The 72,089-nt window shown below is 39.4% G+C and overlaps 2 protein-coding genes, 1 non-coding gene and 1 pseudogene across 3 annotated transcripts; all 4 read left to right on the top strand.

Moving 5' to 3' along the window:
• Window positions 1-14,509: 14,509 nt before the first annotated feature.
• On the top strand, window positions 14,510-27,974 carry LOC120294558 (putative wall-associated receptor kinase-like 16). Its single transcript, XM_039314716.1, has 4 exons — window positions 14,510-14,988; window positions 15,231-15,400; window positions 25,266-25,442; window positions 26,776-27,974. Exons 1-4 carry the CDS (start codon window positions 14,510-14,512, stop codon window positions 27,972-27,974), a joined length of 2,025 nt encoding a protein of 674 aa, XP_039170650.1.
• Window positions 27,975-40,158: 12,184 nt separating this feature from the next.
• On the top strand, window positions 40,159-41,306 carry LOC120294557 (wall-associated receptor kinase 2-like). The gene is made up of 3 exons (XM_039314715.1): window positions 40,159-40,412; window positions 40,511-41,031; window positions 41,122-41,306. The coding sequence occupies exons 1-3, from the start codon at window positions 40,159-40,161 to the stop codon at window positions 41,304-41,306; spliced, it is 960 nt and encodes a 319-aa protein (XP_039170649.1).
• A 2,402-nt stretch (window positions 41,307-43,708) lies between these two features.
• LOC120294556 lies at window positions 43,709-44,652 on the top strand (annotated as a pseudogene).
• A 13,023-nt stretch (window positions 44,653-57,675) lies between these two features.
• LOC104452338 lies at window positions 57,676-63,295 on the top strand. Its single transcript, XR_005551765.1, has 3 exons — window positions 57,676-58,552; window positions 58,649-58,825; window positions 62,085-63,295. It is a non-coding gene; the product is annotated as a wall-associated receptor kinase 2 (transcript).
• Window positions 63,296-72,089: the final 8,794 nt, after the last annotated feature.

Below are 72,089 nucleotides of genomic sequence, written 5' to 3'. Positions count from 1 at the left end.
AAAGTGGGAGAACAACGTTTGATTTAGAGAAAAATCTACCTATCAATGAAGTGTGCTGGAACAACATTCTCAAATTCATCAAAAATGATGTATCGTTCCTCATTTGAACCTAACTAAGAATGGAGATAACTTGTTTCATCTCCCCTTCTTACAGGGTGATAAATAAAAAAAGTTGCACCTTGACCATAGAAGTGGCGCCTTCCACCAACGAATCAGGAATACATCAAGCACTTAAAGGCGAATGCAAGGGAATGGTATTGTTGAGTTACCAAATATCCACGAAGGTGAATCCAAGAGATGTTAGTGCCCAAAAGATGAAAGCAAATGAAGGGTACTAATGTATCGTTTCCAACATTTCAATCCCTAAAGATTTTTGTACTAACATATTCTTTCACATTCTTTACGGGGTTACGGGTCGCCATGCTGCAGGTAAGTACCCTTCTTCTCAATTTTTTTTAAGTCAAAAAAAATGAGAATTTCCATTACAAAAGAGAACCTTTGGTGCTTTCCTAGAGACATGCAAAAAAAATGAAATGAATAAATGAGAAAAGAAAAAAAAATTACAAACTTTTTGAGCATCCTTTTTATCCCAAAATTGTTTTCTCATTTTGTGGATTATTCATTTTGAATCAAATTTCCCTATGGAGATTGATTTACTCAGATCTACTCAGATGATCTCGACAGAGTGAGATGGAGATGTTAACCATGCCAAACAAGAAGTGCTTAGGATGAAGAAAGGCAAGCCATTTCCAAACACGTCTTTCAAACACTTTTGAGAGTTGAGTGAAAGGCGACCTTCTCTTAGGACGACGGATTCATTCACATTGAGCGTAAAGATCGAAATGATAAAGGCATTTCCTTCATCAATCCAAAGTATTGCACTAATCTCTTGCTATCCCTTTGGGTGGAAAAAGAAGAAGATGATACTTCAAAGTATCATTGTCAAGAACAACTCTACATTGGGGCAGCATAGGGGGTTATGATCATGTTGTAAAGCAAAAGATTGAGAAAGATTCCATTACTTTCACTTGCATCAATCTTCTCGTGATAGCTTCAGAGGAATTCTCATTAGAGCTTGACTCATCTCAAGATAAAAAAGAACATTTCCTTCTCTACCCAAACACTGATACCCATTACTTTAACCAATTTGGGCCTGATTATTCATTTATGAACCTTGAGCAGTGATCATCTCCCTTCACTTGGGCAAGGCATAAGAATTGATCAAGTACAATTGACAGTTACGGGAAAATGTGAAAAACATCTTGAAAGTCATAGGAGCTACAAAAATTCAAAGAGCAAAAAGTTCGACAAACTAGGGGGCATGAAAAAGCAGTGCGCTTGGTAAAAGCAAGGCCAATGCCTATCAAGAAAAAGAATCAAAAAGCTACATCTTATGTGAAAGAAAAATTATCAAAGTCCAAGTGCTTGTGTAAAAAAAAAAAAAAATCATCGCAAGTGGAAAAAAAATTAGAGAGGAGCGAAGCTCCCATGCAGAAATGATTAGTCAAGGGACTTTCAAGATGCGCTGTGTTTCAAAATCCAAATGACTTCGAAAGATCAAGTGACCTGGTCACGATGCCATGATGATCACTGACTCTCAAAAACCTTATTGAAATTTTTAAGCCTTTCAAGCCTCTCCCAAACCAACATTACAACCATCTTTTGAAGTCTCTTCTGATTGGGATGGTTTAAGTGAAAATGAGAATGCCACAAAGAAGCTACTGCTTGAAAAAGTGGAGGTAATTCTATCTGGTCTTATCTTCCAAATTCTCGACTTGTAAACTCGATGAATATAGCGACAAATGTTCCTTTATTGGCCTTAAAGAAATAATTCCTTTGTGTAAGCCCTAACTAAGTCTATATTGCGGTCCTTTCAAAAGACTTTTTTGATCGATCAGATTGTGCTCATCACGAATGATTCCAAAAGCCTTTGACACGGGTTATGTGAGATACCCTCAGCAATAAGCTATTTCCCACGCGAATGGATGGGATAAAACAACCATTTTATCGAGAGTGTGTGAGAAGCCCTTTCTAACTAAGAAGCTCTAGTTTGGCATACTTAACGAGCCTTTTTCACAAGTCGTAGTTGGCCTGATAAGAACTCGACTCCCAAAGAATTTGATGATTAATGATATATCCACAAACAAGATAACAATTTTGCACCACATGATACTAATTGACGTCGAATGTTTTTTTTTAAAGCAGTTGGACTTAGCTTGATTAGCCTGTTCAATTAATGCTACAATATTGCTAATACGTCTCTTGATGTTGTCCCTAATGACATTTGCTCAAGTTAGTTTCATAGGATTTCTCAGTGAAGCCATGTAGTTTTCAAGGGGTTAGCGGGTGCTTCCCTAAAAATCAAAGGTTCGTGGTCAACCTCAAACCATGTCATCAAAAACAATGCCGTCTCAAATGGTTCGTGGGTCTATCCTTAAATCACAAGGTTCGTGGGTCTATCCTTAAACCACACGGTTCGTGGGTCTATCCTTAAACCACAAGGTTCGTGGGTCTATCCTTCAACCACACGGTTAGTGGATCTATCCTTAAACCACAAGGTTCATGGGTCTATTCTTAAACCACAAGGTTCGTGAGCTATCCTTAAACTACACAGTTTGTGGGCCTATCCTTAAACCACGCTTTTAAAATGTTCATAAGTCTATTTTTAAATTGCGATTTTTTCAAAAGGTTCATGGTTAACCTTAAACCATGTCATCTACAAAAGTTCATTGGTTTCCCTCAAATCATGCATTTTCAACCCGGTTGAAACCTATTGTTACTCGGGAGACCTCATTCCTCTCTTTCTTCTTATGACACGGCGTGCTTTTGTAACCTGGGGTCTTTTCTTCTTCTTATGACATGACGTGCTTTTGTAGCTCGGAGTCCTTCTTCCTATGACACGGAGAGCTTTGTAGCCCGGCGTGCTTTTGTAGCCTGGAGAGCTTTGTAGCCCAGAGTCTTTCTTCTCATGACACGGCGTGCTTTTGTAGCCCGGGGTCTTTCCTTCTTCTTATGACACGGAGAGCTTTGTAGCCCGGCATGCTTTTGTAGCCCGGAGAGCTTTATAGCCCGGAATCTTTCTTCTTATGACACGGCGTGCTTTTGTAGCCTGGGATCTTTTATTCTTCTTATGACACGGAGAGCTTTGTAGCCCGGAGTCTTTCTTCTTATGACACGACGTGCCTTTGTAACTCAAGGTCTTTTCTTCTTATTATGGCAAGGAGAGCTTTGTAGCCCGTAGCCTTTCTTCTTATGACATGGCGTGCTTTTATAGACCGGGGTCTTTTCTTCTTCTTATGACATGGAGAGCTTTGTAGCCTAGTGTGCTTTTGTAGCTCAGAGAGCTTTGTAGCCCAGAGTCTTTCTTCTTATGACATGGCGTGCTTTTATAGCTCGGGGTCTTTTTTTCTTCTTATGACACAGAGAGCTTTGTAGCCTAGAGTCATTCTTCTTATGACATGGAGAGCTTTGTAGCCCAGCGTGCTTTTGTAGCCTGGAGAGCTTTGTAGCTCGGAGTCCTTCTTCTTATGACACAGAGAGCTTTGTAGCCCGGAGAGCTTTTGTAGCCCGGAGAACTTAGTAGCTCGGAGTCCTTCCTATGACACGACGTGCTTCTGTAGCCCAGAGTCTTTCTTCCTCTTATTGACATGAGGCATTTCCATAGTTATGAGTTCTTTCCGTCGACCTAATACGTGCATATGCACCTGGGGTCTCTCTATCGCCAAAATAATTTAGGTGTCTTTTGTCTTTGAATGGAACCTCTTCGAGCTCCCATTCAAAGATGGGCAGCTGTTGACACCTAAATTTTACAATTTTATTTAAAACTTATCGCATGCAGAATTAGGAATAAGTTGCTAAAAAAATAAAAAAATAATAATAAACAACAAAACAACAAAAAAATACAAAAAAAAAAAAAAAAAGAGAAAAAAAGGGGATGCGTGAAGGGCCGAGTTGGGCCAAATTTGGCCTTGGCCCAACTCGGTCCTCCTCTTTTCCCCTCTCTCTCTCTCTCTCACGTGCGACTCGGCCCGTGCCCCAGCCTCTTCCTCCTCAGCTCACCTTCACAAAGGAGACCCTAGAGGGCAAAACAGAAAAAAAAAAAAAAAAAAAAAAAAAAAAAAAAAAGAAAGAAAGAAAGGACACAGGAGAAAAACATGGGGAGAGAGGGGAGGAGAAACGAGATATAACAAAAGAAAAAGGAAAAAAACACATAGAGTGAGAAAACGGAGAGCAGAGAGCAAGAGAAGATAGAAAGGGGAGAGAGAGCTAGAGAAAGGGAAAGCAAAAAAGGAGAAGAACAATGGAGGCTTCTTTGGGGAGAAACCGAGGGGCAGCTCGCCGCCGATGCCGCCTGCAAGTCTATCCAGCCACTAGAGACGTCAAGAAGCCCCACCGCCAGGCCACACCTCTCCAGCCTCCGCCTGTCCCGACGCTGTCGCTACCCATTTTCCCCGACGTCGAGCCGTTGCTTTTTGCCCCTTGAGCGACACCTGCATCCCCGCATCGTTGCTGCTGAAGTGCTAAACGCCCACGAGTACCGCCAGAGCAGCTCAAGTCACCGCCGCGCCCCGCCTCTACACCAGAAGCCGCTCGCACACCTTAGCCTGTCGTCAATGCCGCAGTAGTTTGCCACCACGCCTAAGTGCTGCCCACCTCCGACCGTGACGACCCGTTGCGCTTTGCCTACAACTACGAGCACAACCATGCCAGCCGCCAAAGCTCCACCCAAGCACCACCGCTGCCGTGCTCCCTCCACCTGAATCCGTGACGCTGGCAGGTCCTCCGCCAAGCCATTCCGCGCTGCCATCGCCAGCCGCCGCGCCGCCGCCGTTGTCAACGTCACCAAGAAACCCTAGGGTTCCGGCCCAAAAATCGGGTCCGGCGCGGGTCACAAACCAGGTAGGGTTTTGATCCGTCCGGGCCAGGTCTACGTGCGTAAGCTAATTTCTTTCTAGGCTGGAGCAAGGTCATTGGGCCGGGTTAGTATTAGAGTATTTTTTGTGTGTGTTGGGCCAGGCTTAGTTTATTTATATTTCTTTTTCGTGGACTGAATTTTTGGATTTGATTGGGCCCGCAATTCAGGCCCAGTCCTGCTAGGGCCCGCGAGCTTTGTCGAGCAGGGTTGGGCCCGACCGACGGGCCCAATCCTAAATCAAGCAAGGGCCCGACCACTGGTCGGGCCTAGCCCAATCAGCCGAGCCCGGTCGAGTCTTCAACCGGACCCGACTCTCGCCATGACCGGGTCGGACCCGAGTGGGGTCAAACCGGACATGACCCAATCCGGCCCGAAAATAAAATTTATTTGATTATTATTAAAAAATTTAAAAATTTAAAAAAATTTAAAAAAATTTAAAAAAATTTAAAAATTCATTTTTTAAAAAAAATTTAAAAATTTAAAAAATCCAAAAATGATGGGGTTTGGTTAGGAATTGCTAAATCTTGCTTTCTTATTGTAATTAGACATTTATTTGCTCGCATATTGATTATGTCGTATGTTTAATTTGCTTATCTCATTATGTTTAATTGCACGCGTTTTATTTTCTTACAATTAGGATCTTGGTAGTTATTATTGTTACTTTAATGATTGCATACTCGCATGATCACCTCGCATGTTAGTGGATAGGTATAAAATTGATTCAAACTGCTTGACAAATTTTTTTACTCTTAAAATGAACAAGATTAGGTATCGAAATGGCACTAATTGGTCAATTAGTGTAATCAAGTCCCCGATCGTAGATTCTCTGGTTGCGTAGGAAGTGAGGTACACTCACATGCCTCACTTAGTTTCTAGCGATCCCAATAGGCTAGTAGCGACTCCTTTTGTGCAAAATTCCTAAAATATATCCTAATGTCACGTGGGGTGTGGGCTTGGGAGAGCCCACGCCTAATCATAGGCCTTCAGCCTGTCCTTTAGGCAATACCCCTAAATCTATTCCCTCCTCTCGAGGGTAGATCGCGACAACTTGGCGACTCCACTGGAGATTTGGTTTTAAACCTTAAAGGAGTTAGGCCAAAATTAATCTTGTTCAAAAATATTTTTGTTTGGTAGCGAGGATTCCAAGTATGTCCCTAATATTAAAAGTGTTAAATATTTTTGTAGAATGGGAGGTATAAGAGGAAGTGTTTGCTCATATTTGTCTTGTAGGGAGGTGTAGGAATGAATGGTTTATTTATGTATGAAGTGCCGATTTGTTTATCAATTGTCATGCATGTGTTCCCTGCATTGCACTACACCATAGCATACACAACATGCCGCCAGACTTGGGCCGCATAGGATCACCTAGGATGGTGTTGAGGTGGATACCACTTCGACTACAACCGTATAGTACGAGTTGCCCACCTTAACCCGAAAATTTCTTTCTTCATGTCGAAGGTACCCACCCCGGTTTGCAACCGCGCGACACGGGTTGGTTCTTTAACGAAGCCGGAGTCAGGGGTAACCCGACCTAGCCGCAATCTTGCTGGTTCAGTTCGGTGATTCCATGGCTCCATTTTGAGCCATATAGAGTAGAAATCGAACCACATCTCATGTGCATGTTTATGTAATTGAAAAAAAAGAAGAAGACAAGCTCGGCACCTATTGTAAGTATATTTTTCCTTTTTATTTGCTCATTTTGTATTGCATTTTCATCTTGAATTTTGCGGGTATTAATTGAATGCCCTTGGTGTCGTAGGCTTATAATTGAAAAAATTGGCAATCACTTTTGGCAAGTGAACGTTTGAATGCAAGCTTTAAACATTTTGATTTGGCCCTGTTGAACACATGATTTTATTTAATTTCTTAATTATGGGCTCAAAATCACATTTTGAAAAAAAAATGCCCAAAAAAAAAGGGGCTCGCAAGTTGCGGTTATATATTGGGGCACAAAAATTGAGATTGCATTTTTGATCAAACTCTTTCCTTCTCACATTTTGGGATTGAAATGCAAATCGCATTTTGTATAGATTTCTCAAAATAGAAGTCACTTCATTTTTTGCAAGAGTAAAATCATAAAATTAATCTCTTCAAAAAAAAAAAAAATCAATGCCACTTTTGCATACGGAACTTTTGGAATAAAAGTGGACAATCGATTGATGGTCGGGATTGATTATTTAAATGATGTCTTCTTTTATGATAAAATCTTGGCGAAATACAAAGATCCCATAGTAAGGATTATGGGGCATGTACCGTCACCTCGATTTTGTTGTAAGAAGCAACCTCATTGATCACGTACTAACATTATCGTCTTTTTGCAGGTCATGCATGATGCTCCTTGACATTCTCATGGTGACCACGAAGTGAATTATAGAGTTATGACATGAGTTGATTTTTTACTTTCATCTGTAAAAGAGTCTCTTGTATTTTATCATTGTCTTTATTCTTGTTAAGAAACATGTTTTCCGTTTTGGGTTTTGATTGCAAATCCAATTGATGTTCTTGTAAATTGTGCGACTCACATTTTTAATGATGGAATTCGAAAATCATCATTTTACATATATATAAAAAAAAAAAAAAAGAACAAAACAAAGCAATAAAATAAAATAAAATTCAGAAGTGTTTCAAGTGAAGCCTTACGTCTACCTTCCAAAATGAATTCCAAGAAAACTCTGCTTAAGGCCCTCTCTTCACGAAATTGCTTTCTCCGGTAGGACAATGAGTCTATTTGAGATTGACATTTGGTCATTTTAAAAGATAAAAGTGTAGGCTCATGGAACTTGAGGAGTAAGCATGCGTCAAGGCATCCTCGGCGCCAATTTTCCATAGAGGTGGAATAAAGTTGAATTTCGTTTTGGGAAGTTTTGTTATTCGCAAATGCCTTAGGTGCCAAAACAACTCATTGATCTCATTCACTTTGCATGATGAGACAAATGAAGAGAGTTGCCAAATATCCAAAAGGGCGAATTCGAAGATTCCAAGGTGATATAGAACATCACAATCATAGTCCTTCAGGAGTTCCATCCAGCAACGCTGTCTCAGATTCAACTCATTCTGAGAAAATAAGTACTTGAGACTTTGATGGTCCGTGAAAATTTGGAATCTTTTTCCATACAAATAATGTCTCCAAATCTTCAAAGCAAAAATAATCGCTACAAGTTCTAAATCATGCATCAGATAATTCAATTCATGAGGTCTTAATTGACGGGACACGTATGCAACCACCCTACCATGTTGCATTAGCACACAACCTAGTCCTCTAGAGAACACATAATTATAGATTTCGTATCCTCTAGGATAAGATGGAATGGTTAGCACAGGTGCAGTAGTCGGCTTCTGCTTAAGTTCTTGGAAACTACGCTCGCACTTGTCTGTCCATACAAACTTCTCTTCATTTTCAGTAATCGAGTCAACGGCGAAGCTAAAGCTGAAAATCCTTCCACGAACCTTCTGTAGTAGCTTGCCAAACCTAGAAAACTTCTGATCTCTGACACTGTCGTCGGTCTTGGCCAACTGATAACTGCTTCAATCTTAGACGGGTCCATGGAGATTCCTTTGCCTGAAATCACATGACTTAGGAACGCAACATGAGTCAACCAAAACTTGCACTTGCTAAACTTAACGTACAATCCATGAATCCTCAGGGTCTGAAGTACCATCCTCAAATGACTTTCGTGCTCCTTAGCACTTCTCAAATACACCAGAATATCATTGATAAACATTATCACAAATGGATCCAGATACTCCTTGAATACACAATTCATTACAATAAAAGGTTCTTTGCGCCAAACATTTTTATATATGACCTCAAAGTTATACATAAACAAAATATTCAAGTACAACTCTAGCCAATGATTCTCCTTTCTATGACTTTATTACAACAAATTGAGGTTCTACAAACTTAATCAAAATTCCACTACGCTGCTTTGATAAAATTATCCCAAAACATTCTTCCCTTGATCGGTGCATAGCTTGGTTCATTCATGTCTCCTTCGCCATCCTAGTAGCGCCCTATCTAAGGTGCATTATGTGGCGCGTTCCCTCTGTTCAGTCCCATCGGTGGCGGCGGCGGTAACGGCTATGGTCTCCTCTGTCTTTTGGGACAGTTCTTGGCTATGTGACCTTGCTGGCCACACTCAAAACAAGCACTTGGCCTAGATTGGCATGGGGTTGATCCGTGTCGCCTTCAACAAAAGCAACACACGCCATTCTAACTTGGCATTAACTTGCTTATTCCACCCTTCCTATTGGGCAGAACATGGAATCTTCCTCCGATCATGGGCTTAGTCCCGAACCGGTTCCCATCTCTATTTGAACTGAACCTCGACTCAGATGTAGCAATCTGTTCACTCAGGTCACTCTCTATCAACTGGGCCCGACCATAAACCCCATTGTAATCCTTCAGGTCAAATGGCACCAATGGACTCCTTAGTTTTGGTTGGAGGCCGTTCTTGAACCTCCTAGCTTTATCTTTGGGATCTTCCACCAATCTTAGCGCATACCGAGACAACTTAGCATACTTAGCCTCATATTGGTCCACGATCATCATCCCTTGACGAAGGCGCTGGAATTCCTCCATCTTCCGCTCTCAGGTGCTACCAGAATAATACTTGTCGTTAAAGGCTCTAAGTATTCAAATTACCTTGCAACTGATAGATTGCAAGGACAACCTTCTCTTCCTCTATGCACCTCAGCAGTGCAAATGCCTCTTCTGAGTCCTGGATCCAGAGGGTTGCAATCTGGGATCTCTCGCACCTGTGAACCTCGGCGGGTTCAACTTCAAAAATTGCTCGACAAGCTTGTTTATCGGTCTCTCAACAACTACGTTCCCAAGTGGAACCTCAACAGTTATGGTAGCAGCAGCAGCAGCAGTAGCGGCATTGGCGGCAATAGTGGCGGCTACGGTAGTGGTGGTTGTAGCGACGGCATTGTCAGCTTGATTCTAAGCCTGCTGCCCCGTCAGTGCTCCCATTACCTCAAGTGCCTACATGATTCCGTCAATCCTAGGATCATCAAGGGTTGCTACCTCAGCATCGACCGGTGGCGGCGCTAATCCACTTGCGCTGGCCTGAGCCTGCGCTCTACCTCGGGCGTTGACCCTAGTCAGCATCCTACCCCGAGAGACTGACGCAACAATCCTCTTCCAAGGAGTCCTTTGCTCTGGATAGCTCATTCTGCAAAATCTTTATAGAAACCTGCTTTCCAATTCTATACAGAATTAGAAACTGAGCGACCTACACCAAACAATCTACCAAACAGTTATCATTGACATGCATCAGCATGAAATAAATGTCATTCCTACTAACTATCTCATAAACCATCACACCTTATCACTCTAATCACTAACTAGCTCTGATACCACTAAATGGGGATGTCACGCCTCGATCCTTGAACCTGTGCCCATCCCTCGGTGGTCGATTAAATTTGTGACATTCCAGGACGCGTTGTCGACCCATTCATTTTATTGCGCATGCGGAAGCAAATAAATAATCTCTAGACAAAACTCAATTGGGATAGAAGCACAAGACAACTGATTTCACAACGCTTTTTATAAATACACAGGTTTATACACAAAAGTCTACTCGGCTCCCAAAACGACATTGTCCTACGATGTACTAGTCGGACACATTCGTTGATCTTTCAAACTCCATCTTCACAGGCTCCGGGGGCTTCGAGTCCTTTACAACCTCAATAGGAGGGTTAGATCACCTGAAATGTTAAGCCTACGACAGGGTGAGACAATGTCTCAACAAGTTTACCCCCTAAACCCCGACTAGGAAGGAATTACGCCTAAAGGCAGTCTATACACACCAAATAGAGGACTTACCTCGCCTCAGTTCCCTCCTGCATGTCAGTACAATTCATATCAAAGATGCATATAATAAATGCACATATCAATTGGAACGTCTCGCATAATCTCAATCAAACACGTGTTCCAATTTTAATCACGGCCCAATGGGCATAGCCTACTTGATATTCGGCAGGCTTCTATCGTAGTTAGGTGTTGTATTTTAATCACGGCCCAATGGGCAAACCCTATTCTATGTTCAACGGTCTTTTGGCGTAGCCAAGTTAATCATGGCCCAATGGGCACGACCTACTCAAAGTTTGGCAGTCTTCTGGCATGGCCAGGTGTCGCCTCCAAAATTTCAAAATTTTGGAATAAATGCTTAAAATTTACGATCACCACTCAATTAAATAAACCAAGTATATCATTGCAATCGACACAAAATTCCGGTTACCTGTTATCCTGGTATAATTTTCAGAAAATAATAAATAATTAAATAAATACCAAAAATAATTAAATAAATACAATTAAATGCCATAAATAGAAACTTAGGCCGAAATGCCTAATTAAATATCGAAACAGGCCTAGAAAATCTCCGAACCTATCTAGATAAATAATACAACCTATCTAGTCTCTAATTAAGCCAATCTAACCACCTAACATGCAATAATGAGTATTTAAATCACTAATCCGTTCTAACTAACCACATAAACCATACTTAGCCTAAACTAATCAACTCTTAAACATCATTAACTCCCTAAGCAGAGTTTAGTGAGTAAACTCACTGGTTTTGCGGGTCGGTGAGTCCACGGCGATGGCGGCGCGACAACAGCCGAAACTCGAGTTTACGGTGGCACCAAAGGAAACTTGGACCAGGCTGAAAAGGCCTTGCAAGCCCACAGGGAACTGCTCTACTTAACCAGGCTGCAGCTACGGGCTGGGCTGACTTCACGGGCTATTGGCGGACCTCGAGTGGGCTGGCCTCAGCTCAAGACTAGGATGAAGACACGAGCTGAATTGGAGGCGGGGAGGCTGCTCAATTCTGGGCTGGGCTGGGCCGTTGAAATTGGGCGGTGGCGTCGCTGCTGGAGGGGACGAGACGAAGGAGCTGCTGGCGGTTGATTCGGTGGCGGAGGAGAAATGGAGAAGTCGCACGAAGAAGTAGAGAGGTGGGAATGTTCGACTGAGTGGGGTTGATGTGGTGGCAAGAGAGGGACGGTTCGTTGGGCTGCTTCGGTGGAGGTGTAGTGTTGACGATGGGCAAGCATTGCTGAAGTTTGGAGCATTCGCAATGGGGCAGCTGGCGCACAAAGGAGCTGCTGGAGTCAACTTCGGCTTTGCTGGGTTGACTGGTGGGATGCTTCAATGGAAGGCGCTGCATGAAGATGGAAATGGGGCTGTCGGTCAAAGGTGGGGCAGGAAAACAGAGGAGGCACGCGGCAAAGACAGAGGGGAGACGGCTTGAGGGGATTGAACGAAAAGAAAAGAAGAGAGGAAATAAAGAAAGAGAGGGGCTTTGGTTTCATCGAGGGCAAGGCGCATGAAGAAGGGGGGAAGAACCGGCGGCTTGGTGTGCGAAGGAAGCTGGAGAAAAGGGGGTCAAAGTCCATGAAAATATCCACCTTAATCAATGTTTGTTCCCCTGAAGTCTTCATGTTAATCCCATATGTCCCCCATAAATCTTTCTTGCATAATATTTCACAAATAATCCAATTTGGTGCGAAATGTTGCAACCCCCAAGCTAGCCCACGAATTTCCCTCTATTGAACTTCAATTCTTTACAAATCTCTCTAATTTTGTGACCAAATTTGCTGCGAAGGAAGCCTACACCATTTCCACACTTGTCCTCACAAACTAGTCCTTTTTGAAGGCCAAAAATCTACTTGCTTTGGCCCCTCCGAATTTCGTTTCATTTATGAATCATCCGAATTGATTTTCCATAAAAATCCCGAGCTTGCCAAAAAAATTTTGGAGGATGAGTCGACATTTCTAAAATAAATCGTGACATGACGTAACTTTCAATTTTTGAAATGGGTTCAAATTTGCGGTTAATTTCAATCGACGCGATTTTAGCGTGACCTAACATATCGAGTAACTTTTAGGAATTTTTAGTGCAATTGACCCATGATCGATTATTTTCGAACCATAATGTACATCTTCGACACATCGGCGACTCTCGGTTGTCGTGAAAATCTCAAGATTTCAATTACGAACACAGGGTACCCAAAAATGATAGAAAAATCGGTCTAATGCCTATCAACGAAAATTTTGCAATCTAGTGGAATCACCCACACTATGATCACCTACCTCGTCGAATCGACCTATCTTTAATCTCCGATCGATTTTGACAGTGTCGTAATGACATTTGCAGATTAGCACAGTCAAGTAGTTAATTCCTATTGGAATTCTCAAGTCTATTGCGTTTATATTCCTTAACGGTTTCACCTGATAGACTAGTTATCTTGTGAGTGATCAGCTTAGAGAATAGAACTATAGGCATGTCGATCAAAAGCCAACCTTATTCAATCGAAAACATGGCCTGAAAATCAGGATGTCATAGATGTTCCACTATTATGGTATGAATGTCTACATAACATATTACATGTGGTAAATTAAGTAAGGAAAAAAGATTAATCATTAACAATGATGCAACCAAATTAAGCTTTACAAAGTTGAGAAACAAACTATTCACTATAATGAATATTTGAATATTCTTATACTGAAAATTATTAAAAGAAATTCTAGATATGCCTTCTTGGGGAAAAATATTATTGGAGATTTCTTTACCCGTACAAATTGAAGAAATCAATTGCTTTAAAATGTTTTTAGGACGTGTTAGAGCATATCATTTTGTGACAAAGAGTACTCTAGTCTCTGGCTCAGAATAGCTTGTGTTTTTCTAGTGAGTAGCAAAAAAATGATTGTAGAGCATTTGTCTATATTAGTGATGGACTCTCAGATAAATCGTAAATTTTGGCAAATGTCACGTGCACTGCACTAGAGTCGTCACCAGAGGAATCATCGTGAAATCGTCTCCCGCATGTGGCTGGGGCCCGGACCAGCTGACATTGACTCCACAGTTTTAACTTACTGTCGTACCTCTTTTGATCCACCAATAACTACATTAGTGATGGACCAGCTGACATTGACTCCACAGCTTTAACCTACTGTCGTACTTCTAATGAGTAGCAAAAAAACGATTGTAGAGCATTTTTCTATATTAGTGATGGACTCTCAGATAAATAGTGCATTTGGCAAATGTCATGTGCACTGCACTAGATTCGTCACCCGAAGAATCATCGTGAAATCGTCTCCCGCATGTGGCTGGGCCCCGGACCAGCTAACAGTGACTCCACAGCTTTAACTTACTGTCGTACTTCTTTTGATCCACCAATAACTACATTAGTGATGCACCAGCTGACATTGACTCCACAGCTTTAACTTACTATCGTACTTCTAATGAGTACCAAAAAAAACGATTGCAGAGCATTTGTCTATATTAGTGATGGACTCTAAGATAAATCGTGCATTTGGCAAATGTCACGTGCACTGCACTAGATTCGTCACCCGAGGAATCATCGTGAAATCGTCTCCCGCATGTGGCCGGGCCTGGGACCAGCTGACATTGACTCCACAGCTTTAACTTACTGTCATACTTCTTTTGATCAACCAATAACTACACTGACTTGACCAAAGAAAAAAACGAAAAAAGAAGAAACCCATCTTACTTCTCCTTATAATCCCCCCGAACCCATTGAGTTAATTCATCAAGAAAGAACATATTTGAGAAGAGTTGAAGGAGAACTATGGCCATCCATAAGCTCCTTTTGAAGGTTGTCGTGCTTGGGGCTTTATTGAGTTCATACCACAATCGCATAACAGAAGCTACTAATTCAATGATGAAGCACGGATGCCGACGTGCTTGTGGAACTCTCTCAATTCCTTATCCCTTTGGAACGAGGGATAGCAATTCCGATTGCCGCATCGATCACCCATCTTTTACCATCGAATGTGACAATTCTACTAACCCTCCTGTACCTTACATGGATAAAAGAACTAGTGACCTTGAAATATTAGACATTTCTATCGAAGACCATGAGATGCAAGTAAATGTTTCATCCGTTCGAGAATGCTATAACTCTTCCGGGCACAATGGGACTTCGAGCGTATATACGGGGCTCTCGGTAGCTGATTTCCCCATATCCAACACCAAGAACAAGTTCATTGCCATCGGTTGCGACACATTGGCCACATTCCAGGACCCTGAGGAGAAGTTCTCTTTCAGGTGTATGTCTTCGTGCAGCAACCTTTCGGATGTCAGCAACTGGTCGTGTTCCGGTATCGGTTGCTGCGAGGCGAGCATCCCTAGGGGCTCTTTCGGCTACTGGATCTCCATCAACAGCACTTACAAGCATAAATACGTCCTGGATTTTAATCCTTGCAGCTATGCCTTCGTCGCCAAAAGTGGCTTCTACAACTTCTCGGTTAGCGATCTTGAGCAGCTTAAATTTAACCAATCCACTCTAGTTCTCGACTGGGCAATAGGGAATCAACATGTGAGGATGCCAAGAAGAACAGTGCTAGTTACAAGTGCACCAACAACACCATTTGCACCGATGCTGAAAATGGATCCGGATACAAGTGCACTTGTAAAGGAGGTTACCGAGGTAATCCTTACCTTGTGAATGGTTGTCAAGGTACATTGATAAAATTCACTTTTGTTATCATGCACTTCATATTGATATGATCTAGGAAGATTAGAATATAATTTTCCAAAATCATCTACAAAGTATAAAATTTGTTTCGAGTTTATTAGAAAATTTAATAAATAAAGTTCTGTTTTATTTTAAGATATAAAAAATCAAGGGCCCTAATTAAAAGTTTGTAGTTGCTTGTGGTGGTGAGAGTCGAAGTCCTAATTACAAGTCAATAGGTTGGGACATGCATCATTTCTCAAGGTGTCATCCAATTACGTAGGCAGTCGAGATTTGCAAACCATCTATCAAAAGAAATCTAAGAGTGTGTTTGAATCAGAGAAAACTTCATAACGAAGGAAAATACTCTTCGGAAAATCATTTTTCAGGAAAAATATATTCCTCTTTTCAAGTTAGGGAATTCAATTTCCTAACTTTAAGCATACATATTTTCTATTGATTGATCATTTTCAGCAAATCAAATACTTGAAACTCCAGAAAACTTAATTGTGGAAATTTTTTCACTCAAACAAATTCACTCTAAAAATGTTGTGGAGATAAATTTCTAAGAAATTAGGCACTATTATCATTCAACTTACAAAATTTGTTAACTAGTTGGCTTTTTTCGCCCATCGTTGTTGTTTCACAACTAATAGTTAAGGAGCAATATTTTGTTTTGGAATTGTTCAAACATAGAGTTTAACAAGAAGTCTCTTTTCCGTAAAAAAGCAAAGGGTAAGGTCTTGTCCTTTCCCAATCAACTTTCAATTTTTGCATTAATTAACGCCCCCATACGAAAAAAATTGCCATGCACGCTATGAAAAATCGATTGGGAAAGGAGAAGACTAGGCTTTTTCTTTCCCACGGAATGAGAGACATTTCCTTAAAGTCTAGAATCTTAGATTAATCTCTCGAGATTATTTGAAAAGTAAGAGCAGCTCATTTTGTGACAAGAATGGCTTGTTCTTCTCGATGGGCCATTGAGGAATTATGCGGAACTCACCCTAGCTGAATTCCCAATATCCAGCACCAAGAAGAAGTTCACCGCTGTCGATTGTAAACATATCAACCTCCTTCGTAGACCGCCGAGGGAAGTTCTCTTTCGAGTGTGTGTCTTCGTGCAGCAGCATTTCGAACGTCAGCAAACAGGTCGGGTTCCGGTATAGGTTGCTGCGAGACGAGCATCCCTAGGAATTCCTTCGACTATGACATCTCCGTTGAGAGCTTTTCCAGTCATGCCCATAATTTCTGGGTTGGTGATCTTTCGCAGCTTAAATTAAAGAGTTGGGCTCTATCTCTGAACCGGGTGATAGGGGATAAAGCACGCGAGGAAGCCAAAAAGAATGGCAAGAGCTATATGTGCACCAAGAACACCAATTGCACTGACGCTACAACAGGATTCGGGTATGTTTAGAAGGTCCCGATCCATTAATACATCAACATCTTGAATTTGTCCTTTATATTCATATGGCCTGAGAAAACTAGATACATTTGATGTGAGGATTTAGTTTGTGTTGATATTGATGAATATGTGGATCTAGAGAAGAAGCCAGTTAAGGGATTTGCCATAATGCTGCAGGAGGTTACACAAAATCATGCCCAACGTGTTGTCATGATGGTGGCAAGAATGGCAGTGACGATAAACAAGGATGCATTGCTAATCCATCACATTTAATGAAGATTTTGGTTGGTAAGTTTCTTCATTTTACTTGGAGTTCCTAACTCAAACGACAAACTATCCTAGCTTATTTCGAGAATACATGACTTAATTTCATTGTGGTTTAGGAGAAATTAGATTTTCACATTTTACTTGGTATATTCTAATCACTGAAGTTTCCATGCAATCTGATAATAATAAAAGTTTCGATGCAAAAGATTAATGAGATTATCTGACGCAGTAAGCGCATCATGTGTTACTAATTACACCACAATTGAGCCTTCTTAAAATCTAAAAAATAGATTAACTTCACTCATGTCAATGTCTCTACTCTAAGATCATCTTTTGACTTGGTGACGTTGGGTTTTTGGTAAATGTAAATACATTTTCCACCACCAGAGGTCACATTGTGAACAATAATATTTGCACCGAATGACTTGTAGTTTGCGTCTTCTTCAGTGCTATTAATCGTATAAGTATAGCGTGGAATTGTACGTTGGTCAGCCACCTTCTTGCATCATAGCAAACCTTAAAAATATTCTAGTTTAAGTGTTATTTCCTGGATTCTTTCCTCAAATAACCGTGAAAACTTTATATACTAAAACACAACTGAATTCCGCATTCAATTTAGAGTTGACTCAATTCCCGGAATCTCAAACATTTCAAACTAAAATACTAATTTTGATAGCTATCCCAAATCCGATACGCCATAAGTCCTAAGCGTTTACGCAATTCCAACAAAGCGTTATCAACTTTGATTTCATGTGGCACATTCTTCCATACTTTCACTCTGTACATCATTTTTATCTTCTTACAATCATGAATCATGCTCATGGAAATCTTAAAAATTGATATTAGCGTGGGGGTGAAATAAAATGGCAGGGAAATCCATGTACTCGCGAGAATAGTGATGGGATAAAGAAACTTGCTCTACAGGGATAAGAAAAACTTCTTCAAAAAAATCCCAAATTTCTTAAAGGTTGGGCCATGTGGCCTGACCAATCAAAAAAAGTTGTCGAGCATGGGTCACCTCATTAGGGCCCATGGGCATGACCCCATCCAAGCCCAAAATGAGGCATCGCCCTGTTTGAAATGGGCTCGTGCATGGTGCGGCCGAAACGTAACGGGCCGTTCCCCGGCTTGGCCCATTACCCACATCTTTAGCGCCAGACAAAGAGAGTGTGCGTGTTCTGACTTTTGACGGATTCTTTGAATCGGGCAATTCGCCCGCCTTAGTAGACATTTTCAGAGAACGCCAAAAATGAGAAAGGGTAAAGTCCAAGTCAATCCGCGCTTTCTCTTTCATAGGAAAATCATCAATTTGCCACTCATGTTTTAGGGGAAAGCCATACCCTCCTCTTGTACGTAAATTTGTGACAATTTGGTCCCTCAATCGATGGAAATAAGTTCGCTTTACCCAAATTCACCATAGTCCAAACAAATAAATTCCAGACCACTTTTACTTGCTAAGCCAATAGAACCCAAAAATAAAAAAAATAAAAAAAATCTCCACATCAGTCAAAACTTCTCTTATTTGCTATGGTTAGAAGTTGATGTTAACAAAATTTATATTTTAAACTATATGAGAAAAGTGGAGAAATTTCGAAGAGTGAAATGACATTGGGTGAAAGGAGCAAAACAAGATTGCAATGTTTTCGAGGGTGTAAATTGGTATTTCCCTTCTTTTCTTAGGCCTAATTAAGTTGGGAGAAATTAGGTATACCCTCATTTTGTGCAGCATCTTCTATCTTTTCCTAGTTATTCTTTTTGGGTCTTTTATCCTTTCCTTGTTTGCCCTCTCACATCTTCGATGCAACGTGCAATTTATTGAAATGTATGAACATCACCTAATGTTATACAATGCACTAGCTATTACACTGCAAATGTAAAGGAATTCGTGTATCGTATCAGACTTAATTAAATGGAAATAAGCGAGTAAAACAAGGCCGAATGGGAACTTCTAATCATTTTGTTTTACATGTGGCGATATCTTGGAGAGAGAGAGAGAGAGAGAGAGAGAGAGAGAGAGAGAGAGAGAGCCATGGCTTCAAAGTAGAATCCTTCGGAGACAGTGAGGATGATGTTAATGGTTGGACAATTATTACTAACGTTGGCATCGCGGTCGTCGTCTCAAACCGCATCTTCCTATTAACATGAGCTATCGATTAGGGCCTCAATAGGAGAGTTTTTCTATTTAAGGTCTTTATATGTACATATGTATCTTCTGATTTGTAGGAGATCTCCTGATTTGTAGTGATTTATACGAGATTTCTAGATTTGTAGGAGATTCTAGGATCGTCAGTGTATATATGCGTGGTTATATTCTTGTAAAAAGAATGGAACACAAAAGAGAAAAATTGTTTTACTATTCAACATGGTATCAGAGCAAATGATCTAGGGACTTTGTGTTCTGATCACGATCCGAATTCCTTGCTGTGGCGTAGCCACCCGGTGGTTTCGTGTGGATTGCCACACTGACTGCACCCTTTATCGAGATTCATGGCGGATGATAAGCCACCCATCGAGATAGTTCCTCTAGCTCCAGCGGAAGGCACTGTAGTCCCGCATCAGGCTCCGGGAGGGACTTCCACTACCGATGCACTCCTTGAAACTTTGACGTCCAAGTTGACACAAATCTTGACTCACCATCAAGTCTCACCTTCTCATGCTGAAAACTCTGCCCCACCAATTGCAGTCAAGTTGGATGGCTGTAATTATGGCCTTTGGTCCCAAGTTGTCGAGATGTATATCTCCGGGAAAGACAAATTGGGATATATCAATGGGGATTTTCCACTCCCATTTCCGATCGACCCTAATTTTTGGAAGTGGAAGATTGATGACAGTATAGTTAAAGGATGGCTCATCAATTCCATGGACCTGACGTTGATTGGGAATTTTATTCGTTTCCCAACAGCAAAGGTAGTATGGGATTCGGTGGCTACTACGTGCTTTGATGGCACCGATGTCTCCCAAGTGTATGATCTAAAGCGACGTTTGTCTCGACTGAAGCAGGCAGGCGGCCCAATTGAAAAGTATTATAATGATCTTCAGGGTTTATGGCGGGAGGTTGATTTTTGACGGCCTAATCCCATGACTTGTCCTCGTGATATCGAGCGCTACAATGCTCTTGTGCAAGAAGACCGTGTATATCTTTTCCTTGATGGGCTCGATGACCACCTTGACAAAGTCAGGGTTGATGTTCTACGAATGCATCCCGTCTTGACGGTGGAGCAAGCGTACACCAGGGTGAGACGAGCGGATGTACGCCAAGCTGTTATATTATTTTCAATTGAACCATCTAGCACCGCGGCAGCCCTGGTGTCGCGTGGTGGAAATGTTATCTCACACTTTCTCGAGGCCAACAATGAGTCCAAAGCTCTCCAGATGGTCCCTCCTAATACTGTGTCTGGTGGAGGGAGGACTAACAGAGGTTCGAAGGCTAAACCCCAACATCCAAGAGGCTGTACTTATTGTGGTAATACTAAACATACAAAAGATACCTGTTTTAAATTGCACGGTTATCCAGATTGGTGGAAGGAGTTGCAGAACAAGAAAAAGACAGAAAATGCTATAGGACGGGGGCAAGCATCATTGGCTATCGGGACCTCACCCCTTTCCTTGGTACCGTAGGTAGATGCTACCAATACTTCTGATGCAGCTCCTGAAGGTAACACTGCGTGTCCACCTGTTAGTAATTCTCAGTGTGGCGGGGAGGGGTGGATTGTTGATTTTGGGGTAACGGATCACATGACACCCAATCATAACGATATTATATGCTACACCACTCCAAGGATACATAGTATCTATAATGAGAATGACACTAGTTATCCTATCACCGGGGCTGGCAATGTTGATCTTACACCTTCTTTATCATTGTCTCACACTTTATTAGTGCCCTCTCTGTCTAACCGGTTACTCTATGTTGGCCAACTCACTGATGCTTTGAAGTTTTGTGTTCTTATGTATCCATCTTTTTGCTTATTTCAGGATATCCTCACGAAGGAGATTATTGGTCGTGGTACTAAAGGTGGGGGAGCTGTACTATGTTGATGACTTTCATGTAGGCCGAGCACATCACACAAGTAGTGGGTCTACTAATAAAGAGAAAGCGATTTGGTTATGGCATTGTCGTTTAGGACACCCGTCTTTTGGGTATTTAAAACATTTATTTCCAGACTTGTTTCATAATTTGTCAAATACTGAATTCCAATGTGAGACATGTATTTTGGCAAAAAGTCATCATTCCTCTTTTCCTTTGAGTTTTAATAAAAGCATCAAGCCATTTTCTTTGGTCCATTCAGACGTGTGGGGCACTTCACCGCTTACTACTCTATCTGGGATTCATTGGTTTGTAACATTTGTGAATGATTGTACTCGGATGTATTGGGTTTATTTAATGAAGCATAAAGATGAAGTGGCAACAATATTCCGTATGTTTCATCGGACGATTGCAACACAGTTTGGGACTCAAATTCAAGTCCTTCGTAGCGACAATGGTGGGGAATATATTAACCAGCATCTTGCAGTTTACTTTCAGCACCATGGGCTTATACATGAAACTTCTTGCACTTGGACACCCCAACAAAATGGTATCACTGAGAGGAAGAACCGCCATATCCTCGAGACAACACGGGCACTCCTCATAAGTGGTCAGGTTCCATCTCGTTTTTGGGATGCCGACGTGGTTAGGGCGGTACATTTGATGAATACATTGCCCTCTCGTGTGTTGAACTTTTAGATCCCACTTCAAGCACTTGCATCCTATGTTCCTCTTCCTTCCATCATGACACTACCTCCCAAAGTGTTTGGGTGTGTGGCATATGTCCATCTCCACAAGAACCAACGAACAAAACTCGATCCGTGTGCGGTGAAGTGTGTTTTCATTGGTTATGGCACTCATTAGAAAGGATACCGCTGTTACAATCCGGCTACCAAGAAAGCCCACATCACAATGGACGTCACCTTCTTCGAGTCCAAATTATTTTTTCCCACACCCAATTGTACCTTTTAGGGGGAGACTTCTACTGAAAGGACAAATTGGTGGGAAGGTGGTGTGATTGCAGGGGTTGCGGCTGATTTTGCTTTTAAAAAAAAAAATGACCCTGCAGTGCCAACACCTGGTGACACAAGGACTGGTAACACACAAGCTAAGGTGCAAGTTGACAAGCGGGTTCACATGCTGCAGCAGGCAGTGTTGGCCAGCAATGGTGTGATCACGGATCATGGTGGGACAACGGAAAATGAGCAGCAGTACAATAAGGAATCTGATCATCAGGTTGATTTGGTGCAAGAGACACACAAACAATCTCAAGAACAGCTCCCTCCACTTCAAAATACCCCCTCTTTAGTACCTAACAATTCTCCTAAGGATACTCCTGAGGTAAGTTCTCCTACCATACAGAATTTGTCTGTTGATATTGATGTAGCTGTTTGTTATAAATTGCCCGATAGACATAATTGTGGCAAGGCCCCTAATAGGTAGTCACCAGATGTGGAAGAACGAAGGTCGAAGTATCCGATTATTAATTATGTTTCGACAAAGCAGTTGTCGGGACCTTTAAAGGCATTTGTCTCGAATGTCTCTACAAGTAGAGTTCCTAGTGGAGTACATGAGGCATTGAGGGATCCCAAGTGGGTTCAAGCAATGCAAGAAGAGATGAAGGCTTTACAGAAAAATAAGACTTGGAGACTTGTCGAGTTACCGAAGGGAAAGAAGGCAGTAGGATGTAAATAGGTATTCACCATCAAATATAAAGCATATGGTTTTGTTAAGAGGTACAAGGCACGTCTAGTAGCAAAGGAATATACCCAGACCTATGGCATGGACTACCAGGAAACATTCTCTCCAGTTGCAAAACTGAACACTATGCGGGTATTGTTATCACTTGCAGCAAATTTGGACTGGCCCTTACATCAATTTGATGTAAAGAATGCATTCTTACATGGAGATTGGGAAGAAGAGATCTACATGGAAATCCCACTAGGATATGCGTGTGCTAATAAATCGGAAGCGGTATGTAAACTCGAGCGATTGTTGTACGGATTAAAGCAATCACCACGGGCTTGGTTTGGTCGCTTTAGCTCTGCAATGAAAAGGTATGGGTACACTCAAAGTAATTCGAACCATACGTTGTTCTTGAAATGGCAGCATGACAAAGTGACAGCATTGATTATATACGTTGATGACATGATCATCACAGGGGATGACCTTGAGGAGATCACAGAACTTCAAAGGAAACTAGCAAATAAGTTCGAGATGAAGAACTTGGGGGGCCTGAAATATTTTTTGGGTATTGAAGTGGCTAGATCAAAGGAGGGTATATTTTTATCTCAACGAAAGTATGTGTTGGACTTGTTGGCTGAGGTGGGGATGTTGGATTGCAAACCTGTTGATACCCCTATAGTACATAATCATAAACTTGGAGTTTTCCCTAATCAAGTATCGACAAATATGGACCGATATCAAAGGTTGGTAGGGAGATTAATTTATCTATCACACACTCGGCCTGACATTGCATATGGTGTAGGAGTTGTAAGTCAATTTATGCATGCTCCTAGTGAAGATCATATGAATGATGTAGTTTGGATTTTATGCTACTTGAAGTCAGCACCAGGGAAAGGACTTTTCTTTGCGAAGAATAATCACCATGAGGTGGAAGGATTTACAGATGCTGATTGGGCTAGCAATACCTCAGATAGGAGATCGACGTCAGGCTACTTCACATTTGTGGGAGGAAACTTGGTTGCATGGAGGAGCAAGAAACAAGAAGTAGTAGCTTTGTCAAGTGCTGAAGCCGAGTTTCGGGGGATGGCTAAAAGACTATCTGAGCTTTTGTGGCTAAAGAAGCTGTTGACAGAACTTTGTTTTCCACCTAAGTCAGGAATGCAATTGTTTTGTGATAATAAGGCCGCAGTTCAGATTTCCCACAACCCAGTTCAACATGACCGCACTAAACATGTTGAAGTTGAAAGGCATTTTATCAAGCAAAATCTGGATGATAGGGTTGCGAGTTTTTCATTTATCAAATCTGAAGACCAGTTGGCAAACATACTTACAAAGGCTGTGTCGAGTCAAGCTTTCCATAGCTCACTTGTCAAGCTGGGTATCAAAGATATTTTCTCACCAGCTTGAGGGGGAGTGTTAACATGAGCTGTCAATTAGGGCCTCAATAGGAGAGTTTTTCTATTTAAGGTCTTTATATATACATATGTATATTCTGATTTGTAGGAGATCTCTTGATTTGTAGTGATTTATAGGAGATCTCCAGATTTGTAGGAGATTCTAGGATGGTTACGTTGGTGTATATATGTGTGGTTATATTCTTGTAAAAAGAATGGAACATAGAAGAGAAAAATTGTTTTACTGTTCAACACTTCCAACTGCCAAGAATCGTGCGGAAACGTCTCCGTCTCTTACCCCTTCGGCATCAGGGATGGTTGCTTCTTGAACAAGTACTTCGTAATCGGCTGCAGGGTCCCCGATAACACCAACTCCACCCCCAAACCCTACTTGTGGGATTCCAACACCGAAGTCCTCAACATATCACTTGACGGTGAGCTCCGGATCAACACCTACATCGGCAGGGACTGCCACACCGAGTTCGGCATATGGCAACAACCGCCCGTGACCGCCTACTACATTCTCTCTGCGTTCCCTTTCTCCAACACCAAAAACAAATTCACGGCCATTGGGTGCGATACGGTCGCTGTGATCACGGGGTGCAACGGCAAGGGCTTCTCAAGCGGCTGCCTCTTGGTGTGTGCCGGGATTGACGACGTGACCGACGGGGCGTGCGATGGGATCGGTTGTTGCCAGACCCCGATACCCGAGATGCTCCTCAACTACAACGCCAGCGTGGGCAGCTTGAACAACCACAGCAATGTGTGGAGCTTCAATCCTTGCAGTTATGCATTCATAGTCGAAGACAAGTCCTTCAATTTCAGTAGGGAGGATCTCAATGGCAGTGTGGAATCAGACTTGCAACGAGGCAGCGAAGGACCCGGCAAGCTTCGCTTGTAAGGCGCACAGCGAGTGCTTTGATTTTGCCTACATCGGTTACCGATGTAATTGCTCTTCTGGGTATGAGGGGAATCCATACCTTGGTTGTGAAGGTTGGTATATATTCTGAGCGCTTGATGATGATATTTTGATGCTATTGTTCTTTCTTTTTCTCTTGGATTTTACATTTAATGTGCCTTTAATTTTTGCAGATATTAATGAATGTGCTGATCCAGAGAAGAACCCGTGCGACGGAATTTGCCATAACACCGAGGGAAGTTATACATGCTCATGCCCAAAGGGTTACCGTGGTGATGGCAAGAAGGGTGGAGATGGATCCAGATGCATTGCTAATCCTAAATCATCACATTTGGTGATCATTTTGGTCGGTAAGCTCATTCTGACTATTTAACTTTTTTGGGTGATGATTTCAATTTGATGTGTTTTACAAGAAAATACTATTCATATATTTAGCTTGATTTTCCTGTGTATTTTGCTTTCTTGGAGTAAGTTTACAACAAAACTATCTCTATCCTTTCGACTGAAATTTCTATGCGAAGAGATTAAACATCAATTGGATTACTAATTCCAAGTAGCTATCTTCAAATTTAAAGGCTACATTCACTCTTGACACTGTTTAGAGCATCTTTGGCCATCGAAGACTCGATGATATTGGGTCAATGTGAAAACATTTTCCATGAATTGTATTCACATTATGATTGCTATCTTATGACTTTGCCATAGTTACGTGATGTTCCTTATTTGTTATTGAAAACTATTATCGCGACGACCCGCCAGTAGTCATCATTGAATTTGTCAAGATGACCGTAAACAGTACATATGTAGCAAAATTGGTGTTTCTATATCATTAAAATCTAGAACCATGGACGGCTTGGAACGTGTCAATGATTTGGTCAGTCTCTTTCACTTATAACTTGAATTAAAAAAAAAATATGGAAAAATGTTGCGCTATTCGTTATCATTAAGCCCATTCTAGGAATATTTGTTTTCTGAGTCCTAAAGTCAAGCTTGCTGTTTTGTCTTTTAAAATAGAAGTAGTTGCAAAATGTTATTCAAAGATGCTATTTCTTGCCATTTTCCATGTCATTGAAAGCGATATCTATAGCTGGACTCGGTGAAACTAGCACCTCTAATTGAATTGTTTCGACTCAATCATGCAACATCCATTTGTTCATAACAAGACCCTTCAAACAGCTTTTATTGAGGCAAAAGACTGTCGATGACTCGGAAAACTGCACCGACACTCAATATAATCACCATTGCAGCTTTCGCTTTGGGCATTAGTGTAGGTCACTCAAGATTTCGCAAATGGTACTCTATTGAATTTTTGTGGTGAAGATAAGCGGTTTCTATTAGTGGATAGATTTTCTTTAAGAATGAGAAGGGAATACAAGGTTAAAATTCTGAACATTGTTGTAAGTAGTCACTCTGATACAAATTTTCTCGACGGGAATTTATTGAGTTCTCCTTTTTAAGCATATTGGCTTTATGATTTAAATTAAACTATACATTCAAAATTTTGTATCCATATTCATTTTGCTAAATTAGGGTCAAATTGTCCCTAAATTGCCTAGTTTCTTGACAACGAAGGTTATGGTTAAGTGTCTGCAGAAACTTTACAGACTCTTGTGGCTGATGTTTAGGAGTTCTTTCCTTGTACTTTGATATCAAGTATTCTAACAAAATTTGTGTTTCACGCAGGTCTTGGTGTGGGCATAATAGTGTTGTTATTCAGCGCAAGCTTTCTGTATTTAGGACTTAAGAAAAGGAAACTCATTAGGCTCAAAGAACAATACTTCAAGCAAAATGGTGGCTTGCTTTTGCAGCAACAATTACACGAACACGATAGAACCACAAATGCCGCAAAAATCTTCAATGCTGAGGAGCTAGAGGTGGCCACCAACCATTATGATGACAGCAGAATAGTCGGCCGAGGAGGATATGGCACCGTTTACAAAGGGATCTTGCCTAATAGCACTATAGTTGCGATTAAGAAGTCCAAGCTGGTGGATGAGAACCAAATCAAGCAATTCATTAATGAGGTCATAGTGCTTTCCCAGATCAATCATCGAAATGTGGTCAACTTATTGGGGTGTTGTTTGGAAACAGAAGTGCCTCTGTTAGTGTACGAGTTCGTGAACAATGGGACTCTCTTCGAACATATCCACAACCTGAACAAGTCCTCCAAGATGTCCTGGGAGACCCGGTTGAGAATTGCCTCGGAAACTGCAGGAGTCCTATCATATTTGCACTCTGCAGCTTCCATTCCTATAATCCATCAAGACGTCAAGTCGACGAATATCCTCTTGGATGCTAATTACACTGCGAAAGTCTCTGACTTCGGAGCTTCGCAATTAGTCCTGCTTGATCAAGCTGAATTGTCTACAATGGTTCAAGGAACATTTGGATACTTGGACCCCGAACACCTGCACACTAGTCAATTGACGGAAAAAAGCGATGTTTATAGCTTTGGCATTGTGCTAGTCGAGTTGTTGACAGGGAAGAAGGCGCTCTCTTTCGATCGACCTGAAGAAGAGGGGAGCTTGGCCATGTACTTTCTTTTGGCGTTGAAAGAAGATCGGTTGTTTCAGATTGTTGAGGAGCTCATTGCAGAAGACAATGAGCAAGTGAAAGGGGTTGCCGATCTTGCAAAGAGGTGCTTGAAATTAAAGGGAGATGAGAGGCTAACCATGAAGGAAGTGGCAAATGAATTGGATGGAATAAGGGCAATGGCTAACCACCTGTGGGTTAATATCGATTTGAATTCAGAAGAGACGGTTCATTTGCTCGGAGAGATGACCGACTCCATTGTTTATGCAGAGAGTAGTAACACCACGAACACCGGCTATACTGATAGCATGAAAAACCATGTCATGCCACCGGTTAATAGTGGCAGATGAGAAGATTGTACAACATTATGCCTTTGACATTGATAATATTCATTATTCAGTTGTCAGTAGCATCATAAGCCAATAGGAAAAGGTAATTTTTTCTGGTGTTTCGTGGATTTTTTTTTTTTTTTTTTTGCTTTCTGTTGAATAAACAGAACATGGGGAGATAATAATATGCACGGGTTTTAGTTGGGGGTGTCTCTCATGTTTAATGTGCTAATTCAGGAGTTCGGTATTGTTTTTAGATACCGACAGACATTAATGTGACAGCATACTTAAGCGATGACTTTTCGTACAATGTACATGCGTGACTGTTGTATTAGGCTAGTGATTAATCCATTGTCAGAATGATATCACCCTGCTGTAAGTCTGTGCCTGAATTCCCCTCCATTAAAAGGATTTTGTATGGATTGACTCAATAGCTGTGACTTATCCAATTTAGGAGCTGGGATCGGTCACGTGCATAGAGCAAATAGTGCCCAAGCTGAGTGAAACATTGCAGGGAAGCAAACAAGTTCCTTGAACCTGGTTCAGCCGGATTGTTCATAATTCTATCAAGTGCGAATTCAAGAGAAGTGACGCCAAACTTCATTTGAAAGCACAACTTGAGTTTTGACGGTGTATCTGTACGGTGGTACTTTGCTAGTTGTGGCTGGAAGTGATTCAGCAATGATTATGCAGTAAGAACCATGAAAAACTTCAAATTGATCGCCCTCAGGTTTTGAAGTTACTTTCCGGGCATTCAAATTTCTCAATCCGATGAAGGAATCTAGTTCTCTCGAGAAATATATTTATGTTAATTTCTGACAGGAAGGGATATTCAAGATGGATCAAGGAAAATCAGTTGTCATTTCCTCTGCTTTTGAATGAAAAGCTGAGGAAGGATGATACTGAAAAGATGGTTCACGGAAAGATGCATAGAGGTTTAATTAGCAACTTGCCATACATTACACAACCATATTTGATCAATTATGTTGCAACAGGCAAGCTTGTTATGTAAATTTATACAATGTCCACATGTTCTTGCAACTCAAAGGAGGGTAAGATACTTGAGATAACATCAGATTTGGATGCCAGTTACATAATGTCAATTTTGAGCATAACTACATACTTAGAAATTACAGGAAGAATCTGTGTCCAGAATCACAGATTTGGGAATATATCTACAAAGACTCTTGCAGTTAGGATATATTCGGCTTGATAACTACAAGAAAGATCCGGCCAATAATTGAATGGAGGTTGGGACACCTGGTGCCATAACTTGGCACGGAGGGACTTAAGTGCCATAACTTTAAAATGGTACACTTAAGTGCCAATATCGGAGTAAAATGGGACACTTATGTGCCACTCCGGCGAAAATCCGACCAAATGGCTGAAGTGGCAATTTTCTGGCGAGTTTGGTCCAAAACGGCGTCATTTTGCACGCTGACGTGGTGGAGAAAACGCAAAAATGATGCCGTTTCATGTCTACGTGTAAATAATAATATATAAATTAATTAAATTAGATTTAAAATATTCAAAAAAAAAATTTAAAAATTAAGAAAAATTAAAAAAAAAAAAGGGGAGGTCGAACAAGGCGGCTCCTCGCCGCCGCCTCCCGCCGTCGCCGGGAAGGGCCGGCGACGAAGGGGGAGGGTTAGCCGGGGTCGCCAACCCCTAGCCGACCGACGGCGAGGCCGCGAGCCCGCGCGAGATCTTGGCGAGGGCCGCGACCTCGCCCAGCATTTGGGCGAGGGCTCGCGGGCCCTTGCCGCTGGTCGACCGGCCTCGCGGCCTCGGCCAAGGCCCGGCAACCCCGGCCGACCCTCCCCACTCCGTCGCCGACCCTTCCGGCGGGCGGGAGGCGGCGAGGGCCCACGAGCCCTCGCCGGATCTAGGTGAGGGCCGCGACCCTCGCCCTAGATCTAGGCGCGGGCCGCGACCCTTGCCCATATCCGGCGAGGGGTCGCGGCCCTCGCCACCTCCCCGCCGCCGCCGGAAGGGGCGACCCCGGGCCCCCCCCCTCCGTCGCCGGCCCTTCCCGCGACGGAGGTGAGGCAAGCGCTGGCGAGGGAGCCGCCCGTTCGACCTCCTCCCTTTTTTTAATTTTTTCTAAAATTTTTAAATTTTTTTTAATTTTTAATTTTTCTTAATTTTTAAATTTCTTTAATTTTTCTTAATTTTTAAATTTTTAATTTTTTTTTAATTTTTGAATATTTTTAATTTTAATTTAATTAATTTATATATTATTATTTACACGTAGACATGAAACGGCGTCGTTTTTGCATTTTTCCGCCACGTCGCCGTGCAAAATGACGCCTGTTTTGGACAAGCTCACGGAAAGTCGCCACGTAAGCCATTTCCGGATCTTCACCGGAGTAGCACTTAAGTGTCCCATTTAACTTCAAAACTGGCACTCAAGTATACCATTTTAAAGTTATGGCACTTAAGTGTCCCTCGGTGCCAAGTTATGCCTAATTGAATGAAACTCTTGAATCCTTTTCTACAAGGATTTAAGCTGTCTTCATGTTATGAGCATCTATCCGTGGTCTATATCTCATGCCAAAGCCTCATTTCTGCACAAGCAGTCAGGAAAACCCAGCTTCTCTGTCTCTGTCCATTAACTTTAGAAGAACACGAGCATAATCAAGCAGCGTCAACTTATTTCTCCCAAAACCCTTGAGACTTTGGATAGGCGTATATTTTATCCAGATAACACGTATCATTAATACAGCGACTCATTCGAAGACCCTAATTTTTTTATGCACCATGAGTGTAGGAATTTTGCCTGATTGTCAATGGGTGAGCTTTATGCTTTAAAATTATATGCAAAAATCTTCCTAGTTTATTGTGCTAGTGTCACTTTAATAAAATGTTGGTGAACTTCCGGAAATCTGTCATATTCTCTTCTATCATGTTCTTGCAAACTTCGTCGTTCTTCAGGCATATTGTCATTTGAAGGAAAGGAATAGGTCTTTGCTATTGTGATATCCCGATTTTCAGTGAAGCAAGTAATCTCTCCATTTACAAGTCAAGGTGATCTAGTGATCAAAAAGCCAAATTAATATTGAGCCTTCCAAGTCTCAAGGTGACCATCTTAATGAAATTTGTAGAATAAAAGTCAGTCCTATTTGAATGGCTGAAGGAAGAGCCTATGTAGTGTAATGGCAAATTGATCTTAAATCTTCTTCTTCTTCTTCTTCTTGGTACTTTATCCCCTAGGGATGTGCAATGGGAACCGCTTGAACCGGATTGGACTAACCGGTTTTAAGTGATTTCCAGGGATGTCAATTCGGTTACTGGTTCCATAAAATTGGAACTGGTAAATGGAAATCCGATTCTCGATTTCATGATGGAAACTAGTCCGATATTGAAAGTATTAGCTCAAAGCCCAAATGAGCCCACCAAGAATAATAACCCACTTGGTAGAGAAATAAGGTGAGCCTAGAGAGAGTAAAAGCCCACAACAAAAGGAAAGCCCATGCCACTAAAAAAGAAAGCTAGCTCTCTCTGTCTCTCTCCTCGACTCTTTCCCTCACGTCTGCAAACGTAAAGGAAAGAGAAGCGCATTAGCGAAGCAAATTGAGGGATTCAAACACATTTGGAGACAATGCCATAACATAATCCACTCTCTCTCTAGGAGATATAAGCGTATGTTAGCTGGACTAAAAAATTTGGAGAGCATATACACGTTGCGAAAAAGAAAAAAAAATCCTCTCTCCATCGATTCCATTGGACCAATTGGGATCTGGACTAGATCAGTTCTAGGACTAGGTGGTCTACTTCCCGATTTTGGTCCTCTTGGTCCGGTTCTTGGTTCTTGGGTAGGACTGGATCAGGAACCAATTATCCCCATTAACTCATGTTGTTATCCATATTATTTCTTGCTTTTCTTGAATTTAAAGTTACATATTATTTTGAGAAATTGAACATAGCATATAGCATGAAACTTTAATGTATTTCAAAAGATGAATTTGTTATGCATCAAATCAAATGTAGTCATGTTTATATATATAATAGTATTGAGGCATTAACTATAATGTTGAGTGATTTTTTTTAAGTGAAAAGGAAGAATCAATCTAGATGAAATTCGATGGCCACTTAATAGAGTGGATGTTGTCAGGAGCCATAAGATATCATTAGCATGATGGTCACTTACTAAATTGACTTTACTCGGTAGCTATTATAAAATGTGCAAGAAATGAGACAGACACCACATATCCAATTGTCGGATTATATATGTTACCATATTGGATTCCCATAGGCAGTAATTTTCTCCAGACAAAATTTATAAATAGAGTACAATGGCAGAAAAAAAAATGGTTTGGTTTGTTTTGTCGGGGCAAGCAAATAAAATTTTGAATTAAAAGTGATCATGGTCCGGATTGGGTTGGTCTAGTACCCAACCCAAGGATCAACTTGTACAGTATTGGTTCTCAATTTTTAGACCGAGGACCAAATTGGTTGAGCCTTGGACCAAGGACCAAATTGACCCTATGAATTTGGTCTTATTCTAGGGTTAACCATGGACCAACCAATAATTTTTTTTTATTTCAGTTTTTGTATTCCTTGAAAAGACAAACTTAATTTTTAAAATTACATATCCATCTACAAGGACGAGCCACAAGACAAGGGCGAGCCATTAGGCGAGCAAACAAAGGCAAGTCGTGAGGCGAGTGATGTGAGCATCAAGTAGTGAGTGGTGAGGGCGTTGAGCAGCGAGAAGTGTCCAATGGTGAGTGCTGAGGGGGGTGAGCGCTGCGAAACAAGTGGGGCAAGGTTGCTCACAAGCGAAAAGTCATTTCTTTCAAGTAAAAATTGAAGATGATAAAGAAGAAAGAATATGATAAAAAAGAAAGAAGAACAAGAGGTGGAGGCCGTTTAATGCTATTTAATGCCGTTTAAGTTGGGGTTTGCTCTTCACAATAGATATAAAAATATTATATATAATTTGTAATATATATAGTTAGGATTGGTCCGAGTTGGATCAACTCTCAATTTACAAGATCAGGATCGATCCGTCAATGTCGTCTAAGGATCTTAAGACCAAAGACTGATCAAGTCTTCCTAGGAACCGGATCAAGACCAATAGGGTTGGGCCAGTCCAAGGTCGGTCTAGGGTTGACCCTGGACTGATGTTCACCTCTATTTTGAATGCATTGGATTCTATAGCTTCAATGTATTATTGGAATGATTATATATTATAATATATATAAGTAACAAAATGACTAGAATGAAATTGTATAACCCCATCGCAACAGAGCTTTATTCTCACTACTATGTACTTTGATTAGAAAAAGAAACTTATCCTACTAATAGTAACATTAATATATTAGGTTAATACTTAAATATTATTTGTGTGTTAGAGATACTTTGCCGTAGCAGTTCATAAAACCAAAAAGATCCATTGATTTTTTAAAAAAATAAAATTTCCGTTTTGTAGCCATACCTGATTTTAACAAGATAACATCAGGAAAAGTTAGAAGTGAAAAATCGATCACTATTGCTCTTGATTTTGACGCTCTAAAGGAAAGCAACTTTTTATTTGTTCCTTCAGCTTAAAAAGAGGATATATTCAGTCCTATTCCTTGTCCAAAGCATCAAGATGCAATTGAAAACGACCTAGATCTGAAAAAGCAAAGCAACGACTTGTATAACCAACTCATATCTCTACAATCCAAACGCCATCTGACACGATGTTGACCTTGACCTGAAAAGCCGAGCAGCGACTTGCGTGGCCAGCTGATGTCTCCACGATCTTAAGGCCTATAAGCTTTAATGATTTGGCCGATTCCGAATCTGATGTTTGCTTTTATCAAGAACGCGATTCACGTTGTGACGTTACAATCAATCCTAGAAATTTCCAAATTGATTTGAAATGTGAATAGACGCTTGTACTAAGGATCCAATCTAATCACGTGTAATGAAACTAACTTAATTCGAAATGAAACGAAGAAAAAAAGTAAAAGTAGGATTTTTTGATAAAAAAAAAATATATAGTTTGATTAATATTAATTTTTCAACTTCCATCGTGGATATAGAAAATTATTAAAGTTTGCTTTGCCGAATTTATTAAAGTAAAGGGTGGACAAAGATTATCTCTTTAACGAGACATTCCCTCCCCTCCAAAGAGAATATTAGGCAATGAAATTCTTCTTAATGTTTCTGTCATCGTTGAAGCTGTTATCAGAGAAATAAAGTAGCAAAATATCGACAAGAGACTCTGTAAAAGCTGTCTCTATATTAAATATCAGCCAATTTCGCATGAACTTTCATGAAAAAGGCGTCAATTTTGGTGTGCCTCTCGAAGGTGGGCCATATAGGATGTCTTTTTACGAAAGATACTTTTTATAAATTCCACCAACGATGTAGACTGAGGTAGAAACATAAATTTGCATGATGAACTTATGTTGTTGTTATTATTATTATTATTATTATTATTATTATTATTATTATTATTATTATTATTATTATTATTAATTATGTGATCTTAATCTGTAATTTCAAGCTTCCATTTAACATGATCCCTCTCAAAATTATGTTGTTTACAAATTTTGGTTCATGTGGATTGTGAACTTCTAAACAGATACAAGAAATTGATCCATATGACAAGATATATAACTCACCACACCTTATTTCATCCACAGTTAGACAATCGCCAAGATTCATTCGAATCCATTTCACCCTTACTGTCCTTGATAAAGGAGACTTATTAGTCTATAGGGAGTGATTATCTGAATCATTTGGCTAACAAAAATAGAAAACAACAAAAGCATATCAACTTATATGGAGTCATTGTTATCCAGCTAACGGTAGCGCTAATTGATTAGTTTATTAGGGAATGCATATTTTGCTGTAGCAATTAATAATACTAAAAGAATGCTTTGATCTTTTCGTTTTCCATCTAGTAGCCATACCTGATTTTAACTAAATAACATTAGGAAAAATTAAGGTAAAATACCCGTCACTATTGCTCTTGATTTTTACTCTCTTAAGAAAAGCAACTTTTGTTGCTCCTTGAGCTGGAAACCAAGACCATTTGTGCCCTAGGAAGAAAAAGACATGCTTGGGAATTAGGAAGCCCACGGTAGAGACAATAGATATCACATCAAAACTTCAATTCTGATTACTGCCATGCATGTAAATATAATAGCCTCCCACTTCTGGGTGAGTGGATAGGGTGAAATGCCTTCTATTTGGCTGGCTACCCTTCAAAGAGGACCATGCACGCTTGACATTGACCTTGACCTGAAAAACAAAGCAATGACTTGAATGGCCACACCGTTTGTTTCCTCTGGATAAAATTTTCGATAGGAAATTTTTTAAGTAGAATATGTTAATTTGCATGGTTATGACATAATATGTAAGTCACCACCCATTATTTCATCCACAGTTAAGATAGTCTCCAAGATTCATACAAATCTATTTTACCCTTACTATCCTTGATGAAGACGACTTCTTCATCTGCTAGGAGTGATGATCTGATTCATTTTGGCGTCTGCTAGGAGTGATGATCTTTATTCTCGCTACTTTTTACATTAATTAGAAAGAAGAAACTTACGCCCCTAATAGTAACATTGAATGATTAGGTTAATGCTTAAATAACAATTTGGGTATAGTCTATTGACCTATACATACTTTGTTGTAGCAGTTAATAAAACTAATAAGATCCTATGATTTTCCTCCTTTTTTCTTTTCCCCTTTAGAAGCCACACCTGATTTTAACTAAATAACATTTGAAAGAATTAAAGTAAAATCTCTATCACCATTTCTCTAGACTTAAACTCTATAAAGAAAAGCAACTTCCTTTGCTGCTTCAGCTTAAAACAAAGATATACTCAGTGTTGTTCCTTGTCCGAAGCATCGGATGCAATTGACGTCGATCTTGACCCGAAAAGCAAAGCAACGACTTGCATAGCCAACTCATATCTCCACGATCCGAACACACCTGCAATACGGAGTTGACCTTGACCTGAAAAGCCAAGCAGCGACTTGTTTGGCCAACTGATGTGTCTACCATTCGAAGGCCTATAAGCTTTAATTATCTGGCCGATCCCGAATCCGAGGTTCGCTTGCAATTCACGTTGTCATATTACAATCCATTGTAAGAATGTTCAAGCTGATTTGAAACTTAAATAGAGACTACTTGCACTATGGATTCAATTTGTTCGTGTGTAACAAAGCTAACTTAACTCGAAATGGAATGAAGAAAAAAAAGGTAAAACTACAATTCTCAATAAAGAAGATAGTTTAATTAATGTTGATTTCTCAACTTCCTTGGTAGATATAGCACAATGATTAAAGTTTTTTCGCCAAATATTATATGGGAAAAACGGTACTGTCATCACAGAACTATACCCTACAACTCCTATCATAGAATTAAAGTAGTAATATATTGACAAAGGGACTTCATAAAAGCTGTCTCTATTGTGTGTCAAATTTAAAAAACATTCGTATGAAAATTCCATGAAAAAAGGTGTGCCTCTCGAAGGTGGACCATAAAGCATGTCTTTTTACCAAACATTCTTCTCCAAAAATTCCACCAACAATGTTGACTGGCTTAAAACATAAATTTGCACCATGAACCAATGTCTTCTTTATAATTATTCTGTGATCTTAATTTGTAATTTCAAACTTCATTCAACGCAATCCCTCAAAAACTTATGTTATTTTTCAGATTTTAGCTCATGTGGTCTGTGAAATTCTAAATAGATAATAGAATTTGATTAATGTGAATTGTCCTACCTTAGCCTATAACATGATTTGCAAAACCTGTTGCTTCCTCTAGCAAAATTTTTTGTTGTTGGAAATTTTAACGTAGAATATGGTTAATTTCCTCATTATGACATGCTATATAACTCACCCCTCCTTGACTCATCTAAGTTAAGATAATTTCAATCCATTTCACCCATACTGTCTTTGATAAGGAAGACTTCTTCATCCATTAGGAGTGACGATCTAAATCGTTTGGCTGAAAAAGAGAGAAAACATCGAAAAAATATGAATTGATATGGAGTCACTGTGTGAAATTGGCACTATCAAATCAGATTTGATGGAAAAGTCCTTCGCTTTTGGGTACAATTCTGCTACAAATCGGACAGATAGAGAGGAAAATAATTCAAATGCGTTAGTCTATTTTGATGATCATTTCAACCGCCAAAGGAATCCCTTACCTGAGAACTCCTTTTTGGGTAAAAAAAAAAAGAAGGGACTTTGACATGTAATGACGGTTATTTCCCCCCAGTTGCCATTGTGTTTATGCCTCCTGTTATATGAGGGATACGGCAATATATACTAAAGTACTTAATATTAATAATCATGTTCTCATCAGATAAATTAAATCGTTTGAATAATTGGCACAAATTTTACAAAATTCCCCATGATATTAGAACACGACATGTTGAGTTTATTCCTTTGAGGTCTCTATATGTCTTCTCTACCATATAATTCAATGCTCTACTTTTATACAAAATCCAACTTAATAGTAAAGGGAGTGTTAAATTATTCAAATATTAAAAATCATGCCTTTTACTAATAATTTAAAATTTTAAAATAGTAGTTCACAATGATTATACGCGCGTCTAATTGACATATAAAGTGCGACTTAACATTGTGGCTCATATTTGTTGAATAAATAATATTGGAGGTTCATTAGGCGTATTACATGATGTTCTTAAACATAGATGAATATAAGAAATAAAATAAAATTTTAGCAAAACCCTAATTACATAAAGTTTATAGAGGAAAAAAATTATTTTCTGTCCATTACACAATCTCCATATTTTATCAATAAATATGGACTCTGTTCATATTCCACTATTATGGCATGAATGTCTACATGACACATTACACACGGTAAATTAAAGTAAGGAAAAAGATCAATCACTAATAATGATGCGACCAAATTAAACTTCAAAGTGGAGAAACAAAATTTTCACTATAATGAATATTTGAATATTCTTATACTGAAAATTTATAAAAGAAATTCTTAATTTGCCTTCTTGGGGAAAATATTATTGCGGTTCTTTACACGTACAAATTGAAGAAAACAATTGCTTTAAAAGGTTTTTAGGACGTGATGGAGCATATGATTTTGTGACTAGAGTACTCCAGTCTCTGGCTTAGAGTAGCTTGTGTTCTTCTGATGAATTGCAAAAGACGGTTCTAGAGCATTTGTCTACATTAGTGATGGACTCTCAAATGAATCGTGCATTGGGAAGATGTCACGTGCAATGCACCTGCACTGGATTCGTCACCCGAGGAATCATCGTGGAGTCGTCTCACGCAAGCGGCCGGGGACCAGCTGACGTTGACTCCACGACTTGAGCTTACCGTTGGACTTCTTTTGATCAACCATTATAAATAGAGTACAACACGACAGAAAAAAGGTTGGCCTTTTTTTTTTTTTTTTTTGGCGACCAAAGAAAGTTTTGAATGGATTGGACTCTACAGCTTCAATGTTACGTTGGGATGACAGGACTAAACATACAAGTAGCAAAGTGACCAGAATGAAATTTTATAGCCACATGGTGACATAGCTTTATTCTCATTATTCTGTACTTTAATATAAAAAAAAATTATCCCACTAATAGGAACATTAATATATTAGGTTAATATTTAAATATTAATTGTATATTAATTATTGACCTAGACATAATTTTCCGTAGCAGTCAATAAAACCAAAAGATCCACTGATTTTTGTTTTTTAAAAAATTCCGGTTATGTAGCCATACCTGATTTTAACCAAATAACATCAGGATAAGTTCAAGTGAAAAATCTATCACTATCGCTCTTGATTTTAACTCTCTAGAGAAAAGCATCTTTTTATTTGCTCCTTCAGCTTAAAGTAAAGATATATTCAGTGGAATTTCCTTGTCCAAAGCATCCGAGGCAATTGACGTCGACCTTGACCTTAATAGCAAAGCAATGACTTGAATAGCCCACTCATGTCTCCCCACGATCCGAATGCCATGTGATACGACCTTGACCTTGACCTGAAAAGCCAAGCAGCCACTTGCATGGCCAGTTGATGTCTCCACGACTTAAAGGCCTGTGAGCTTTAATGATTTAGCCGATCCTGAATCCGAAGTTTTCTTTTATCAGAAATGCGATTCACGTTGTGACGTTATAATTGGTTCTAGGAATTTCCAAATTGATTTAAAACATGAATAGAGACTTGTACTAAGGATTTAGGTTGCTCGTGTGTAATGAAGCTAACTAAACTCGAAACGAAACAAAGGAAAAAGAAAAACTTCTATCACTCCATCCTTGCGGGGGCAAAGAACCCATCGCTAACTAGGATCCTTGATAAATAAGATAGTTTGTTTAATATTAATTTCTCAACTTCCTCGGTAGATATAGCCAAATGGTTAGAAGTTTTCTTCGCCAAATATAATAAGGTAAAAATGATACTGTCGTCATATAACTTTACTCTACAGTTGTTATTAGAGAATTAAAAAAGGAACATATCGACAAGAGACTTTATAAAAGCTATCTCTATATTGGTTAAATTTCAAATAGTTTCATATGAAATTTCAATATAAAAAAAAAAGTGTCAATTTTGGTGTGCCTTTTGAAGGTGGACCCTACAGCATGTCTCTTTACTAAAGACACTTTTGAGAATTTCACGGACCATGTTGACCTAGGTAAAAATATGAATTTGCATTATGAACCTATGTTTTTTGTTTATAATTTTTTTGTCATCTTAAATTGTAATTTCAACATTTCGTTCAATGTGATTCCTCATAAACTTCTGTTATTTTCAAGTTTTGGCTCATGTGGTCTGTGAAATTTTAAACAGATTCAAGAAATTAATTCTTGTGAAGTGTCCTAACTTAGCTCTACAACACGATGTGCAAAATAGATGCTGCATCTAGCTAAAACTTTTTGGGGGAAATTTCTAACGGAGAATATGTTTATTTTCGCCGTTATGACGTGATAGAGCAGCTCATTTTGTGACTAGGGTACGCCAATCTTTGGCTCACAATGCTACAGTTACTTGAGCAATCATCAGGGAATCGTCTCATGCAAGTGGATAGGACCAGCTGGCGTCCCCTTCCCCCCCCTCTCCCACAAAAAAAAAAAAAAAAAAAAAAAAAAAAAAAAAAAACAGAAGAAATGAAGAAAGCCATCTTTCTTCTCCTTATATTCCCCGAGCCCATCAAATTAATTCATCAAAACAAAAGAATATTTGAAGAGGGTTGAAGGAAGAAACATGGTCTTTCATAAGCTTCTCCTGAGAGTTGTGGTGATTGGGGCTTTTCTGGGTCGATACCACAATCACATGGCAGAAGCTGTTGATTCAATGACGAAGCTTGGATGTCGAAGTACTTGCGGAAACCTCTCTATTCCATACCCCTTCGGATTGGCCGACAGTGATCCCCATTGCCGCATCGATCCTCCCTCATTTGGAGTCATTTGTGATAACTCTAAATACTTGACATTTCTCTTGAGGACCACGAGATACGAGTAAATGTTTCAACCGCACAAGTCTGCTATGACTCTTCCGGGAATAGTATGTCAACCAGTTATAAGGTCCTATTCCAACCTATGTTCCCCATATCCAGCACTAAGAACAATATGTTCCCCATATCCAGCACTAAGAACAAGCTCACCGCCGTCGGTTGCAACATGTGGGCATTTTTCCAAGACCTCAATTGGACGTCATCTTTCGGGTGTACGTCTTGGTGCAGCAATGTTTCTGATGTCAGCAACGGGTCGTGTTTGGGTATTGGTTGCTGTGAGACAAGCATCCCTAAGAATTCCTTCGGCTACGGAATCAGAATTGCGAACTTTTTGGATCATTCCGATGTCGTGGATTTCAATCCTTGCATCTCTGCCTTTGTCGCAGAAATTGGCTCATACAACTTCTCGGTTGGCGATCTTAAGCAGCTTAAATTTAATACTTCCACTCTAATTCTCGATTCGGCAATAGGAAATCAAACATGCGAGGACGCCAAGAAGAATGGGACGAGCTACGTGTGCAAAAACAACACCGCTTGCACTGACGCCGAAAATGGATCCGGGTACAAGTGTAATTGTTTACAAGGCTACCGAGGCAATCCTTATCTTGCAACCAGTTGTCATGGTACGTTGATAACATAATGTTAACTTATCCTTTTTATTAAATGATCTCAGAAGATTAGATACATTTGATGTGTGTGTTTAATTTGCGTAGATATAGATGAATGTGCGGATCCAGAGAATTACCCATGCCGAGGAAAATGCCATAATGTTGACGGGAGTTATACATGTTTATGCCCAAAGGGTTATCACGGTAATGGCACGAAGGACAGTGGGGATGGACAAGGGTGCACTACTAATTCATTATATTTGATGGAAATTTTGGTTGGTAAGTTCTAAGCTTATTTCAAGAATATATAATTTGATTTCTTTTTGTTGTAGGAGAAAATTAACTATTCACAATTTCGCCCAATTTTTCTTCCACAGTCCTTGATTGGAAAAATTCAAAATGAAACTTTCTATATCCTTCTCACTGAAGTTTCAATGCAGAAGATAAATGATATTATCTGATACATTGAGTTCATTACACGTTACTAAGTGCATCACAATTGAGCTTCCTTAAAATTTAAAAATAGATTAAGTTTCCTCACTTCAATATCTGTACTCTTCGAGTGTCTTTTGATGTGGCGACATTGGGCTTTGTGTAAAGGTAAAAACTTTTTCCAGCGATTGAAATCACGTCGCGAATATTATTGTCAGTACTGTGTCTGAAAACCCACTATTTACGGTGTGTGCAACCTTCGGTATTCGATTGGGGGGAGGTCACCTGTCTCAGGCGACCAGAGATTTGTTGTCACGTGAAAGGTGAGCATCCTCCAATTTCACAGCATGACCTCCAGAAAGAAAGGGGGGGCATAGGTTTTTGTTCGCAAGAGCGGTTGGTGGCTCTTTGCCGAGCACTCGTGTGGGCGAAAACTGGTGGGGAAGCAAGCTTAGGGATGGCTGTTTTATCAATCCAAGAGGATATCCTTCCTTACTTCTTAGCCCCATATAATGAGTGAAAACCCATGCATGATGAATGGGTTTCGGGGCCAGGTAATATTTTGCTGCTCCCCGTCCAGGCCAATGTGAGGAATGCATATGGCTAGCCTTCTTTTCCTTTTACTCTTTCTTTACTCCTCCTGAGATTTTCTATTTGAAGTGTTATTTCCTATGTTATCTCCTCATTTAACCTTGAGAACTTTAAATAATAAACACGGCTTAATTTTGCACAAACTGTAGGGATTTTACTCAATTCTGGCCAAAACTTCCAAGCGTGCCAAAATAAAGGACTAACTTTGACAGTGATCCCAAACCTAGCGTGCAGTTGGCTCAAAATATTTGCACCATTTTTGCACGCCATTATTATCTTTTTTCCTGCCTATGGCATATTCTTTCATTCGTTTCCTCTTTACGTCATTTCTATCTTCTTACAATCATGAATTGTTTTTTTTTTAATCTTTTTTTTGCTTTTAAACTTTGATATTATCGCGAGAATGGTGATGAGATAAAGAAACTTGTCCTACATGAGGCATGAAATGGGTATGGTAGTAGTTTTAAGTTGGGGGCGGGGGATGGGGGGACGTAAACCCCGCCCTTGTCCTGCCCCACCTCACTGCATTCCCCAAGTACATGCTCAATTGCTTCTTTTTCTGGGGTTCCCTTTTCTTAAATGCAGTGAGCAGGTAAAACGAAGAAGGTGATTGATTCAATTGTGGATCTGCATGTGCTTCTTCTTCTTTTTTTCCCCTCTTTTCCTCCTTAAAGTCAAACTTGTTCCTTTCTCTCTCGTGTTTTGATTAGCATCTAAGAACCGATAGAAATGGTTCAATGGGTTGTTTCATCTTTCTTTTATGTGTGATGCACAACCTATACAACTTTTCTATTTGTTACACAAGCCATATTTACCACGATATTATTCAAATAGCGAGTTAATTACTATTGATTTGACAACATATATTCAAGAAGATGACATGAGTAAAAGAGGAAGTTATACTAACCCATTTTCAAAATTTTCTTCTAGGCTACTGGTCCTTCCCATTTTTGTGTCATCACAAGGGATACAGCAGATTATAGAGACAGGACTTGCATTGAGTTATTTAGACGTATGTTTAGTTCAACGAAAAGATCTCTATACATGCATGCATTAAATGATGCGAATTTGGTTGAGTAAGACCTAGAAAACTATAAACAAGTATATTGTTGTGCCATGGGAAAAGAAAATACCTATTCTTGTGGTTAGTTTGAGTTTATTATTTCTTTCACATCGATGTAAACCTGTTAAATTGATGACATTCTTTATAGGCCATGGAAGTTCTCTCCGTGTTTGTGTGCGCGTTTTGATAGATTAGCTTAACCAAATCCATTATCCTAATTCATATTCAAAGGGCACGAATGATAACCATTCTGGAAAAAAATTGATTTCTCGAAGAGAAATAGATTTTTTTATTTCTATTTCTAGATGAATTTCTAAGCAAAAATAACTGTTTGATAACGATATAAAATTTTTACTCTAAAAATAGAAATTTGTTTGATAACGACACAAATTTTCTTCCTTTCGGACGGTGGCGGACCGACGATCAGTTGCGGCGGCTAAGAACCGGTGACCGGTGGAGGACATGATGAGAAGAATTTTTATTTCTCATTTCTATTCCAGAACTAGAGAAGTAGAAAATTTTTATTTCGATTTATATTCCAAATCTATTTTGGAACAAGAATCTATTTCAGAAATAAAAAAATGAAATAATTTTACCAAACGGATTTTTATTCCAAAAACAAATCTGGTAGTTGCGATTAAGAAGTCCAAGTTTGTGGACCGAAGCCAAATTGAACAGTTCATCAATGAAGTCATCGTGCTTTCTCAAATTAATCATCGAAACGTGGTCAAACTTTTGGGATGTTGTTTGGAGACAGAGGTGCCTTTGTTAGTGTACGAATTCGTCAACAACGGAACTCTCTTTGATCACATCCACAACCCTAACAAATCATCAAAATTGTCTTGGAAGACCCGATTGAGAATTGCATCGGAAACTGCTGGAGTCCTCTCTTACTTGCACTCGGCAGCTTCCATTCCCATTATCCATCGAGATGTCAAGTCGGCAAACATCCTTTGGATGCTAATTACACTACAAAAGTTTCGACTTCAGAGCTTCAAGATTAATCCCACTTGATCAAACGCAATTGTTCACTATGGTTCAGGGAACATGGGGATACTTAGACCCCGAATACTTGCACACAAGCCAATTGACAGAAAAAAAGTGATGTTTACAGCTTTGGAGTCGTGCTAGTTGAGCTATTGACAGGGAAGAAGGCACTTTCATTTGACCAACCGGAAGAAGAGAGGAGCTTGGCAATATACTTTCTTTCATCACTAGAAAGCGGTAAATTGTTTCAAATTGTTGAGGAAGTTATTGCAAATGAAGGAATCAATGAGCAGGTGAGGAAAGTTTCCAATCTTGCAAAGAGATGCTTGACAATAAAAGGAGAGGAGAGACCAACCATGAAGGAAGTAGCAATTGAATTAGAGGGACTCAGAACAATGGCTGACCTTACTGGAGACGGTCATACAAATGTGAATCAGGAAGAGATGGTTCATTTGCCAAGAGAGAAGACCGATGTGTGTATGGATATTAGTGGGCCCATGAACACTGGGTACACGGATAGCATGGAAGACCATGACATGTCAATATTCAGTAGTGGGAGATGAGAATACTTAAGTTACTAATACATATCTCGGTGTGTTGTGATAGATATATGTGCGTATTTTAGCTTTAGAGGGCTTTTATATATAACTCAGCAACCGGATGTAAAAATGGTCTCTTCCGTCTACCGTATGTTTGTGATGTCTTTGAGATTAGGAGCTATCTTGTCTTTGAGTTCGAGGATATAGTTTGTCCAACTTGGTTGAATATTTTTCTTGGGCAATTCCATGGTTTTGCCTAGAACGAAATTTTTGTGTGCCAATTATACGCATGACATGTATTTAATTCCACACATTGCCAACCGACATAAGCTTCGCGTTTGGGTCTTTCATCGGGTGACTTATGCTTTATATTACTAGTCCATAAGATCAGTGGGGTAAGGGCCATATTTTCTCCATTCCTTCTTGTGCTTACTAAATTACAAAATAAACATCATCTACACTTTTTTTCTAATTAACTCTGTGAAGTATAATATCCATATTTTTAACCAACCAATAAAAGATATTTCCTTGAATTAGTGATGGAGTAAAATAAAGTCCGATGAACATATGTATTTTATGGGCTCAGTATTCACTTACCTAAGGAGGGTCTTTTCATGGCACAACAGAAGTATCGAATGCAGCCATATGGCATATCTAAAAACCGAGAATTTGTGTTTTTGATAAAGAGCAAATATTGGTCAAAACTATTTTTCACATGATAAAATGAGCTAATTGGCAGGTAGGATGCCGGTGCGGCATGTAATACTTCTTAGCAAAGTTGAATTAGCTGATTGGTTCATTAGAAAGACTCTAGGAAACTGCTGGGTTTCATTGTTACTGCAATGTGAAGTAGGGGAAGATTTATCTTCAAGTTCTGATTGAATATACAAATAATCAATCCACAGAATGCAAATGTTTCGCGAGACACACGGTATGCGAATGTTTGGCTCTATACAACCTTTCTCGTTGACAACTCTAAAGATGGAAAATATACGAAGTTTCAATCTACCAACATAAATGCACTCATTGTAAAAAGCACACTCCATGCACAAAAACTCTGTCACGACACTCTTTCTGCGTCACAACCAGGAAACATATGGTTTTAAAGATAATGTCAAATGGGGGACCAATGTAGTTCTCCCAAACCCTTATCTTGTTAACATTGGCTTCACTACTGACTTATTGGAATTGGATAGAAACCAAATGAAAAATGAGAATATACCTCACTTCCTATACAATCAGAAATTTAGAATCCGGAGCCTGATTATACTAATTAAAGAAGCGGTGCTCTTTCGGTTCCTAAATTTGATTATCTTATAGTAAGGCGCCTAAGTAGTCTTTCTACCAAATTATAAATTATGAGGATTTTGTCTAGTGAGCCCATGCAATTTTATTTTATTTTTTGTTTCTAAACTGATCATAAAAAAAATGGTAACCTACATTGACAAATAATATAAAAGAAATACAATTAACTCATCAAAGATAATAATGACAGATTGAATAAAAAAGTAAATTGTAGTAAAGTAATCCGATATGAGACAAGCAAAAAAATATAACATGGCCTTGTTATTAAGCTCTAGGACAGCAAGTCCCATAAGTTTAGTTCAAGTTGAGTTCCACCTCTAAATAAACTAAACTATTTAAAACTAAACTAGAGAATCATGAATTTCCTTACACCATGTATGTACTATCTAAATGAAACTAAATTAATTATAATACTAAAATCTAACCTAACGATCAAATCAAGGTTTATTTTCCCAATCGAGTTTTCCATTTTTTATTTTATTATATTTTTGGATTTTATTTATTATTATTATCTTTTATTATTTACTAGAAGGAGCATGGGTCGGGCCCTTGAGCCCGGTCAGTATGTGAGCCACCATTGGATTTTGTAGGTCTGGGCTATGGTCACAAGTTGGGATTTGTCACACAAAGCCCTCTTTTAGACACAGGCTCTTCAAGCCTAGTTTTATTATAACAACGTTTAGCCCTAAGCCCAATCTCATGAAGACTGATTTGAACCCCCTTTTCACTGTGTTTTATTAAGCCCATTTCTGAATGTAGCCGAACTGCACTGTGGAAAATATTTTCCGGAAAAACAATTTTCTCATTTTAAAAAACATTTTACCTAGAAAAATTAGTCAACAAAAAAATTTCCTAATCAACAAAAAACTATGCTCAAATTGAAGGAAATGATCTCTTGCTTGAAAAGGTCGAAAAATATTTTCCAAAATACCATCGGATATTGGTGCTTGGCCCCAGAACCATATGTTTGAAACAGAATCTCTATTCCCAAGTCTCCAACTAAAACACCTTAAAACTGAAATGAGCGGAAGCTTACTAAGCGACTAAAACCCAAATTCATTAAACCTAATTAAATCTTTCTTTGTAACATCGTGTAATCAAAACGCCTTCATTGTTTTCTTCTTCAAGCACCTTCCACAGTGAACCACGCTTGTTTTTTCTTTAGCCAAAAACGACATTCTTTACCGTGTTGACGGCCACCGCGGGTCACCACTTCACGGATTCAAGGAAGATACAGGCATGAAAAAAGAATAAGGCAATAAGGACCTGGAAGCGGACGTCCAGACTCATACGATCTACCTCCATTATTCCTCGCTGAAATCAGCTATCGAATGATGCAGGAGCACACAAGAACATAGAACAAAAAGAAACAAAAGAGGTGTTTGGATTCGAACTCAAATCTAAATACTAACAAATTAAGTGATATTAATCAATCTATGTTGACGCGTCCTTGGGTTCAGGCAAAATCATAGGCTATTTTTTCTTCGTGTTCAAAGGCATTTATCAAAATGTTGTGCATGCAATCGGCGATGAAGGGGGAAAACAAAACAACAATGGCTTTGGATTAGAGATCGAGTTCAAACAAAGTCAATCGAAGATGTACACAAGCACAGCCGTGGATTCGAGTTGAATCAAATTCGATCCTATTCTAGGACATGTTCTCTTGGCTCTATTACTCCCTCCCTCAATACAGGGCATAACAGTGAAGATAGAATACTTGATTAGTGAAGCAAGGCGAAGCTACGAAGATCGAGGAACGAAACTCGGACGTTCAACAGCAATGAAGATTGGCACCAGCGAAGGAATCTCGAACGTGAGTTGAGCCACTTCGTTTCCGACTGAGGAACGGAGCAGGGTGAAGCTCTGATGCACGGCGTCAGAAATGGCCAGCAACGTCTGGGAACGGTGTCTGACCTCAATCTCGGTTGTCCGTTTCCCGCGCCTTCTTCTTCCGTCCTGGAACGAGCCGAAGGAAAGAAGAAAATGGACTGGGGTCTTTTTCCTTTCTTATTTATTATTTATTTATTTTCTCGCCATCTTTACTTTTGTACTTTTACGAGAATGAAAATTTAAATTGTTAACCAAAACTTGGGTGCAAACAAACTCTTATAACTATTGATTCCCACATTCAATTTCAAGCTAACATAAAACCTAATCATGAAGATTTCGATAACAGCCGCGCATGACATATGGCAAAAGTGAAGATTTCCAACAGATGGACAAAACGTATAAAAAAGAAAGGATTTTCATTTTTACTTTATGCTTTCATGTTCGTATTGACTTGGATTATTTCGCATGCTCGAAACATCACATGTGCCTACATTATGATTCGATCAATATTGCAATTTTTCGATTTTCTCTTCTTTCAATCAGAGGACAAATCTACATGATACGGTTGGATCCATTTATGTAAAACTCAATGTAAACTCTAGCGGAAATCTAAATAGATGTGAAGATTTGTTGACCTGTGCAACCTACCTCCATCTTGCTAGTTTATTTAATAGTGGGAGCCTAGTGTCTCAATGAGTTTAAAGCTGTTTTGAGCAAGTAAGCTAATTTAAGGAATTTGGTGCCTTAAACCTGGTAGAAAATGACATGTCTTTATTAAAGTCTTTTCGGAGATGTAAGTGGAATTGTGCACAATGTTTTGAGTGCATTTTACTATTTGCTCTCACAATTTGACTTTTATTAAACAGAATTTTTTTTTTGAAATTTTTGAAGTGCGCAAATTAAATATACGATCGGATAGATATGATGATCCTTAATAGTCTTCAAAATATATAATTTGTTTTGAGTATATTAGAAAAGCCAATACGTGATGTTTTGTTCTATTTTAAGATTCAAACGCCCTAATAGAAATCTTGGAATATTGTAGAGATAAATTTTTATGGTTATTATGCTTTCTTATCATTCAACTGATGAAATTTGTTAACTAGTTGGCCTCTTTCGTCCATCATTGTTGTTTCACGACTAATAGTTATGGAGCAATATTAGGTTTTGGAATTGTTCAAATATAGAGTTTAACAAGAAGTCCCTTTCTTCGTATAAAAGGAAATGGTCAGCTCTTCTCCTTTCCCAATCAACTTTCATTTTTTGCCTTAATCAACTCCCCAAATGAAAAAATTTGCCACGCACGCACACTACGAAAATTGATTGGGTATGGAGAAGACAAGACTTTTCTTTCCCACGGAATGAGAGACATTTCCTTAAAGTCTAGAATCCTAGACTATTCTCTCGAGATTATTTGAAAAGTAAGAGCAGCTCGTTTTGTGACAAGAATAGCTTGTCCTTCTCGATGGGCCATTGAGGAATTATGCGGAACTCACCCTAGCTGAATTCCCGATATCCAGCACCAAGAAGAAGTTCCCCGCCTCGATTGCAAACACATAGCATCCTTCGTAGACCGCCGAGGGAAGTTCTCTTTGGAGCGTATGTCTTCGTGCAGCAACATTTCGAACGTCAGCAAACAGGTCGTGCTCCGGTATAGGTTGCTGCGAGACAAGCATCCCTAGGAATTCCTTCGACTATGACATCTCCGTTGAGAGCTTTTCCAATCCTGCCTACGGCTTCTGGGTTGGTGATCTTTCTGTTGGAACCAAAAGGACTTGGAGGGAGAGAGTACACACACAAAGAGAGATTATATTACACAATATGCCTTTGTAAAGGCTTAAGAGAGTACACACACTAACTTTGCTAAGCTTAAAACTCTCTCTAAAATCTTACTCTCTCACACACCTAAAAAAAACTAACATAACCCCATATCTATAAGCACTTCACCGCCTGGACTTCAGACATGCAAGAGTTAAAGTTGAACTTTTCTTCTTGGCAGTCAAAAATTGTGGGCTGCGTTTCCTTCAAGTCCAAGTTGCAAGCCACAAGTTCACCTTCCTTCGTACTTCTTGAGATCTCCAGCAGCAAGTATAATAATATTTTATTGTTGTGCCCAAGATACTTGTACTTTCTTCATGATTTTTCTTCTCCGGCAGCTTAGAGAGACGTGGTGCTGTAGCACACGTTTCTTTGACGGTTTACAAACCGACTAACTCTTGCTTACACATAGCCAAAAAACAATTAAAAGACAAATAAGCTAATCAAAACACAAAACCAATTTTACTATTTTCTAACAGCCTCCCTTAAAATTGATTTTGTAAGACTATGACACCAAGCATTGTCTTCAATTTCTCGAACAAATCTGCCTTCAATGGTTTTGTCAAAATATCTCGCAATCTGGTCTTGATTTACGTAAATCAAGTTCAATCTCACATTCTTTAATCAGCTCATGAATATAATGATACTTGATGTCGATATGTTTGCTCCTGCCATGAAATACGGGATTCTTGGCCAATGCAATCGCTAACTTGTTATCACACATCAATTTAGTAGGACCTTTTTGTTCATGCATAAGCTCAAAAAGCATCCTTTGAAGCCATATCACTGACATGCTGCTGAAGATACTGCAATGTATTCCGCGTCAGCTGTTGAGAGTGCAATAACTTGTTGTTTCTTTGATGACCAAGAAATTATTCCGATCCAAGAAAGAATGCATATCCGAAGTGCTCTTCGTGTTTCAAGTATCACCTGCCCAATCAGCCTCGTATACCCCACTAACCGAAGTTGTCGGTGTAAGAATATAAAATTCCATGATCACGAGTTCCACCGACATACCTTAAAATTCTTTTTGCTGCTTGCAAATGTGATTGGTATGGTTTCTCCATAAACCGACTAATAATTCCCACGCCATAAGTTATATATGGCCTAGTGGTAGCCAAATATCTTAAACTGCCAACAATACTTTTGAAATAAGTGGGATTTACCGATTCACCGGTTTCTTCTTTCTTCAACTCCAACCGTTCTGCTACAGGAGTTCGAATTGATTTGAGCGTTTCCATATTGAATCGCTTCAAAATATCATTAGCATACTTCTGCTGTGAAACAAATATGCCTTCATTTGTCTACTTCACTTCAAGGCCCAGAAAATAGGACATTAATCCCAAATCTGTCATCTCAAATTGACTTGTCATGGCCTCCCTGAATTCAGCAAACATCTTCTCATAGCTTCCTATAAATATCAAATCATCAACATAAAGGCAAAACAATTATAATATTGCCGTTAGTATTTGACTTGATATACAGTGTATGCTCATAAGGGCACTTTTGAAAGCCATGCTCCAACAGGTAAGTATCAATCCTCGTGTACCAAGCTCGAGGTGCCTCGTTTTTTAGCCCATACAACGCTTTTTCAGTTTATAAACTTGATTTTCACGCCCTTTCTTCACATAACCTTGTGGTTGCTCCACATATACTTCCTCATCGAGAAAACCATTAAAGAATGCCAATTTCACATCCATTTGATGGATTTTCCAACTGTACCGAGCCGCAAGTGCCAAGATCATTCGAATGGTATCCATTCGAGCCCCTTTGGTGCAAATACTTCAAAATAATCAATACCTGGCTTTTGCTTGTAGCCTTTCACCACCAGTCTAGCTTTGTAATGGTCCACCCGACCGTTGGGTTTGCACTCGTTTTGTACACCCACTTGACACCTATAGGCTTCTTACCGGGTGGTAAAGAAGTTAGCACCCACGTGTCATTCTTTTCAATGGAGTGGATTTCTTCATCCATTGCTTGGTTCCACTTCTCATCTGTTGCTGCATCATCATAGGATATGGGGTCACATTCGGTAAATAAACAAAAGTTTACCATTGTTTCATCAGTGATTTCGTCACTGTCATTATGATCAACTCTTGTGACCACATAATCCTTGAATTTTACTAGCGTCTTCTGCAGTCGTTGTGAACGACGAATCAATGGTTCTGCAGTCGTTGTTGGTGAGGAGGATGAACTATCAGGTGAAAGTGATGGATCTTCAATTGAAGATTCTTCGGTCTCCCTCACCAATGGTTCATCTTCCATAGTAATGTCTTTCTCGGGGTCAGCCTTTTGATTCCAGTCCAGGCTTCATCTTCAAAAATTGGACATCCCCTTTAATAATTATCTTCTCCGTGATAGGATTATATAGCTTATAACCCTTAGTCACATTACTATATCCAATGAAAATGCACTTCTCGCTTTTATCTTCCAACTTTTTTCTTCGTTCGTCCGGTATATGGGGATATGCTACACACCCAAATACCCGTAGGAACGAAACATCTGGCTTGTTGCCGCTCCAAGCCTCTTCTGGAGTTCTTTCAAGAACACTCCTTGTTGGACACATGTTCATCACAAATACAGCACAAGCAATGGCTTCTGCCCAAAACTTCTTCAGTAATGCTTTAGCCTTTAGCATACTTCTTGCCATTTCAAAATTGTTATATTCTTTCTTTCTGCTATACCGTTTTCTTTGAGGAGTATAGCTAGCAAATAACCTGACGTTTCACTCCATGAATTTTACAATAATTGTCAAATTCATTGGAAGTAAACTCTCCACCTCTATCTCGATCTCAATGTCTTTAAATTAAAGCCACTCTTTCTCAACATAGACTTTGAATTCTTTAAATTTGCCAAAAGCTTCGGATTTTTTTCTCTCAAAAAATAAGCCCATGTTTTTCTAGTAAAATCATCGACAAAAATCAGTGTGTACCTTTTTTGTCCAAATGATTCCACCTCAACAGGGCCACAGATATCCGTATGTACCAACTCCAGAGGTTGCTTGGCTCTTCTAGCTCTCCCAATTGGAAAAGATTTCCGATGTTGCTTTCCAACGAGACATCCTTCACATGAGCGGTCTGGAGCGTCGATCAAGGGCATGCCAGTCACCATCTTTTTCTGGACTAGTAATTTAAGTCCACGAAAATTTAGATGACCGAACCGAAGATGCCATAGCCACTTGCTGTCTTTTATCATTACTTGGAAACTCAATAGAGTCTTCGTCTGAAGGGATAGAGGAAACATCCGGTTCTTCGTCATCTGTGTCGTTGTAATCAACTTATTGTTTGCGCCTCTAATGGTGCACACACCATTTTCAATGTTAAATTTGTGGCTTTTTCGGATAGTTGCCCAACACTCAGCAAATTCCAAAGAGTCCCGGCACAAAGTAAACGTCACAATAGTAACATTAGTACCATCTTTTGAGTTGATATCAATGTTACCTTTGCCCATCACGAGAATTTTGGATTTATTCCCGAAGTTGACTTCACCACGAACCGTCTCATCTAACCGAAAATAGCTCCTTTGACCACACATGTGATTGCTGCACCCAGTATCAAGGTACCAAATTTTTGTGTCCATGGTACTTGAGTCATCCATTTGGCATGCTAACACCACGCCTTCATTTGCATCAAAGCATGCACATATTCTAGCTGCTCTTGCCCCCCTGTTTGCTCGACATTCGGATTTGTAATGTCCGAATTTGTTACATGCTTAAAACACTTGACTTTTGATTTGTCACGTGTTTTATATCTTTTAGTGGAATTCAAATTTCCACCTCTACCTGGCACCTCCACGACCTCGGCCACCATGATGACCTCCTCGATTTGATTGAGTGACCCGACTCTGCAAAGTGCTTGCTCGAATTCAACCGATAGACTTCTGGTTCATTCTTTGCTCATGCGAACATAATGAACCCATCAACCTCTCCAACGTCATGGTTGATATATCTTGGCCTTCTTTGATCGCCGCAACCACGTAGTCAAATCTTTCAGTCAAAGACCTCAAGATTTTATCTACGACTCGTACATCTTGGAGCTCTTCACCATTAACCCTCAATTGGTTAACGATGGTTTGTACACGATCAAAGTAAGCCGAGATAGATTCAGAGTCATTCATGCGTAAAGACTCAAAATCTCCTCGAAGTGTTTGGAGCCGCACCCGCCTGACACGATCATCACCTTTGTAGGATTTTTGCAATATATCCCACGCTTCTTTCGCTGTCTCAGCACTCGATATTTTTTCAAATATCGTCTCCTCCATGGCTTGAAAGATCGCATATAATGCTTTCTGATCTTTCTTTCGAGATTCCACCAACGCTTCTTTCTCCTCCTTCCTCAAAGCATTGAATTCTTCAGCATCAGCTACTTCGGTGTAGCCATTCTCCACCTGGTTCCACAAATCTTGGGACCTGAATAGAACCTTCATCCGGACGGACCAGTTGTTGTAATTTTTTCCGTTCAACTTTGGAAGTTGCAACTGAACGTAACTAGTGGATGCCACTGCTAGCTCGATACCAATTGTTGGAACCAAAAGGACTTGGAGGGAGAGAGTACACACACAAAGAGAGATTATATTACACAATATGCCTTTGTAAAGGCTTAAGAGAGTACACACACTAACTTTGCTAAGCTTAAAACTCTCTCTAAAATCTTACTCTCTCACACACCTAAAAAAAACTAACATAACCCCATATCTATAAGCACTTCACCGCCTGGACTTTAGACATGCAAGAGTTAAAGTTGAACTTTTCTTCTTGGCAATCAAAAATTGTGGGCTGCGTTTCCTTCAAGTCCAAGTTGCAAGCCACAAGTTCACCTTCCTTCGTACTTCTTGAGATCTCCAGCAGCAAGTATAATAATATTTTATTGTTATGCGCAAGATACTTGTACTTTCTTCATGATTTTTCTTCTCCGGCGGCTTAGAGAGACGTGGTGCTGTAGCACACGTTTCTTTGACGGTTTACAAACCGACTAACTCTTGCTTACACATAGCCAAAAAACAATTAAAAGACAAATAAGCTAATCAAAACACAAAACCAATTTTACTATTTTCTAACACTTTCGCAGCTTAAATTTAAAGAGTTGGGCTCTAGTTCTCGACTGGGATAAGGGATAAAACACGCGAGGACGTCAAAAAAGAAAGGCAAGAGCTACATGTGCACCAAGAACACCAGTTGCACCGCACATTCTTGAACTTGTCCTTTATATTCATATGGCCTGAGAAAACTAGATACATTTGATGTGCGGGCTTAGTTTGTGTTAATATTGATGAACGTGTGGATCTAGAGAAGAACCCAGTTGAGGGATTTGCCATAATGTTGAAGGAGTTTATACACAATCATGCCCAAGCGGTTGTCATGATGATGGCAAGAATGGTGGTGGAGATAGATAAGGATGCATTGCTAATCCATCACATTTAATGAAGATTTTGGTTGGTTAGTTCTTTCATTTTACTTGGAGTTCCTGACTCAAGAGACATACTATCCTAGCTTATTTTGAGAATTCATGACTTAATTTTATTTTGGTTTAGGAGAAATTAAATATTCACATTTTACTTGGTGTATTCTAATCACCGAAGTTTCTATGCAATCTGATAAAGAAAAAAGTTTCTATGCAAAAGATAAATGAGATTATCCAATGCAGTAAGCACATCACGCGTTACTAATTACACCACAATTGAGCTATCTTAAAATCCAAAAATAGATTAACTTCACTCAGTTCAATGTTACTCTAAGATCATCTATTGACTTGGTGACCTTGGGTTTTGTGTAAATGTGAATACATTTTCCTTCACCAGAGGTCACATTGTGAACAATAATATCTGCACCGGCTAAATTGTAATTTGCGTCTTCTTCGGTGCTATTAATCGTATAAGTATATCGTGGAATTGTAAGTTGGTCAACCACCTTCTTGCATCATAGCAAACCTTAAAGATATTCCAGTTCAAGTGTTATTTCTTGTATTCTTTCCTCATATAACTGTGAAAACTTTATATACAAAAGCACAACTTAATTTCGCATGCAATTTAGAGATTACCCAATTTCCCTAACTCTCAAACGTGTCAAACTAAAATGCTAATTTTTTTTATAGCTATCCCAAATCCGACACGCTGTAAGCTCTAATGCTATGTCTAGTCATCCAAATTTCTAGTTATGATAGGACTGGATAAAATATAATATGAAATTCAGGAGTTTTGCTTTATCATATCTATTGTTTGATGATTGCAGTAATAAAGTCAAATATGTTCACATTATATCAAAAATATTACAAACATAGATAGTAAAAATCTCTCACAACGTTCTTGCCTACTTTATTTTATTTTATTTTCCTCTCCTTTTTAATTAATTTCTTTTTTTATTTCTTTCGTCCCCTTCCGTCATTCTCTAATAAAAGTTTACTAAATGGTAAATTATACTAATATACCTAAAATATTAAAACACCTAAAATATATAATAAATATAAGTATATATTTAAATTTATTTATTGAATCTATATTATAAAATAGAATTAAACTCGAATTTATAAATAAAAATAAGATTAAATGAAAATAACTGAATTTTTATATTTTATATTTGAATTTCTTATATTAGAATTCAAATATTAATTATATTAAAATAAAATTTTAATTTTGTTAATTTAAGAAGTTTGTTATTCGAGAAAAAATAACTTTCTTATTATCGATATTAAAAATCCTATCAACCTTTACTCTACCTCCCCATAAGATAATTTTATCCGGTCTATACCATTTATATCTCGACTTTATCTTATTTTGCGTAGACAATAAATGCAAAATATAATAAATTCTTAAATTTTATCCTAACTATCAAATGTAGCCTAAATATTTATGCAATTCCAGCAAAGCGTTGTCATCTTTTGATTTCTTGTGACGCATTTGTTTATTCTTTTACTCTATACGCCGTTTTTATCTTCTTACAATCATGAATCATGCTCATGGAAATCTTAAAAATTGATATTAGCGTGGGGGGTGGGATGGAATGGTAGAGAAATCCGAGTAGTCGCGAGAATAGTGATAAGGCAAAGAAACTTGCTCTGCAGGGATAAGAAAAATTCTAAAAAAATCCAAAATTTCTTAAAGGTTGGGCCATGTGGCCCCACCAATCAAAAAAGTTGTTGAGCCTGTATTAGCTCATTAGGGCCCTTAGGCCTGACCCCATCTAAGCCCAAAATGAAGCATGGCCTTGTTTAAAACGGGTTCATGCCTGGCGCGTCCCAGTCGTGCCGGGCCATGCCCTGGCTTGGCCCATTACCCACCTCTCTAGTGTGTCGAGAGAGAGAGAGAGAGAGAGAGAGAGAGAGAGTGCGCTTTTTTTTTTTTTTTTTTTTTTTTTAACTTTTGACGGAATCTTTGACCAATTGAATCGGGCAATTTGCCCGCCTTAGAAGACTTTTCTAGAGAGCCTTTTTTTTTTTATGGAATCTTTGACCAATTGAATCGGGCAATTTGCCCGCCTTAGAAGACTTTTTTAGAGAGCGGCCAAAATGAGAAAGGGTCATGTCCAAGTCGATCCGCGTTTTATCTTACATAAGAAAAACGTCAATTTGCCACCCACGTTTTATGGGAAAGTCAAACCCTCCTCTTGTACCCAAATCTGTGACAATTTAGTCCCTAAATTGGTGGAAATAAGTTCGCTTTACCCTAATTCACCATAGCCTAAGCAAATAAATTCCAGACTGCTTTTCCTTGCCTAGCCAACAGAACCCGAAGAAGACAAAGAAAACAAAAAAAAAAAAAAAAAAAAAGAAGAAGAAAAATCTCCACACCGTAGTAAAAACTTCTCCTATTTGTTGTTATAGAAGTCGAGGTTAACAAATTTACATTTTCAAACTGCATGAGTAAATTAGACAAATTTTGAGGAGTAAAACGGCGTTAGGTGAAAAGCGCAAACGACATCGCATTGTTTTCGAGGGCGTGAAGTGGAATTTCCCTTCTCTCTTTTTTTTCTCAAACAAGAACATGAGAAACTTCAAGGCTGCGCTTTGTCAATGAGCGAACGCGTTCCTTTGTTATAAGAACACGCGCGATCCATTTCCATGATACACCAAATTTACAGAGAGAGAGAGAGAGAGAGCCATGGGTTGGGGTTCAGAGTGGAATCCTTTGGAGATAATGAGGATGTTGTTAGTGGTCGAACAGTTATTACTGATATCATCGTCATTATCATCTTCTCAAACTGTATCTCCCAACTGCCAAGAAACTTGCGGAGACGTCGCCGTGCCTTACCCCTTCGGCATCGGAGACGGTTGCTACTTGAACGAGAACTTCTCCATCCACTGCAACGTCACCGCCGCCTCCACCCCCAAGCCCTACTTGTGGGATACCAACATCGAAGTCCTCAACATATCACTCGACGGCGAGCTCCGCATCCACACCTACATCGGCATGGACTGCTACACTGAGTCCGGCGTACACCAACAGCCGCGCACTTACGCCTACACCAACCTCCCGGCGTTCCCTTTCTCTAACACCAAGAACAAGTTCACGGCCATCGGGTGCGACACGGTTGCCGTGATCGCGGGATCCAAAGGGAACGGATTCTCGAGCGGCTGCCTCTCGGTGTGCACCGGGATTGACGACGTGACCGATGGGGCATGCGATGGCATCGGGTGTTGCCAGACCACTATACCGGAGATGATCCTTAATTATAATGGCAGTGTGGCCAGCCTGAAGAACCACACCGACGTGTGGAGCTTCAATCCTTGCAGTTATGCATTCTTAGCCGAAGAGAAGTCCTTCAATTTCAGTAGGGAGGATCTTAGTGGCATGAAGAACACGGTGGTCCCCTCGGTGCTCGACTGGGCCGTTTGGAATGAGACTTGTGGCGAAGCAGCGAAGGACCTAGCGAGCTTTGCTTGTAAGGCGCAAAGCGAGTGCTTTGATTTTCCCGATGTACCCGGTTACCGATGTAATTGCTCTTCTGGGTATGAGGGGAATCCATACCTTGGCTGTGTAGGTCGGTATATATTCTGAATGCTTAATGATATTTTGATGCTATTGTTCTTTCTTTTTCTCTTGGAGTTTCCATTTAATGTGCCTTTAATTTTTGCAGATATTAATGAATGTGCTGATCCAGAGAAGAACCCGTGTGACGGAATTTGCCATAACACCGAGGGAAGTTATACATGCTCATGCCCAAAGGGTTACCATGGTGATGGCAAGAAGGGTGGAGATGGATCAGGATGCATTGCTAATCCTAAATCATCACATTTGGTGATCATTTTGGTTGGTAAGCTCATTCTGACTATTTAGCTTTTTTGGGTGATGATTTCAATTTGATGTGTTTTACGAGAAAATACTATTCATATATTTAGCCTGATTTTCCTGTGTATTTTGCTTTCTTGGAGTAAGTTTACAACAAAACTATCTCTACCCTTTCGACTGAAATTTCTATGCGAAAGAGATTAAGCATCAAATTGGTTCTAATTCAAGTAGCTATCTTAAAATTTAAAGGCTAGATTTCACTCTTGACAATGTTTAGAGCATCTTTGGCCATAGAAGACTCGATGATATTGGGTCAATGTGAAAACATTTTCCATGAATTGTATTCACATTGTGATTGCTATCCTATGACTTTGCCATAGTTACGTGATGTTCCATACTTGTTATTAAAAACTATTCTCGCGTGGACCCACCAGTAGGCATCATTGAATTTGTCAAGATGACCATAAAGAGTGCATATGTAGCAAGATTGGTGCTTCTATATCATTGAATCTAGAACCATGGATGGCTCATTGATTTGGTCAATTTAGTCCTAAACCTTTTATAATTATGCCAATTCAGTTCTAAACTTTTTTGGGCCAATTTAGTCTTAAACCTTTTATAATTATGCCAATTCAATTCATTCGGCCAAAATTGGCCGGTCGGCGCTGACGTGGACACCGGCAGGAGACAGCCGACCGACAAACGCTGATGTGGCAATTTTTTACATTAATTGAAGATTCATATCTTAACATATACTTTCTTGTATGTATGAATTTATGTAAATTTGTGTAAATAACAAATTAAGTCAGGATTGTTAAAATAGTTTGTTATCATAAAAAATGTGTCTCTTGGTTAAGATAAGATGTGACTTTGAGTGAAGAGAAGACATGACTCTTGGTTATGAAAAGAGATGAATTAATCCTAAAAAGAGGCAATGGATAGTTATGAAATGAAGTTAGTCTTGACATGAAGAGTGGTGATGGTTTGGATAAGGTACTTATTCTCAATAGATGTGTTGAGTGATTGTCTGTGAGTAGAGACAAATTCATATATATTATTTATAATAACCACAACTGTCCATAAATACTTATTTAGAACTTTCTCTTCTTCTCTTTTTCATATGTGCAACTTTAACATATTTAAGGTGAAATCTAAGAGAAATTGAGTAACTGATGAAGTCATTTTTCCATGACTTTATTGTATATCCTGGAGGTATATTTACTTTAAATTTGACAATAATAATAATGAGAGCAAATAATATATTAAGGACAGTGACTGTCACAACACATAAAAATTACTACTTCTCTATTCATCAACAATCAAATTTCCCAAACGCTTACTTCATAGTCCCAAATAAAATTAGTCAAAATGCAACACCCATGGACTTTGTGGCCGAGATTTAGCAAAATATATATGCTTCGCATACAGGCCATGGCGAGGAATGGATTTGCCTAGCCCTCTTGTCCTTTTGTTCGTTCTCTATTCTCCCTAAAGATTTCCTAGTTTAAGTGCTATTGGATATGTTCTTTCCACATTTCACTGTGAAACCTTTACATAGTTAAGCATAGCTCAACACTGCACAAACTGTAGAGATTGACCCAATTATGGGCTGAGATTTCTTCTTTTTTTTTTTGGTCGGTCTTACTCTAATCCTATTCTAACACACACTCTCAGACTTTTGATTTGCCTCATTGTAAGGCGTGGGAGTCGAAACCCACTCTTGAAATGAAATCGTCCCCACCCCAAGCCCCCCGAGAAGGTGGGGATTTGAACCCCCCACCTCCCCCTTCCAAGTTGGAAGGGTGGCCACTGGGGCGAACCCCGTGGTTTATGGGTTGAGAACTTGAGATTTCAAAAAGGCCAAAATAGAACACTAACTTTGACGGTAATCCCAAATTTGGCACACCATTAGCTTCAGATATTTACACAATTTTATCACATCACTATTATTTTTTCACTACCTATGACGTTTTCTTTTGTCCCTATCCTTTATGTCGTTTCTATCTTCTTAAAATTATGAATTGTGCTAATCGATTTTTTTCCTTAAAACTTGACATTATCGGGATAATGGTGACGGGATATAGAAATTTGTACTGCATGAGGCATGAGGTGCGCATGGACAACTTTACTAGTTTTAAGTCGCGGCGGGGGGGGGGGGGGGCGGGCGTAAACCCCGCCCTTCCTCACTGCGTTCCCAAGTACATGCACAATTGCTTCTTTTTCTAGAGTCCTCATTTCTCAAATGAAGTAAGCAGTAGAATTAAGAAGGTGATTAATTTTGTTTTGTTTTATTTCTTTTTTTTGTTGAAAGAAGTCGATTGATTGAACTGTGGATTTGCAAGTGCGTTTTTTTTTCTTTAAACTTTATCCAAAAAGTCCTAAAATGATTCTACGGTGATCAATTCATCTCTAAATCTTTTAATTGTGCTAATTTATTCCTAAACATTTTGAAAATTTACTAATTTAGTCATAAACCTTTCAACTATGTCAATTAAATCTTAAACTTTTTGATGATTTGCCAATTTAGTTCTTTTGACCAATGATGTGGACAATTTTTTCCTTTAATTTTTTTTTTAACTTTTCTTTTCTTCTCTTTTCCTTTTTCCCTTATCCCCTCCCTCGGTCATTGTCAAGCATCGGTGATGGTTGGTGAAGGTCATCGGCTTCGAGCGGGGGCAGCTTGGGCCTAGGCTGGCACGGCTCGCCCTCGGCGACCCAAGCATATGTGTCCCTGACCAAAGGCTAGTGACTGTTGACCTCGCTCGTGATCGATAGAGAGAAAATGGAAAAGGAAAAAGGAAAAATCAAATAAAGCAAAAAAAAAAATCATAGAATTAAAAAAATTTGCAAAAATTGTTAACATTAGCACTAGTCATGTCATATAGGATGGTTAGTGATTTTCAGCCAAAATTGGTTGGAAGGACTAAATTGACAAATTTTTAAAAAGTTTAGAACTAAATTGGCAAATCATCAAAATGTTTAGGACTAAATTGAAACAATTAAAATGTTTATGATTGAATTAACTACCGTTTGATAAATTTAGGACTTCTTGGATAATCTTATTTGTAATTTCATAATCTATGCCTTCAACAATTTGATTGTATCTTTGTTTCTCACCCATAAATGATGCATAATATTTTTGATTTATTTTGTTGAGCTAATCCTCCTTTTTGGCTCACTCTCTTCAAATCTTAAAAGCACTTGTTAAATTAGTGGAAACTAATTTGTTGACGATGAAGAGGAAATTGGTTACATAGCTATTCCGTTGACTTTTTGGGACACAGGGGCTGGCACGGGTACCGGAGCCATAGTGTTGCTTTTGCTTTGTTGGTGGTTGAACAAATACATCAAAAGAAGGCGTGAAGCAAAACGCAAGCGAAAATTCTTCGAACGTAATGGCGGATTTCTGTTGCAAAAACGTCTATCTTCTATTGAAGACAATCATGTGGACAAAGGCAAGTTATTCGCCTCATTAGAGTTAGACATGGCTACGGATCATTTCAATGAGAATCGAATATTGGGTCAAGGTGGTCAAGGAACTGTTTACAAGGGAATGTTGATAGACGGAACGATCATTGCGGTCAAGAAATCCAATATTATTGATGCAGACAAGTCGAACAGTTCGTCAGTGAAATTGTTATTCTCTCTGAAATCAATCATAGAAATGTGGTCAAGCTATTAGGATTTTGTTTGGAGAGTGAAGTCCCTCTTCTGGTATATGAATTTGTCCCTAATGGAACTCTCTATCGCTATCTTCATGACCCAGACGAAGAATTTCCCATCTCGTGGGAAATGAGATTAAGAATTGCCAGTGAAGTCGCCGGGGCTCTTTCATATTTGCACTACGATGCGGCCGTACCGATTTATCATCGTGATATCAAGTCATCAAATATACTTTGGGTGAAAATATAGAGCCAAAGTGGCGGATTTTGGAGCTTCCAAATTGATTTCCATAGACCAAACACACTTGACCACAATGGTGCGAGGAACCTTCGGATACTTGGACCCTGAATACTACCAAACAAGTCAATTTACCCACAAGAGTGATGTCTATAGCTTTGGGGTTGTCCTTGTTGAGCTACTAACCGGAGAAAAGCCAATTTCTCAACTAAGGGCAGAAGAGGACAGAAATCTAGCCTCGTACTTCATCATTTCGATGCAACAGAATCGCTTGTTCGATGTTCTTGATAAGGAGGTATTAGACCATGGTGAGAACGAAGAAATTATTGCGGTGTCCAACTTGGCGAAAAGATGCTTAGAACTTCATGGAAGGTACAGGCCTACAATGAAGGAAGTGGCGATGGAATTGGAGCAAGCACGATCACTACGAAATCCCACAGTCGCCCGACAAAATGAAGAAGTGATCAATCGCATTAGAACTGGATCTATCTATGTTTCGAGTGTGATTCCGATGTCAATGCAATTGGAAGCACAGGTAGAGATGACTTCAGTGCAGGAGGATCAGTCACTCTTATCACCGAGATGAAGATGCATTTAGTTGTCTTAGTCCAAATTTTTATGATATGAGACATCGCAATCCCTTTATTTTCCTTTATACGCGTGTTGCAGAATAATGTTGATGAAGTGCCCAGAAACAATATACTAGATTCATGCACCCTTCAATTTACTAGTATCAGTGATGACTATATTATCTCTTTTTGATTTCTCGTTAATTTGCTTTAGCTTTTTACTAGGGTTTACTATTATATCAAGAAAATAGCTTCTTACAAAAATACCCAAATTAGTTGTTTTAGAAATATTCTGTCCATGCTTTATCAGCCATGTACTTCAATCTTGAGATATTGGTATCTTTCTACGTATATGTGTTTCCCATTTCTTCGTATTGTATCAGTAATTACTTTCCATTGATTGATAATCCTAATATTTTGCAATTAGGCAACAAAAAAAATAAAAATTTCTAATGTCGATTTCTATACAAACGCGAGGTCTGTGTACTTTAACTGGTCTATGTAAATCAATGAGCATAAGGAATATGTTTATATTGGTTTTTTACAAGGGAAAATGTTGATGTAATTATTTCGACAATTGTACTTCATACCACTTCAACCGATTTCTTTCGTCTCCTTGTATTTCGCGGCTCCCCAACTCAATTACATTTGTCTTGTAATATGTATTATGTTATGCTTATTAATAGCTAAGTTTATTTCTAATCAAAGAAGAACTTATTATAGCAAACACAAAATTGACATGTATATTTCTTTTACTTTTACGATGATTCTCATATACTTTTCGGTAAGCTCAATAGATCATATACATAAGCGCGAATCAAGTTTATAAGTGATGTCCTCATCATGTTTTATCCAAAATTTATATTAGGTCGGGAACTATATATAAGTTCAAGAGACATAGTGTACCTGTGCCTTGCGTTTCGATACCCACGTTGGACTCATCATGGACATGTTGTATTGATTGTAAGTTTTTTCAAAATTGTTGAACTATTTAAGTTTCATATTAGGCCTCAACGATAGATATGTGCAAAATTATTTAAGTGCACATATCTGCACATTGCATTACAATGGATCTATTGTTATCCATATTAAGCTCATCGTGGGCAAATTGTGTTTAGTAAGAGCTCTTAAAAAAGTTTCAAACTATAGTTTCATATTGGGTCTCCGCGCAGATATGCATGAACTTTTTAGTGCAATATATAATACGTTTGAATTTTCTAAGTGCAAAATGTAACAAGAACTAAAAGCTAAATTGCCAAAAAAAAAAAAAAGAAGGCACAACTTCCCTAGAAAGACATATGCAGATTGGCATATTTTGTTGAAAAAAAAAAGTTATCGAAAAAACGTCTCATGGTTGAGGGCAACTGCTAGGGCAAGGGTCCATCATGTTTCGGCGCGACAAAGGTTTCATTGAAACTTCTAGTTGACATATATCTATCTGTTTATCTGTTTATGCTGTCGTAGATGAATGCAAGCGCTCCGAGTTTTTTTTCTTAGCGAACTTTTCTATGCTGGCTTGACTCCGAAGGAACAATTGTGTACCCTCAAGGAGTACTAAAGCAACCCAGGAAAAAAAGGCAAAATCACTTTATTCATAGGAAAAATTGCCTAAAAAATTCTAAACCTCTTGTACGGCAGCCAACTCAGTCTTAAATCTTTTGGCAACTTGCCCATTTAGTCTTAAATCTTTCAACTATACTAATTTAATTCTTAATGTTCTGATTATTTGTCTATTTAGTAATAAACTTTTTAATGAATTACCAATGTAGTCATTCCGATTGATTTTGGCCGGAAATCTCTGACATTGACAATTTGTAAATTTTTTTAAATTTTCAGAATTTTTTTTTTTATTGATTTTCAAATTTTCTTTTTTTTTTTCATCCTTTCTTTTTTTATTTTTTCTTCTTCACATGACCACCCAGCGTTGGCAACCTCTGCTAGCCCCTCGGCGAGTCCCACAAAGCCCTCATTGGATCAAGGTTACATTGTTCGCCCTTATTGTGGTTGGTAAAGGCCATGATGCCCTTGCCTTGCTAGATCTTGGCAAGGACGTTGTGACCCTTGCCCAAGCTTTCATGGGCCATAGTGAGCCACGAAAAAGTTCCCGGCGACAATCCATATCCGTGCCTGTGTACGAGCCTTTGTTGAGCTGAATCTCAGCCCCACCGTGAGCCACGCCGGCGTTGCCGATGCTCGGTCTTGCACAGCCATTTAACGACCACGCCAGGCCTTGATCATTCCCTGCAGGTTTTTCCGGCGCTCCAATTCAGTCCATCCGCGAGGCCTCGCTTGGCTTGCCCCCATTGCAACCCAAGCCCACTGTTGCTGCCATTCGTGACTCATCAAGTCTATCTTGGGGATAAGGAAATCAAGGTTTGACTAATTTCATGCAATAGTTTTATTTTAATATATGATTTTTAAATGCATCATAAAAGTCGCCTATTATGAGAATTTTAATATACTAACATGATAGTATTTAAAACTAATTCCATAGTATGTCATTAAAAACTCATCATGCATATCATACGGCTGTATCATTCTTCCTTGCCATTTAGTTATTAAATTAGTGCATGTAAAATCGATCTCTGTCATACATAATGTTAGGGTTCGTTTCTTAAGTCTTGCATGTTAATTAAATAAATAAAATAAAAAGATTAGTATAGATGAATGTTAGTTAGTCCTAGTCCGTCCATAACCATGTATTTTGCTTGCATATTTTCTCTATCATAGTTTACAGAATTTTGTGATGATGGATAGCAATTTGCTTTTTGCTAAGCCTATCTGAATAAAATTCTCTGTAATCGTATTACTAATTATTGAGTGTTACATTCCTTGCTTGCATACCTACATAATCAACCCTCATGTTAGTGAAAGGATAACAAATAGACGATGACTGCATTAATTTTTTCAAAATAATGAACAAAAGTACCAAAAAGTGTACATTCCCTGCTTATGTACCTACATGATCAACCCTCACATGCTAAAGCCTTACTCTTGCAGTTCTGGCTACGAGAAGGTCATGACAACAATATCAACGTGCCAGAATTTTGTAAATATTTGAGCTAACAGCTTGCCGATTTGAGATAACTATAAAGTCTAGTGCTTTATATTGGGCAACTTTGTCAGGTGAGCCAAAAAATTGGTCCATCTTGCGGCTTGTGCAAAATTAATATCAACATGCTAAAACGTATGTGCTAAGCGCCTTACCCTCGTGGTTCAGCTACGAGAAGGTCGTGACAAAATAATATCAATGTGCTAGAATTTTTGTAAAAATTTGAGTTAACGGCTTGCCAAATTTGAAAACTATAAAGTCTAGTGCTTTTATATTGGGCAACTTGAAAATTCAAGTTAGAATTTGATCCATCCTTACGGTTTGTGCAGAATTAAGCTATGTTTATTTATATGAAGTTTTCACGGTTAAATGAGGAAAGAATATATGTAAAAACAATAAAGCTAGAAATTTTTTAGGAGGTAAAGATAGAACAAGAGGAAAAGAAGGCTAGCCATATCTATTCCTCTCCCGGCTGAGTGTGGCGCAAAAGAATTTTACCACAGCCCTGCCTCAAAATCCTTTGATCACAGACTTTCACTCAATTTATTTGGGACTAAAAAGTAAGGATAGCTATAAACTTGGTGGAATAGCCATCTCTATGTGTGCGTCTTGTCACAACACTCCCGAATGAGTGTTGGGAAAAGAGAGAGTTTAGAGGTAATGTTGAGTTGAGGGCCAAGGTCCTCAATCGCATGAGTTCTTTAAATTCTTCCATCTCCCGAATTTTTATTATTTTCCGAAAATAAAGCTCGAGCTAGGCCCTTGGGCTTAGTCCAAATTTAGACCCAGCTTGACCTCGCAGGTCCAGGTAACAGAAAACATGAAAGGCCTTAAAAATGAAATGAGCTTTTGCTCAAGTCCATTTAAAATCTAACCTCATCAAGCCTATTCAAGCCCAAGCTCATGAAGCCTCAAACTCAAGCTTATTAAGCCTTATTAAATCCAAAACTTGCTAATCCGACTATGAACTAAACAAGCCTAACTTAAACCCATTTTGTCATTGTCCCTTGCGCGCCCCTTTTCTTCTCCTCTAATCAATTTGAGTTGTTGCTCTTTTCGGCTGAGTCCATTACACCTATTTTATTCTCTCTCTCTCTCTAATTCTATTTTCTGTACCCATCACTACACAATTCTACTCCTCCTTGATTTGAACAGTAGTAGCTAGGGGCCTAGGGGATGATGGTGACGAGAGGTAGTGGAAGCCAGCTTAAGCATTTCAGAGATTGGAATTTTGTAACAACCTTTCTCTACTCCTCTGTCAACCAAATAAATTACGCATCCCACCAAATGAACTTCATTAAATATTCGAACAAAAAATTAAAAAAGTTCATTTACATAAACCCCGAATGCAATTCTCCACACAAACTATCCGAAATTCATTTCCTCCGATCACCAGACCGAAGCAAGCTCTGATCGTCAGCTAGCTTTTTTTTGTTACTCCTGCTGGTCTTCTCGTACTGTTTCAGCGAGGTGCTATTGTCTCCTGATTTCCATCCCTGACCAGAGGTCTCGCGAATCGACTGCGGATTATATATGGACTCGATCTGAAGAAATCGTCGGGCAAGCACTCGAAGAGGCAGGCCAAACCGGAAGCTGTCGGTGCGTGGAAAGATGATCTCGAGGTTGATTTCCAGGATTTCAAGGACGAGTCTGAGCTAGAGACTCAAGAGTTGAGGACTGTGGCGAGTCGGCGTCGGCGTCGAAGAGCTTGTGGAAGGATGGAGATTTGGTCTAAATATGGCGAAATCTAAGGCAGAGACGTGAGAGAGTGAGACAGTGACGAAATAACCGATTGTGATAACATCGAGATGCTTGACATTTTTGTCAAGGGTCATGACGTGTGCATTATTGTTTCGATCGGTAGAGACCGCCATGACTCTTCCAGGTGTGATGAGTCTTCAAGCTGACTGTCCGTGGCTCAGATTAGCTGAATTCCCCATATTTAGCATGAAGAACAAGTTCGCTGTAGCCAGTTGCGATTGCTGCGACCAACCGTTGCGAGAACAAGTTCACCGCGGCAGTCTCGGCATATAGCCAAAGTGTTGCAATCGACTGCGGTAAACATGTTCTTTGTGCCAGACATGGGGAATTCAGCTAGTTCTGCGGATAATCGCTTGAAGACTGATCTCACCCGAAAGAGTTCTCGACTGATTGAAATCAATAATGCAGCGTAGCACTGGTCTTTACAAAAGTTTGTAACGATTGCACGGACAGCTAAATTGGAGCCCCTATAAATTTATAGCACTTTGGTGGGTTGAGATTTTTTTCTTTTCATGTTCTTTACCCACATTAATACATATCTAGTTGTTGAGATTCGATTGAATAAGCGGTTGAGATTCGATTGAATTTGCTTACCGCTTATGATATTACGAAACTTTGATGGATGCCAGCCATAAATGTCCATATCTAGATATCTATTGATTCTATGCATTGTCCTTCTGGAGTGGTAGTCAATAGTCTGTGGCGATGAGTATTATTTATATTCAATTAAGTTTTGGATTGAGTTCAAGTAGTTTACCCCAGAAAAAGTAAATACAGCTCAAAGCCTACTGCATCAAATATACCCAACAAAAAAATCCAGCTTGCCCTCTTTAGCTCCTCAGTCTTCCAATCGCGAAGCGATAATATATGGAACGCCGAGTCAAATACACCCGTATCGAGCACCAGTGAAGGAATCTTTGATGAGTTCTTAGTACTTGATAACTCTCTCCGATGGAAACGATTCTGTACCTTGCCATGTTTATGCTCTGCTATTTAAGGTATTTGCTTCGGCCTGTGGTCATGCCTGGTGCAGAGACGAAAGTTCGTAGCAATTGCAAAGAGGCTGTGCTTTCCTAATCCCATTCTGCTTTTCAATCTGGCTTTTCACTCTTCCTTTTGAAAAGCCAAATAAGCGTGTTTAACTCGGGCGGTGCAAGAGACGAAAGTTCAGATAAGCGTGTTTATGCTTATGCTTCTTAACCCGTCTACCGTGGCCCGTAGTCAGGCATGGTGCTTTCTTGAATTGCCAAGTTTCTTTGAATGAAGAATTGCCAAGTTCAGATAATTTTTAGGGCAGCATAATAATAAGTGTGTTTATCTCCGGGCGGTGCAAGAGACGAAAGTTCAGATTAGCGTGTTTGTGCTATGCTTCCTAACGCGTCTGCTGTGGTCCGTAGTCAGGCATGGTGCTTTCTTGAATTGTCAAGTTTCTTTGACTGAAGAATTGCCAAGTTCAGATAATATATTTTAGGCAGCATAATAATCTTCTGTTGCTGGAATCGTCGGCCATTAGAGAGACAGACTTACTTAAAATAAAAAAATTGATATGTAATACTTGGCAAAAGCATTCATATTGAAAAGAGTTCTAACACACTCTAAGCGGTGCATCTCTCATGCAAATGCGTGGGTCGTGATGTGTTAGAAGCCTTGGGGGAAACTGGAAATTGGAATTCAAATGTTGCCGCACATATTCGATTACTTTCGGCTTTTTGCAGTTACTGTGAATTTACTCCGTCGGCGCTCCTTAAATTCAGAGCACCGTGGTTCGAGCTTGAATCAGGACTGCAAGTTCCGATTCGACTGGTTAAATTCCTCAGACATAGGCATCTTTGTCGAGATCCTCTCTTGTAGTTCCCTTCTCTCAAGGACTTGAGGACATCGGCAATGGTGCGCGATCACATAGAGCACAGTGCACGGGCGCACGATCAAATGAAAGCCCATCTCTTTCAGCTCCTCGGCAGCGGTCAATGGTGTGACTTTACCTTCAATCATATTGCATACCCCCTGTAGCCTCTCGTACACCGTCCTGTCCTATCTCCTTGAGCTCATCGTCATCCCTAGAGCCTCCACAAAGCATCCATCAGCTCCTGCCAAGTGACTTTTATTACAATAAACAAAAGGGAGTTAAGAAACCCAAAAAAAAATGATTTCGATTATTCATTTCTATCAATGCTTTCGGAGGAAACACTATGCTCCATTTTGTAGTGTCTTGAAACACCAATAAACATTGTCCGAACAGCTTGACCATCCAGCACATTCTAAGAAACGACGAGCGGATTCACATAGTAAAATGAAATTTTGACAGAAATCATCATGCAAACATTTGAAAGGTCAGGATATGTTGCTGATATTTACTTTCCTTTTTCCTTCTTCAGACAGAGCATTAGACAGCAAATGCCTTCACGAGCGGATTCATGAAGAGCAATTGTATCCCTGCCTGAAGTAAACAATCGAGCTCAATCACCTCAGTTCCAACTGAAAAGGCTCTAATTTGACTTCACAAGCCACATTCATGACCAGTCTAAAAATGTATAACTTACCTGGGATGGTTTCGTCAGTAGCGTAATTGCTGAATTCCTTATGATGCAGAGAGCAGTACGGGAGATAATGGGTGATAATGAGCGTCAAGAGTGCAAGGGTTAAAGGAGGCAAATGGAACACAAACTAAGAAGTCATATGATATAATCTACACTTGAATTATGGCAGAAGTTGCATGAGTTTCTGGAGAAATGAAGGTATAGGATTAAAGTGGAGATCTACCAATACTAAGATGCCAAAATATCTATTTCTTGTTATTAACTTTGGGTTGAACATCTAGTCATCACTTGAATACTGTAATAATGTCAGGAAAGAGGTCTGCATTTTCACTGTAAACCTGTGTCTCAGCATGGGATGACCCTGCGATGCCCTCTTAGACCAGAATTTCTGCTTCACAACGAACAGAAGCCTCACTCCACAGTAGATCATGACAAGAAGCAGAGGATCAGTCTACTAGTACCTCCATGTAAAGATTAACCCTTACAATGGCATCAGATAGAGCAGTTTTGGCTGATGTTGCATGTGCATTGGTCCTAGCCATGAGGAAGAAGTCAGAATTCCCAATAGCATTCCCTGCAGATGCTATTTTATCAGCATGCTCATCACCTGGTATGACCAATAAATGAGGCAGTTTGAGAGGAATCGCAGTTTTATGTGTTTCTATGCTCCTGAGTTTTGAAAGAGAACATCACAGCTCAAATTCACCAAGGGCAGGCTTGTATACCTGCTTACCACGCATATGCCCTGAAATGACAATGATAATGATACATATCAGCCACACTTCTTTGGCCATGCTTGATCCTGAAGAGGAAGTAATTTGAAATCAGTAGATGCACAGTTGTCAGACAGAATTCAGGAACAACTAACTCAAAGAATGACAGTTGACCCAGAATTTGCTAACAAGGTGTATACTTGTAATAACTTCTTTCACAGAATGTCCAACTGATTAAAATTCAACATATCTGAAACTGAAACATAGGCTCAAACTTGACTAATTTACAATTTCGGACTAGGTAGTTCATAATAGAACTTCAGCGCTCATGAAGTGAGTAATTAAAAGAAAAGGAGCTTTGTAGAAGGAGCAGCATTATACCTCTCTCGGCTGAAACTAGTGCCCCTAGAAACAGCGGCAGCTCCTGCTGCTATCAAGTCTTTTGCAGTCCTCGAACATTCAAAGTATTTCCAGCTCCAGTATCCAAAATAATGATAATCTAATTTTATGGGTGAAACAGTCATAATTAACAGCCAAAAAAAAAAAAAAGATTTAATGAGAACCGTTCAGATAATAGTAAATTGAAAATTTTAAAATTCAGCAACATCTCTCATTCCTTAATTATGCACACAACCGGAACTCGTGGCTTACCCCTCACCTTTAACAGCGCAGCAGTACTCACCAGATATTGTTGATCTCTTTCTTATTATTCACCACTTGCATTTGCAACTTAGAAATGAATGTGCAGTCTACTACA

The sequence above is a fragment of the Eucalyptus grandis genome, chromosome 6 (genome assembly GCF_016545825.1).
Source record: "Eucalyptus grandis isolate ANBG69807.140 chromosome 6, ASM1654582v1, whole genome shotgun sequence".
NCBI classification, from domain to species: Eukaryota; Viridiplantae; Streptophyta; class Magnoliopsida; order Myrtales; family Myrtaceae; genus Eucalyptus; species Eucalyptus grandis.
This window is presented reverse-complemented; position numbering and strand designations above follow the sequence as displayed.

Coding starts and splice junctions, on each gene's coding strand:
- LOC120294558 (XM_039314716.1), top strand. CDS start 14,510: ATGGCCATCCATAAGCTCCTTTTGAAGGTTGTCGTGCTTGGGGCTTTA. Junction 14,989..15,230: donor GAGGAGAAGTTCTCTTTCAG/GTGTATGTCTTC, acceptor AATCCACTCTAG/TTCTCGACTGGGCAATAGGG. Junction 15,401..25,265: donor CCTTGTGAATGGTTGTCAAG/GTACATTGATAA, acceptor TAATTTTTGCAG/ATATTAATGAATGTGCTGAT.
- LOC120294557 (XM_039314715.1), top strand. CDS start 40,159: ATGGTCTTTCATAAGCTTCTCCTGAGAGTTGTGGTGATTGGGGCTTTT. Junction 40,413..40,510: donor TTGAGGACCACGAGATACGA/GTAAATGTTTCA, acceptor CCCCATATCCAG/CACTAAGAACAATATGTTCC. Junction 41,032..41,121: donor TCTTGCAACCAGTTGTCATG/GTACGTTGATAA, acceptor TAATTTGCGTAG/ATATAGATGAATGTGCGGAT.